General features: G+C 45.9%; 1 protein-coding gene across 1 annotated transcript; it reads right to left on the bottom strand.

Annotated features, from left to right (window-relative positions):
• Positions 1-16325: 16325 nt before the first annotated feature.
• TOB2 (transducer of ERBB2, 2) lies at positions 16326-61781 on the bottom strand. Its single transcript, XM_069652757.1, has 2 exons — positions 61592-61781; positions 16326-17462 (listed from the first exon to the last, which is right to left on the bottom strand). The coding sequence occupies exon 2, from the start codon at positions 17399-17401 to the stop codon at positions 16460-16462; it is 942 nt and encodes a 313-aa protein (XP_069508858.1). The 5' UTR covers positions 17402-17462; positions 61592-61781; the 3' UTR covers positions 16326-16459.
• Between the last annotated feature and the right edge of the window lie 10308 nt (positions 61782-72089).

The following is a 72089-nucleotide window of genomic DNA, read 5'->3' as shown; positions in this document are numbered from 1 at the left end:
TTTAAAAGAGGCAGATTTGAATTATGAGAAACGATTCTGAAAAAGATTTTGCAGTTCCTTCACATGCCGATACCATCCTACATACTTGTCATGGGGGAAAACCTCTGCACATGCGGGGTAGTGTACCAGCATCCCTTTTTCCAGTTGGGCTGTCAGAAGCCTTAACTTTATTTCAAAGGCACAAACTGCCTCAAACAGATCAGATATTAGATTTTGGCTTCCTTGCAACTTTTAAATTTAAATCATTGAAATGGCCGGTCAGTCAGAAAAGCAAAGTCAGCTACCCAGTTAATATCTTGCATGACAGAAGTGACAATTCCCATCAAGGATATGCTTTTATTTCATGCCGTAAAGCAAAGAATTGCTTCAGCACATTACCACGACTAAGCCATCGGACATCATGATAATCCGCCTTTACCTCTTCTAAAAACAATCTGTGATTTAAAGAGCATGCACGGACAAAATTAACCGTTTTCACAACAAAGTCCATCACTTCAGTGAATTTCAAATGTTTTGCACATAATGCCTCCTGGTGGATGATGCAGTGATAATTTTTTTTAATGGACAGCCTTCTCGCCCAAGTGCCTTTTCAAGCAGCCAATAAAACCATTTTGCTCCCCAACCATGGCTGGCACCCCATCAGTCGTCACGCCCACCAAAGCATCCCAAGGCAAATTTAAATCAGTGATTACTTTTTGAAAGGCATTAAAAATGTCAGCACCAGTATTCCTGTCATGCAAAGATACCAGGGAAGCCAGTTCCTGAAATACTTTGCATAGATTATCTCACCCCAAGAGTTGGGCTGTGTCACTTGCATCTGTGCTCTCATCAAGGGCAGCTGAAAAGAACTTGACATCCTTACACCGCATTTTCAGTTGGCTGTAACAATTGTTAGCCACGTCTACAATACGCTGCTGGATACTCATACGTGAGAGGGGAACATTTGCAAAAGCATCTTTTTATCTTTACACACTGCCTCGCAAATCTCCATCAGGCAGTCTTACGAAATCCCCATCTGTGAAAGGGCGTGCCGACCTTGCAATAAGCTGTGCAACCTTATAACTCGCAAAGGTGGCACATTCAGATTCTTTTTTCTTTTCTGGTCAGAAACATCCTGTTCCTTGGTCAGCTGCGTTTTTAGCTCCCCAGCTTTCTTAATGCTAGCTGCTAGCTTCCCCCTGCAAATCCTTATATTGTGAATGTTTTGTTTCACTATGGCGGCGGATATTATATTCCTTGGGGACTGCTATGCATTTGAGACGAGTACACATTAGGTTTGGACTCGATGAAGGAAAAAAAAAAACTTCAGTCCACTCATCCTTAAATTGACGGCGCTCCTGGCCAATCTTTTTTTTACTGCACTGAACATTGGCAGGGACATCTTTGGATAAAGATACTAACTCCACTGTTATCCTCCCACTACGACGGTCCTAGTCTAGAACATATACAAATTATACACTTTGAGAAGCCTAGAAGCGAAAAAAGAACAAGATCAGATAAAGAACATAGCCTTGCCAGCATACCTTTTCATGCACTTATTGATGGATACTTCAGGAATAGCGGGCTGCATAGCATATCAAACTGCTATGTTTGAGATTAAGGTGGTAAATGCAGGGATTGGCTGGCCCCACTACAGTAGCCATTTGAAACACAGCTTCTCCTCACACCCCAGCTTCAGATGTCCTGTCAGTCTTCATGTGGTTTGGGGTATCTTGACCTACATGTAGTTTGGACACAATCCCCTTCAACCATCATAATTACCAGTAGACATTTAGTGTGCAATGATCCATCCTAGCACCGAGGGGACAGCCCGCAGTATTGACGGGGTGCATGATGCCGGGCATGCGGACTGCACAAAGGTTAGTATATATTTTTTTTTTTTTTTTTTTTTTTTTTTTTGTAATTTCTAGTTTTTTTACAAACTTTTATTACATTTGTCAACTTTCCTCATGGATTTCTTCATTTCACTTCTTCCTTATTAATTTCATAGAGTGAAGGCTTTTAATTTAACATTTTTTCCAAAAAGTTTATAGCTGCGCAAGTCAGGTGAATTGAAGACCCACTTAGAATTCGCGTCCACAAGTCGTCCATGTTGTCAGTTAGTGGGGCGAACTTCAGCAGGTATAGGCTTCTTACGTCTTTAAGAAGCTCACATTCAGTTAGTATGTGTTTTGTCGTTTCCAGGTTGTTAGCGCAGAACCTACATTTAGGGTCTTTTACATTTTCAATGTGGCGGACAAAACAGGCTTGCCTGGTCTTGTAGATGTTTGTTCTTAATCGTAAGAAAGCGTCTCTATGATATCTAGACGGAAATTTACTCAAGTACTTCGGTAATTGGTCCATTTTATTCAGGCTTTGGTTCATATCCAGGGTGGTCTTTAGACCTTGATATTTTTCTAAGTTGATGATCCAGAGCCATTCTCTCACTTTTTTCTTAGCAGTCAGAGGGCGTTCCAGGAGCATCTCCATAGTGATGTTTGCGGCCTGCATATTTGCTTTTACTTTCTCAAACCACATGTCTTGTAAAGTTCTTATATTACAGTTTTTAGAGGGTTTAAACAGATCAAATGCTGGTTGTGGGTTCGTCATTGACATCTTTCGCAACAGTGTCATTGATTTCCAAATGACGGCTCCGTACAGTGGCTCCAAGCCTAATTCATAACGGATTACTGTTGTTGATAGATATTTGGGCAGTCTTAGTACGCGTCGCCAGAACAATCCTAGTTTGGACCAGATCTTGTGGTCGAGGTTCCAGCCTGACTCTGTTCCGTACGTAATTGCGGGTATTACCTTTTGTAGGTAAAAAGATCTTACCGGGATCAAGGAAAATTTTCCATATTGTGAATTGATTTTGGCTCCTTGGAGAGCTAGAGTTTTGGTTTTTTTTTCCATTTCTGTGACCCAACTCCATTCTCTTATTGAAGTGCTAAAGGGTATGCCCAAGTAGCGAGTCTCGTTTACTTCCTCGATCTTGACGTTGTTTATTTTCCAATTGAAGTTCTTGTTTCTCAGGCCCTCAACAGGGCCAAATTTCAGTATCTTGGATTTTTCCACATTGATCCTTAGATCATTATCGACCATATAATTATTCAACGTAGTCAATAGCCTCTGTAGGCCTATTTGTGTCTTGTCAATCAAGACCAGATCGTCTGCGTAAATCAAGCAACTTACAGGATTTCCGTTGACTCTAGGGGGGAAGCTAGGCGTTTTGGCTAGTGTTTCTGATACATCTGCAATGTAGAGTTTGAATAGTATCGCTGCCAACGGACAGCCCTGCTTCACGCCTTTATTTGTAATAATTGATTGAGAAAGATCGCCTTTTTCGTTTAGTCGGATTCTTATCGTAGTTGACTTATGCAAGGCCTTTATGGGATTTAGTATGTTATCAGGGCAATTCCATCTTTCCAACTTCCCCCAGAGCCTTGCTCGATCTATTCCATCGAAAGCTTGTTGCATGTCGATAAACGCCAGGAACAATTTTTCCTTCTTTCGCAAGGCTTCTAGTTTCAGGAGGTTCAGTATGGAAAGGTTATTTTCTGTGCCAACTCCCTTAGTAAAGCCAGTTTGTCTTACGTCGTTTAGCCCAGACTGGGAGGCCCAAGCTGAAATCTTTTCCTGTAAGAAGGAGGCAAATACCTTTCCAATTGTGTCCAATAAAGCAATTGGTCGATAATTGCTAGGATTGTCCCTGCTGCCTTTCTTGTGAATTGGGACAATTATTGCCTCAGACCAAGATGATGGAATTTTCTTGGCTTTAGCTATAGTCGTAAACAGATCAGCTATAAATTTGGCCCATTCACGAGGGTGATGTTTTAACATGATGTTCGTGATGCCATCCGGGCCAGCTGCTCTGGAGTTTTTTAGTTTGGCTATAGCGTGAGCTATGTCATCTACCGTCTCTGTTGTGTCCCAGCACAGGTCGGCAGAGTTGTTTTCTTCAGCTAGTGATTGCCGGTTGCAGAAAAACACTTTCTGGAAATGGGTCACCCAAGCATCTTCTGAGACACCATTTGCCATTGTTACGGCTTGGTTTTGATGGTCGTGATTTAAAATTTTCCAGATATCTCTGGTGTTATGTGTTCTTATCAGGGAGAGCATTGTCTCGCCGCGTTCTTGATCTCGTTGGTTTGCAAAAGCTATTAGCCAGTTTCGATATCTTTGTTTGCGTTGTTTGATTTCTTGTGCTCTGTTGGTGCCGTCTCCTGATCGTAATTTTTTTAAGTCTTTTCTCAATTTCTTTTTTTCGCTGTTCAACCTGTTACTCCACGTGTGTTTGTGATTTAATGCAGGATAAAGCGGTCTCGAGTGGAGCGTGTTCAGATTTAGAAGGATTGCCGGGTAGTTGGTGAATTTGGAGCTTCCTTTATTTTCTGACTGAAATGTAGCCGTTAGTTGTTGTATTTGTTTGGTGTTCAGTCTTAGTCTGTTTTTGCCGGAATTTACTTCTAAGTTGGTACAAGTCGTTCCACTCATACGCTTACACTTTGGTTGCCAGGACATTTTCAGGGGATAGTGGTCACTGGTCGTTGTCGGTGTTATCTGCAGATGCGTTATTGTATGCATCAGATTTTCTGAGACCCAGATGTAATCTAATGTTTTCTTTATCCCCATGTTTAGCCACGTAAATTGTGGTGGGCAATCGCCGGGGACGTTTCCATTAACCATGGTGCAGTCTCTGGATTCCATGGCGTCGGACCAACGTGCTCTTCTAGAAGAATCCCTGCTTGCTTCGTGTGCGCAGGAGTTGTTTTTCTGTTGGTTTACATTGAACCAAGAAGTGTTTAGATCGCCACACACAATGATCCAAAGATTTTGGAGACTCCTCACATTTTTGTCAATTATTGTTGTTATTGATTGAGTAAATGTTCCTGTCGAGATTTTTGCTGGATTCCAATAAACATTAAGTAACAGTAGGTGTTGGGAGATGTTGTACTCATTTCCTATTCCTCTATTTTTCCTTACAAGCAGGGTCGATTGGACATAATTGTTTGGGTTAGATGAAATCACCACTTCCCAGCTTGTGCCTGATTTTATCATCGTCAATAGCCCCGCGAAAGGACGACCTTTTGTGCCTATGCTTGCAGGGTTTATTAGGATCTGATATCCATCCTTTACCGGGGGTTGACGCATCCAAGTTTCCTGTAGGCAAATTATAAAATTGTCTGATAAATCCACCGGAAAGTTGTTGTATAGATGGCTGAAGCCTCTGGTGTTCCATGAGATCAAGGTGTTAACAGAATCTCGTTCGTCATTGCCTAGTTAATGATTTTTGCCAGAATGGTAAGTATGCCCATTTTCCGTGACAAACATAGAGTTTGAGTTCGGGTATTTACAAGTCGCGTCATGCCAGATTCTCGCAGGGCTCTTTGAGACTCGCATTTCTGCACCATCTACTCCTTTTTTTCTTGTCGGTTGGTGATCCTCCGAGATCTCGAATCCAAGGCTTAGTATTTCGTCTTTTGCGCCTATCAGTAGCCTTCTGACTGCTTGGGAGCTGATATGAAGTAGTACATTATCGACACGAGCTTCTGAGATATATTCGACAATTTGTATATCTTCAGATGTAATTGTCCTTAGCAATGGCACTGAGTGCAGGAGGCGCATTACGTTTCCACGGTTCAGGTTTACATCAATGTCGTCACTCAGCACATTTACCAATTTGATTTTTTGTGGTAGTGTGCGATTTTGTGCGTTGTTGTCTGTCTTTGAATTAAAATCTCCAGTTTTTTTGTTGTGGGCAGCTGTGCACTTTGGATTTAATTCGGTGACACATTTTCCCGTGTGGTTTCGAGGGTGGAACATCTTTCCTTCGTCCTTTTGGTTGATGGACGTCATAGGAGTCGTAGCTCGGTTTCCTCCCATTTTTTGGTGAGGAAGTTGTGTGGATTTCGACCTGTTTTGATGATTGTGGGTTAGGACTTCTTGAGAGCTCATTCTTTGTTTTTTCAGGATGGCGTGGGCTTTACAGCTGCCTGATTCACTTGTGTCATATGAGTAAGTTGACAAATTGCATAGTTCTTCGAGTCCGTCGCTGGTCATATCACAGCTAGAGTCTGAGGCGACTCTCCTTCGCTTGTTTGGATTTGATCTTAACGGTTTGGGCGCTGCCCTTGTGTCTTTTCTGTTTACAGTCGAATTGCTAGGTGATTTTTTCTTTTCGTTTTCCTTTTCGTATTCTTTTGGTGTTTCTGCAGTGGTAAATAACGATAATTTATTATTCGTTTTTCTTAGGAGATTTTCGCTTAAAGATGTCTTGAGTTTGGGAGGAGTTGTTAAATTTCTTATAAATTTCCTTGAATTTGTGGTTTGCTTCCTGACAGCTGTGTTTTTAGTCTTTTCTTTCTTCTTTGTGTGTGGTAAATTTCTTGCTACCTCTCCTTGTCCTTCAATTTGGATGGTGCCTAGATTCTTTCCACTCTGAAGGTTTTTTGCTCCTCCAAGGAAAATGCCGAAAGACGCCTTTGAGTTGGAACAGCTTGGTATCATGGGAGGGAGGTCCCAAGTACTCGGTGGAACTGTGCATTTCAAGTCGTCACTTGATGATTTCGCATCGTGCGGTATAGGGGCCCCTAATCCGTTGGAATGAGGTTGTGCTGGATTGGCATTGTTTGTGACCTTTCCTTTTGTTTTTATGACTTCCTTTGTTGTGCTTGTGTCAGAGCTCTCCTGGTGGAGTGTACTGGGTGGAGTGTGAGCTTGGATATTATTATCAGTTGGTAATCCATATAAGATGGATGGCTCTCCTGGGCTTGTGTCTGGCCAAGTGCCACTTCCTAGATTTTCTGGAGTTGGAAGTGCTGGATTTTGAATCATGAGCACCTTTTTCATGAAGTTTGACAGGTCGTCCATTTGGGACCTGGCTTCATTTGAATTTTTTTCGATTAACCGAAATATTCCTTTGAGTCCATCTTCTGTCTCGTTGTGTTCGTTTATCCTTTGCTGTTGTTGAGTAAATAAGTTGAGTTCCAACAGTGATAGTTTTTCAGCTAATTGTCCAATGGTTATTCCATTGTTATGTACTGCTTCATTGACACTTTCGTATAGTTTTATGAAAGGTAGGAGGGCTTGCGATGTTGCAGCTAGCACGTTGTTATGTATCTGTATAGCTGCTGCGACAGACAAATTTGCTTTGGCTTCTGTGATTGACTCCATCAGGCTGGTCCTCTTGTCCTTGCATTGGCAAGTCATTTCTCGTTGTTCGGGTTTTCTGGGCGAGAATTGCTTCCCACAGTATGATTCTGAAATTTTCTCCGTGTGGGTGATTAAAGGAGTGGAACAGGTTGGAACGTTGTCATCTTTTTTTGTCAAGTGCTTAGCACGTGGTATTGCCTCTCGTGGCTTTTCAGGACGTCCATCACCAAAATCGTGGAGGCGATTTGATTCTGGGGCGTCCTTTTCCCATCTTGACAAGATGCCCACTTCATTTTCCTTTTGCACCTGATGTCTTATTGTTTTTTTCTGGTGATTATCGCACCCTAGATCCATGTCACTTTCTCTGGCACACAGACCGTGATTATATTTGTCTTTAGAGAAACTTTTAACTAGCTTCTCTTTCATGGATTCATAATTGGCTTCTAGCCTCGTTGTAAGTCTGGCTTCTCGGCCTGCTAAGTCGAAGTCGTTTATGTTCAATATTTTCGTTTTTTTTTCCGTTGAAGACACTGAGGTGTCAGGGTTTGTTGTGTCAACAATCGATGAGATGTTTCTCGCCAGCTGGGTGATTAATGGATGACTCATCTGAGTCAATGGCAATGGTTTTGAGTTGGCATCGGTTTGATCTGAGGCCTGCTTCCGGAAGTGGAATCTTAAAGTTTTGATGTTTTTTTGAATGCTAGGTGCGTCTGAATTCAAGAGTTCAGCATCTGTCACATCAAACGGCGAATAAAATGAATCTTCGCCTTCCTCATTGAGCTCTTCTTGTGTGCGACATTGAGGCTGTGTTTTTAGTGAGACTTTACAGTTTGTTTTTGAGACGAAATGGACATTTCTTTCAGACTTTGATGTGATGTCGTGTTTGTTCATAGGATTGGCAGAATAATCCTCTCTGCCCATGGTTAGTGAAGCATCGGGATAGATGTTACGTTTGCGCCTATCTGCGCTATTAGTTGGAGGCTTTGCCTCAGGTTGTCCTGCTGAAACGGCGGCTTCTGTGACTGGGCTAAGTGTTTGTTGTGCCTTGGTTGCGTCTGAAGGCGGTGGGGAGGTTTGAGAGGGGTCGCGATGATCAGGCGATGAGGGATCCAGACTTGGTGAACCACGTATGGCGGGGCTCAACGGGGGAGGCTCGGGTTCCTCGTACCCCGCGCCCAGGCTACATGTGTTATTCGGTGCCTTTGACCCGGCCACCAGAATATTGTCTTCTAAGTGGGCGGTTGTCGTAATCTGAGGCATTTCCCGCCCGGCACAGTGACTTGTTTGAATTACTTTCGAGCGGGCTTGGGAACGCGTGTCCATGATCAAGAAGGTCTTACCTGAGAGCTGGTTTCCTGCTACGGACTGCAGCTGATTGAGCGTCCACGCACGGTCAGCGATGTAACCAAACCTATTTGGTGCAGGGTAGATGTTTTACTGGGATCGGGGTCTGGGATTCATAGGCGCACCTCCGCGCAACACCCGCTTAACAGCCCAAGGCCTTTACCCCTGTCGGGCTTAACGCCGCAAGGGTGCCTCACTGGTGCAGAAGTAGCGCTGAGGGGTCACGTGGTCCTCCACGTGACTATCGCAAGCCACGCCTCCTCCAGGAAGCGTGGAACGGCAAGAGCTGGAACTGCTCGCGAAGCCGTGCAGGTCCTTCACAAGGGATGGCGCTCTGAGAGCAGCGTTCTGGATTTCTGCAGAGTCGTTTGCAAGTGCGAGGTATGCGCCACTCGGGCGCCTCACTGGTGCAGAAGTAGCGCTGAGGGGTCACGTGGTCCTCCACGTGACTATCGCAAGCCACGCCTCCTCCAGGAAGCGTGGAACGGCAAGAGCTGGAACTGCTCGCGAAGCCGTGCAGGTCCTTCACAAGGGATGGCGCTCTGAGAGCAGCGTTCTGGATTTCTGCAGAGTCGTTTGCAAGTGCGAGGTATGCGAGGTTAGTATATATGGCTAGATCTGGTTTACGTGGAGCATAGTGTGGCCGTTCCCGGCCGCTACTTGCACCTAGGGTTACTTTGCGGTTCTAATACCATGAATACACAGAATGCGCATAACATGCTTTTACATGCAGGTACACACAAAGTGGTGTTACGTGCAGTGTACTTTTGTCGGGTCTATGTGCTTTTGGGGGCACAGCTCTACTCTTATGTGCAAAAATCATGTATTTAACATCAAACGCAGCTTGTTTGCAGCATGCCCAGAGCTGAATAGACATTTTATTAATCACAGAAGCCTTTTCCTTTCACTTGCATGCTCCTAAAAAAAAAAAAAAAAAAAAAACACGCAGACCCAAACCCCCAAATCAGCGCACTCAAACATGCACCCATACAGACCCAAACCCCCACCCCCTCCCCCTCCCCCTCCAATTCTGCATATTAAATGGTGTATATATCCGTTTTGGGGGTTACTTGGCCACAGGGTGGACTTGACTACATTTCCTGGTAGGCCTCCCCACTGTGGGCATCTTTTTGTGAGTGCCCTGGTTGTGTACTCCTCTTCCCGTTGCTCCTATGCACCTCACCCCCCTCATCCCCCTGAAATACAAAGGTGTTATGAAGTTTCCAATTTACTATTTCAACCCATTCTTCCCAGATTTACTTTTGAGAGAACACCCCAAACCCTGCTTAGAGGTTTTAAGGTGGTTAAGGTATATCGTGATTGACGGATGTTGAGCAGTCATCCGGCACACTTCAGATGGGTCCATTCACAGACTATAGCTCACCATCCCCCGCCACTTTCAGGAACACTGCTTCCCATGGCAGGTCAAGAAGCAAACATGTGCTCTTGTGTACTCTGGTGACATATGCACCACATTTTGCTCTTAAAGAAAAAAGATACAAAAAAATCGAATGGTTAACAGTGCTTGCCTGCATTAAGGTTAACAGTTCATCTCCACTGCAAGGCAGTCACCTAATCGTTCTTTCGTCTCCATCTCCTGACCACTAACCTCTATCTTATTTCAGTTCATCCACCTTACTAGAAACCTTGTACATAAGTCTGTTTCGAACATTCCGTCATTGAGAAAGAAGGTAGGAATCTTATTGGAATCACTTGCGCCATCTAAGGATATTAAGTCCACCTACTAAGCTACTTTACACTAAGAAATATCTAAAACTCACAGCACTGCTTTGTAGGAGAGTGAGCAGCCTCTTGACTAAATGCATTGATCCCAGGAAGCAAAGGGAATGTCTTTTTATGTAAAGATAGCCAGGTAAGAATGGTTAGGGAGAGTGATCAATCCTTGGAGGGGGTGGGCTATTTAAGAGATACATTGGGATGTATTAAGTGTGGTTGTAGTTGGGTGGGGACAGGGGATGGAGGGTGAAGTCTGAGAGACCAGAGGAGGAGAGTGCTGAAGGAGTGTGGAAGTTATTGGAGGGAGGGGGGGGGGGGGGGGGGGGGGGGAGGGGTTTGGGGGTATGTGCAGTGTTTGCGGAGCGAGTGTAGTAGGAGTGAGTAGTAATAGGAGGTAATAACAGTTGTAGCGGGAGGAAGTGGTAGTAGAGGGAGCGAGAGTGGAAGTGAGAGGTGGTGGTCAGGGATCAGTCGCTTGTGGAACAAAAACACTTAAGAGAAACCTATACAGCATGATGCGCGCAGTGCTTAAGTGTCAGTGTGCTTGCATCCAAGTGGGAAGTCACCAGAGCAAAACAATGGTTGCTGTCTAGTGACAGGGTGCGTTTGGAATTGTGACCAAGATGGCAGGCAACCGAGGGGGGCAAGCTGATACATGGGTACTATTTCTTGGAGATGTGCTATGCATTGCCGTTTGTGTCTTGGCAGTCAGGTTAGAGCATAGATCATGGAGAATATGAAATGTAGGCAACCAGGTTAGTAACTAAAATTCCGAAGAAAATTAATGTGCGTTGGCAGTGGAAAGCCTGATGAACCCACCGTGGTCTTCTGTCACTACTCCTGCTGCCAAATTTGCAGTGCAATATATATTTTTTAGAATGCATGTAAAGACTGAGTTGCAAAATTCAATACCATGTGGATGTCTTCACAACACAGCATTCCCACCCACGCCCCCCCCAGGAAACTAGGAAAACTGTAGGAGTAGAAGGTCTGCGCAATTATGTGAAACTGTAGTAGCAGGCAGATACAAGATGGATGAATAGCAGTTTTGGTATGGTAGGCACGCTCAAAATCAAAAGGCAAGGCACAGCTTACATCATGCTTTTTTTAATACAAACTTAAAAAAATCTGCGACAATAGAAACTGTACAACTTTAATCAATCTTTAAACTTAACACTCATTTCCCCCCCATCAAAATATTGCACAATGTTTCAAATAAAAAAAAAAATAAAAAAAAACGAAAACCTAAACTAGCATAGTTTTTATTTCCTTTTCATGTCTGGCAAAGTAACTAATTTTCAATCCCAGCATTGCCCTCCCTTCCCAAAGTTAGAAAAAACACTGTTAGCCTCTTAGAAAAACATTCATAATTCCATTTTCACTTTTAATCTCTTGCTAAATGTACAAGATTACAGGTTTGGTTGATTTGGGGAATGGCAGGGGAGTTGGGCTCCATCAAAAGATGAATTAGCAAATTTTACATTTTCTAAGCATTACTCCTCCCAACATTTAAAAATATTTTTTGTCTTTTCAACATTTCCTTAAGAAAGATCTGGAAAGAAATTACAATAATGTACGTTAGAAATATATACACATAATATATACCTCTTACATTTAACCAATGTATCAAATAATTCATTCAAACAGAAAAAGGAAACGCAGCTGGGAGGGGAAACTCAGAACAAGGCAGTAGCTCGTGCCGATTTTAAAATAAAAATAGCAGGCGTTATAGCGACTTGAAGAAACAAACTTCAATATATTAGTTTCTTTTTTTTAAACACCCTTGTGAAGTGCACATTTTCATATAAAAAAAAAAAAAGAAAATTGGTGGCTACCTTTCCTATCACATTTGCTGCTCCCCTATGAAGTTCACATATTCATTCTTTGCTGCCCGGATTGCTTTTTGTGGTGGGTTAAATAAAGGATAAAACTAGCAGTTACAGGAGGGGGAGGGGGGGGGGGGGTGAAGGTGGTCCACTTTCAGAAACGTAATCCAACAGGCAAAGGATATTCGCTATTGATGCACTCATTTCTCTTTGTAGTTTGGCAGCCAACAGACAGGTAGCGCACACAATATAGAAGGGGCATTCTAAAAGACCATCAGGAGCAGTTATACTATTGACCAGGCAAAGTGCTTGGCTGGGCATTTGCCATTTTTTCTTTTGGTCTAAATTTAGGCGATCCAACAAGGGATGGTGGGGTTGAAGTCAATCGTGATACTTTTCCATAGTCGTACACTAAACAAAATATTCCCATCAGATTTACAGTGGATCAATTGATCACTATTCACTAGGCCCCCCCCCCCCCCCCCCGGACCCTAGAAAAATAGGGGATAAGTGTACCAGGCAGGGTAATGTCAAGCACCAAAAAAAAAAAAAACCATCACATCAGAGCACCCAACAGATTTGTTGGATGCGGAGACATGCAACTTGCACTTTGGAATTTCCCAGCAGAACAAAAATAAAAAAACTGCTATCAAAAGGGTGTGTACATTGCACCTTTTTCACCCACCTTTCCAATGAGCCTGCTTGACAGAGCAGGTAATAGTTCTATGGCATCAGCCTACTCAACACTTCCATTCTAAAGGATAGTCCAGTTAAGTATCCAGAGGATTGGCATGATCTATCAGACACCACGTCCGTTGGCAATTCATTTAACAGATAGAACATGCTTGCACCCAAAGCATTCCATTTACACATACAAGCTTAAATCAGGCATGCTAAGTTCATGTCCAAATCAATTACCAGAAACAGCCACGGGTGTTACTACGCAGATTACCAACAGTTTGCAGTTTGAAGCCAGTCTTCCTACCAACCAATCAACAGAGCAAAGCAGACATTGTGATAGAGAAAAGGGTAGCTCAAACTATTCCATTGGTTAAGCAATAAGCAACCCTCATGCCCCCCCTCCAAAATATATTCCAACAGTGATCAGTGTCCAAACACAACATTCTCAGGGCTAGTGCTGTAAATAGCACAAGTATGGGTGCCAAATGTCACAGTTCACTAGGTTATAGAGCACTACGCGTGCTTCGAATGGGACACAGCCATAGACACTTCGAAACCTGTGACTATCAAAGAACATGCCCCACGCCCTTCTTTCAGAGGAAGATGGGACATTCATGGAGATTCAATGGCCATTTCCAAAGAAAGGAAATTAGAGTCAATAAGGTTTCACCAAAAATAAATCCCTTCTGGCATGGGGGACTGAAAGTATTGAAGGCATATGAATGTCTGTAACCATCGTTGCTCTGTCACTTGGATAGTCACCCTCCCTTTTAAATTTGTTGCAGCTCCCATCTCACCCAGTCTCCCTAAGCCATCCAACCCTCAAAGGCCCGTTCCACCTGATGAGTACTATGTAAAAGAAAAAAGGCACAGGTAGTCCCCCACCCACCTTTCCCTAATAAATGTAGTGCAAGGATCTGTGAGATACGTCACAAATGTCGAATAGATGCCAGTTTCAGCTGCTAGAACCTTTAAGGAGCAGACCTTTGCACAGTACACTTGTGTTCCTCATTTCCCTCTTTCTCCAGCCAATGTTGTGGGGAGACAAGTTCGGTCACACTGCACACCAGGTCATCTGCAGTAAGCTTTGAAAGGGGGGTCACTACAAGGAAAGCAAAAAGGCCCTCCAAGTTGCTTTAGCTTTGAACCATTCTTTTACATTTAGCAATAACTAGGAAATGCTAGAAACCATCCCTCACCGAGAAAAATGGGACACCTAGAAGAAACTACTTGCAGTCATTGGTAGCTTCCTCAGGAGGGAGCCCGGACAGCTCTGCCCAATCAGACTGCAGCCACCCCTGTTTTGAACTGCAAAGGCTGCTGGCAACCAAACCTACATTAGCAGCAATGCTGCTAGAGCATATCTGGTTGAGTATATGGTCCTCAAGCCTTTGGTCTAAGATAAAAAAAAAACAAATCCCATAGATACACAGGATATTCCTTGGAGAAAGATCCTTCAGTTTCAGACATTGCTAGCGCCAAGGTACGCGTCATCTGTCCTACAAATATTCAAGTAACATTTCACAAGCAGATGCAGTTTCACGAGGCTACCAACACCAAAGTTAGACAACACCAATTCCATCACCCAACTCCCCCAAATTCTTGCAGTGCCAAGTAGCAATCGTTTAAGGATAAACACTGCCCTGTCCCTAGCTGCTGTAATGTAAGCGGACCTTCCAGCACAAAATTCCCACTTAAGTTGGTGGTGGGAGGTGGGGGAATACTGCAAGCAAAATAAATTCGTCAAATGTTCAGACACGATTCAGAAAGCAGCTGCAACAGCAATGGCAATTGTGTTGCCAATGTGCCATCTCAACTTTTTAATTGGTGCACCAGCATTAAGACAAAACCTACTAAGTACAGTCAAAAAGTAGATGATATGATCAGGGCCCTTTTTAGGATAAGCAAAACAAGTGCTTTTGTGAAAGGAACAAAACATCAGCAACTTACTTCAAGATGGGGCAAGGTTCATGTGCTAGGGGGGTGGCGCGTGCAATGAAATACTGTTATCGTAGAAGGAGCCCCCAACCAACCATGTTGATGGCCCAGCAATGTCAGCTTATAACACCCACCCACAGAAAACTATTGTACAGAAAAGCTCAGGCACTCCACACACATCAAAGTGCAATACCTCCCAGCAATTAGACAATGTGTGAGAGGGCAAGAATCAAATGTGGATAGGGACCAGATCACAATACTGTTAAGGGATACAGACATCCTGCCATTTCACTCATTTCCTACAATTTCTTTTATGACCAGTGTTTACATTACAAAACGCCCTTGGGACCCCACAATCTGTTCCTTCGGCTTAGCAATTCCTACAGGACAACAAAAGCATGGATCAAATAAGGCACCCGTGAAACTCCCAATGAGCCCAGTAGACCCACTATCCGAGACCATTTTAGGTTGATAATGCTCCATTAATTAAATGCATCAAATAGAGCGTTGTTACCATTGCAGCTTATCTACGTTTGGGAAACCTGACCAAGCAAGCACAGTTGCTGCACTGTTAAACCCTCCATGAATTAGCATGGAAACCTTCAAAGACTAGAAACAAAAAAAAACCATCACACTTCCAGTAAATATTTTGAAAATGCCCTAAAATGTAGGCACCTTCATTCCAAGGTTTCTGGTCCTAGTGTGCAACGCACATGCTAGGTCACCAGCATTTTATGCTCCAAATCATGCAGTACAACCATCTGACCAAAATTGCTTCTCACCACCCAACAATCTGGGCTTAGTCTAGACTTAGAAAAATTGAAAATGTATTATGCAGATGTGAAAGCAGCGAGAGTAGTACAAATTCTGGACATTTGGGTAGGAGGAAACAGCCAGAGAGGACCCTTTAAAAAGTTCAATAAAAGGATTGTGAACAAATCACGGTCATGTATAGTTATTTATTAGGGTGCAAGATCTGCATTAAAAAAGGAAAATGGCATAAGAAACTAACTTTAGTACAAAAACACTGAAACAGGGTATTCGAGAGAAGCCTGATATTAAAAAAAGGATTAGATCAGATAAGTTGCTGCACTTATCCGTTTACACTGAGAAATGGCCTACAGAAGCAGACCAATTGTGCGACAAAGCATAAAAATGTTTATTGGGACTCAAAGTAGGTGGCCTGGAAAGCACACAAATGTAATCTTTTCCCCATAAATTGGGGAGACAGGGGGGAGCGGGCAAGGGCCACAAGTCGTCACTTGGTTTAAAGGAAACCTTACAAAATGATTCTAGACCTGGCCCAGGTACACTGGTTAATACAGAGTAATCCGAATTTTCTCCTCTCATTTCCTTCTTCACCAACATTCACAGGGCATATGCCACCCACTAGCTGGGGCAGGATGGCAGAGTCCAAACAGGCACAATCTGTTTTCAGATTCCAGAAGCAGTCCTTTTCCAGCCAACCAAAGTCTTAATGGAGGGCAGAGCCCAAGAGGTACAAAAAAAATATATATATATTTTATGTATATATAAAGGCAACACTCGTTTCAAATCCTCCCCACTTCTGATGTTGGGGAAATGGCAAAAACAAAACTTGCCACCTGTTTGTCTTGCTCTATTAAATATTCTACGTAAAGATTTGCTTCACAGGTGATCTACAGCAAAGTAGAGTAGAGTAAAAAAAATAATCTGGTTTGTAATAATTTTATCTTCCAGTAGCTATATTTATAGATTCTCCTTTTAACGTATCGTCACAAAAAAAAAAAAAGAAAATGTAGAAAAACAGAAGAACTGGTTTCTCAGTTAGCCAACACCACAGGTTGAAAGGGCTGGCCTGGATACTGCATGGTGTTCAGGTTGAAGTTCAGCCCTTCGACAAACTGCGATTTCTCCATGAAGAGGCCACTGCCACCAGCGTTTCCTCCAGCCAGAACCTGTGCCATGTCAAAGGTGCTGCTGAAGGAAGTTGGGCCCTGCCCCACCTCTCCCCCCTCATAAAAGAGACCACCAGCACCATTGTAGACAAACTCCTTGGCGTTGGGCGAGAGCTGAGACTGTGGTGGTTGGTTTGTGTTGCTGCCAGCAAAGTTCAGAGAGTGCATGGACAGCGAAAGACCCTTGTGCTTGGGCAGGCTGCTGGTGGGTGAGCGGGCCACCCTTTGCCCACCCTTCTTCATTTTGGTGGAACCAAATTTGGTGGCAGCGAAAGTGGCAGTGGTGAAGGTAATTGGTTGGGAAGAGCGAGGTATGAATGTGGGGCTGGGCGACTGGCCAAAGGAGGGTGATGGAGAGTTGGAGAGAGAATTATCTTGGCTGGTAATGGGTATGAAGGCCTGTGCCTCAGGATTGAAGCTGCTTTTGATCTCCTTGTCCAACTCTAGGCTATTATCCAGCTCATCCAGGTACAGCACCTTAACTGCTCCTTTCTCACCAATCTGGTAGGACACCTCAAAAGGGTCAATCCAGACACTCAGCTCCTCGGGTACGTTGGCTCGCACATCATCAATATCCAGCCCACTGCGGCGTGCAGCCTGCTCAACCACTGGGTCCACAGTCTCTCCAATGTGCACACAGCGGTAGCCAGAGCCTTTCAGGGGCTTCTCAGGGTACCAATGCCCGTCGTACTTTGTCTTCAAAAGCCTCTCCAACTCTTCACCAAACAGGTCAGCACGCCGGCGTGGCAGCTTGTTGTACAGGTATGAAATTATAAAATTTAGAGCAACTTTTATCTCCAAATGCATACTCTCCTTCACAGCAACGAATCAGGGCAGTGTATAAAAAAAGGTTTGGTTCCAAACAATCCTACAACATAAAAAAAAAAAGAAGTTTAGAACAAAAGTCAAGTTTACAAACGCACATTTTTCCAAACCATTATATAATATGTGAAAAAATCGCGTTATACATTTTGCTTTGATACAGAAACTTTTATAACCTATTTATATAAGCAGACTAATCTGCCTGCATAACAATTACCAGCCCCACTCAAACCATACTAAAAAAAAAGAAGGAAAAAAGTAATCACAAAAGTACTATACTTTTTTTCGACAAGCTTCAGTTAACCTTTTAACTCATAGAACGAAATTGTCCCCCTCAAAATAAGCAGTAGACATAGATGACTTCATTATTTTACAACTAAAATAACAATTTACAAGGTGAATCAATCCCCACTCTGACTGCCCATTCTCCTTGTTTGGCCAAGCAAACAAGTCCTTGCAGACCAATTGGCTGTTGAGTAGACCCAGTCTCTGGGTGCAGTGGGAACTTGTGCAAGCTGGGTGACGGGGAGCAAGTATGAGCGCAAGAAAGGGCACTAAAGAACCTACCGTTTTTAAAGGGTAGCCACCTTCTATTCCCCGGTTTGAGAACAATTCCTGCAGTAAAGGTTTTCAAAAATCAGCCAATAGGTTCAGAAGACACTACATCAGCCTGACAACCAGTCCAATTGAGGGGGAAATAAAATAGGAGGAAAACCTAGGATTTATCCGCCATGCAGTTGACTAAATCAAAAGCATGTGCTGGCTGTAACCACAATTGATACAGAATTGCGTATTCCTGTTATGTAAAAGGTCTAAAAATGTAATGACTGTTAATGTTCGATAAGAAATGTGCATGCTAGGAGCAAGATAAAATTGGAGACTCAGAGCCCTAGATTAAGCGCATGCTTACCAAAGCTGAAATAAGTCTGCCACATACTGGGAAGGATACAGCGAGTAAAGATTTTGAAACCGCCATTTGCTTAATGTGGGGTCCAATTATGTCTAAGTGACAGTGCTTTGGAGGTCATCTAGGACAAATTCACATTCAGAAAGGCCACCAGAAAGGTTAGCCTAGCTATGATTTAGAAGTCACAAAGCCTCACTCATCAATGCGGTAAAACTAGCTTGTGTATGAGCATCAGGGGTAGAGCACTAAAAAAATGTATGTGCTCATTTTTCCTTCTAGGGCTAATTGGTTACACACTCCCTTCAGTGTCCCGGTAATTTAGTAGTACTAACCTTCTATCCAAGCAGTAGTAGACTTAAGCATTGCACAAATTTAAATCATTACTGTAACGCAAGTCTTGCCACAAGCAACCTGTTGCAGATTTACATAATTTTCCTTATATAAAGTCTTAGAACCTCCCATTATGCAGTTGCATAAACTCATGATTGAAAAGCCTCATCACAAAGTAATCTAGAAAGGATTTTAAAAATACCTGTATAAAACTACCCAACTACCAACTCTGGAGCACAGGTGTGATTATTAGTACTTAAAATACTGTGGATGTATGCTGGCAATACCACGCAGAGTAAACAGAGGGGTCATGCATCAGCAGAGGGCAATCAGGAAAACGGTGCCAAGAATTCCAGTTGGCTGAATATGCAAATGTTCGAAACTTGGAAGTAGCAGCTGTACCTCATGGACTCATACACTACCTCCCAATTCATTGAAGTGTTTGCTTGCGCTTTTCCACTGAGTGCAAAATGTTCTTTAGTTGCAAATGTGCTCGTTTCTGGAGAAAAAAAATATATGATCGTTTCACAGCATTGCTTCAACCCTTGAATTTCTGAATAAGTCGAGCCTACTTAATTTCCCTACAAAGTAAGTTTCCTTTCTTAACACATGAAGTAATTGGGTTCCTCCGCCGATACGTTGTGAGCCCATCTTGAATAACTAAAGCAAGAGTTGCCCCCAATTTTGTGACGCAATAAAATACATCGCGTTTAGTATGTTCTCATGCAACCACTTTCATGATGCAATACATATGCTGTTAGTTTGTCCACATTCAACCACTGTGAAAGAAGTATAAATGGAAATGTAGTTCTGTTATTAACCCCAAGAACCTTACTGCAATTGATTCATCTACTTTTGCCTTGGCCAGGTCCATCATGTGGGATTTTTAACAACTTGCCTCATGCTATAAATTCCCACAGGCCATCTTCTTGGTAAATTGAATTGTTGTGCCATTAAGGACGTTACCTACGCTTGCTTTTATAACTACAAAATTCTCTGAACCTCAACCCAGGCCAATGACTAACCAACTGAGTAGTTGGGTGGCGCTGGGGACTAAGCTACAAAGCAGATTAGCAGGTGTGACAGCATTGCTAGTATATGTAGAACATTGGGATGGTATGGTCGAGAATTGCTTTGAAAACTCTAGAGCTTTGTGAACTTCGAGCAATTGGACATGTAATGTCCCTTGTGTCCAGTTAATCCACTGCCCTCTAGCCCGAGTTGTGTGGAATTGTTTTCCCACCCTTGTATTGTGACGGTTCTCTGTAGTGAGGCGCTTGAGCGGGGTCAACCTTGTAAGATCACTCATTGTTCTTTCAATATGACTAGACAACCTATTTGGATACCACCACTATACACCGCTAGTCCCCTTTAGCCTCAGAACATGGATTGCTTAGACACACTTGTTCTCATATGGCGTCTTGCATATGATACAAAGATGCACAATGCCACTATGCTCACCAATTAAGCCCTATTGTGATCTTTTGCAGAAAATTGATAACTATCGTCAGGCAAAATGCATCATTTCCTCCGATGGGTATGCCACAGCTTCTGAGCCATTTATTTCTGCTCTTAGGAATTCCTGTACTTTACTGGAGTTGGGCTAGACTGCCACATTTATTGAGAATACCAAGTGACAACAGTGGTGTGGCTCATAGCCAGAACAGGGCTAATCTGTGCAGCATATAGTGTTCCAGGTATTGGTAAGTCACTCCACCTCCATTCTATACATCCAGCACTTGATTTGCCAAGAGCAATTTTTATCACAAGCCAATGGCTAGTGTAAGTGTTACACCCCACCCGTCTGATGTAGAATCTCAAGCATGGGTGAAATGTTAAGATCTCTGCTACTGAGGTGGCATGGGAGGACACTGTTCGTGGGTAGTCCCAGTTAGTGACTTAGCTTGGCAGAAGAACCGGTCACTTCCAATTTAATGTTGGGGATACAGATGCTGGAGGCCCAGAGTTTACCAATATCCGTCCAGGGGCCAGGGGGCAGCACTGGTGGCCCATGTGCACTGGATGTATTGAACACCCTGTTAAGGTGTTGTTGAGGAACTGGGTGATGGAAAACACAGGTGCCCTTTGTGTGAGCATCTTCCTCTGAGTTTAACAGTTTCGTCTTTTTTGCCTTTTTAATTGCCTCGTTTTTTCGTTGCAAAAGGAGTTCACTGTCAAGATGTTTGTTTAAAGCAGAAACTCAAGCTTGGTCAGTTACTCTTAGCTAAAAGAGCGTGTTGACCACCGAACCATGTGCTGCTTTACAGAAATATACAGGAAACTATTGCAGATAAATATTTAATATGGCCAGTGACACAGCAAGAAGGGCCAACTGTGGTAAAATGGTCAGCCTACAAAACAACGTAGGACACGTTTACCTGGTTGGAAAAGAGAAACGGGCTGTGATGTGCAAGATTTGGTGTTAGGATGCAGGGTTATGGAGGGAGCTCATGAGTACAGTGGGGCTTGTAAAATACTACAGAACACTGCACTTACGAGCAATTGAACATTAAGAGTTTGGACTGGGATGTCTTGAGTATATATTCAAGGCTCAGAACAGCTAGAGAAAATTAGCACACAAGTGTTTGTGTACATGGCCAGATTAGCGGATGGGCCAGATTAGCCACACTCGATTGGAGTCATTCCCACACTGTTATGCCTCAATGTACGCACTCAAAAGTTAAATCAAGCAAATCCTTACTAGCCACCAGACAAGCACGATTTCAGATGTGCGACATACATAACAGTGTAGGTTTATCACAGGCATGCCACCAGGACAAACATAACACTAGGACAGAGCAGCAACAATACGAGGTGCTTTAACAGTGATAAAGATCGATAAAGAACATTCCTTTCATTGCCTGCACTGGCCGTATCTACGGGTTATTTGGGGAAAACCAGCATTAGGAATGGCTTTGACACTTAGTTTAGCAGGGCCACAACCAGGTCAATGGAGCCCTGCCCCCACCCCACCACCACCCCCGTTCAGTTACCATGGAGTATCAGGCAGGGTTGCCTCTTGACCCAGCTACTCTTTAGTGTTTGCAATCTGATCCACAAGCAGGTGTTTTTCGTTGAAACAAGATAGGGCATCTATATGTGGATGAGCTTTTAATATTTTTGAGCAACCCAAAGTTCGGATCCCAAAATGATCAATAACCTCCTGATGTTTGGGCCCAGTTGAAGTTCATTCTGCTGCATGATCAGTCAGTTCTTTTTCCAGCGCAATACAGGGACAAGGCAATACTGCAGACTGCTTTGATTGGATACTGGATGTTTATACCTGCAGAGATGGCAGAGCAAACTCATTTAGAAATATAGGTACAGTCGCAAGAGTACTTACAGGACAATACTATACTAGGCCAAATTAGTATTTCATATGGGACGAACGTACACATTCCCCACGTATCCATGTTCTGCAGCCCGGGTACAGGTTCTGCAATAGAACCTGGCAGGGCAGAACCGATGTGTCCACTTACAGGTAGGGGCCCAGAGTTGTATTACTAACACTATATACGTCAGGCCAGGAGGGAACTAGCTTCCCAACATAAGATATTGGGCATCAGTGAGTAGCAAACAAATTGATCTAAAATAGGATAGGTGCACCCCTCGCCCAAGTGATGCATGGGTGGCATCGCTCCTCACAAGATACTATATGCAAGGGGTCTGAAAAGCCACATGTTTTAGACAATTTCTATGCTCCCTTACCATTAACACTGCTGTTGGGGCCCCAATTGGAGTTATAGATCAAAAGATCTGCCGAGCCAAAGGTTGAAGACTCCCACTAGAAGGTAATCCATGAAGGGGGGGGGGGGGGGGGGGGAGCGGTGCCGTTCAGCCAGAGGAAATTGCCATTTTTAGTACATTTCATTAACTTAATACACAGACCGTTATTCAAGGAAATTAGCTAAGACTGACATTTAAATGTACATAGTGCACAGTGGCCCTGGGGCATCGTGGCACTGTTACAGAATAGTTGCTTAGTACAGACTTATATAGGAAGAGCAGCAGGGCAAACAATATTGACAGGATACATTACATAGGTTACAGAAGAAAATCCTGACTGGCTTGAGACAATGTTGCATATAGCAGCGACGTGACATGATTAGTTGCTGAAATCCAAACTGTTCATTTTGCGGAAAACTGTATAGGATTTTTCATTTCTGAGTGCAGTGGAGAGGGCATTCCAGTTTTTTGGTGCCAAGTGTTGAAAGCTGCAGTCTCCTGCTTTGGAAGTTTTGAAGGATGGGACATAGATTTGGTTAGTGTGATGGGATCTCGTGGGTTTAGATGACGCGCTGCGGAAAAATCCGAAAGATAGGAGAAGGGGGTGGGTGGCAGTGAGGGAAGGCGGGGGGGTGGGGGGGGGGGGGGTTTGAGTGAGAGGCATGTGTGTAATGGCCAAGGTTTTCAAGAGAAAGCATTCTTTAACCAGCAGCCAGTGAGCTTCTTTCCCTGCCTGGGAAATGGAATACTCTGTGCTGCTCTGAGGGCATTGTTGTGTAACTTGGAGCGGAGCTTAAGTTTTTTGGCAGAGGTGCCCAGGAAGAGAGCAAGTAGTCAAGCTTGGTGCAGACTGTGGCTCTGGCAACTGATAGGCAATCTGATAGGAAAGGTTTGACTGCATTAATGACTTGTGGTGTGGTCAGCGGAGGCAGCTATGGCACTGACCAGGCGTGACAAGGAGTCGTCGAGGTACACTCCCTAGTGTTTTCACTGCTGGGGAGACGGTGGTATTATCAATGTTGAAGGTGTTGTATTGGGGAAGAGTTTGAGTGTTTCTTTGGGGCCTACCATAAGGATCTCAGTTTTATCTCCATTGAGACAGTCCCTGTTGGCTGCCATACACATTTGGATGGCTGTGTAGATATTGATCAGGGTTGCAGCGACTTGTTCATAGATTCCAGTTAGGAGGAGTAGGACTTGTGTGTCGTCGGCATAGTTTGTGTAAGCTATGTCACAATGATCCAAGTCATTGAAGAGTGGAAGGGTGACTATGTTGTACATGGTTGGTGCAGTAAAAAAACCTTGTGGGACTCCACAGTGTATGGTCGTAGGAGAGGCAGAGTCTGAAAAGACTGCGTCTTCCCTTGAGAAAGGACGCAATCCATGCTGTTGCTTGCGGGGAGAAGTGGGCTGTGTTTATTAGTTGCTTACCAAGAATATCATGGTTGACTAGATCAAATGCAGCCAACGGATCTAGCAAAAGGAGAAGTGCCAGTTTGCCTTAGTCTAACTGGTCACCAAATTGTATTTTGAGATTGAGTAGTGCAGATTCTGTCCCGTGGCCTGGGCGTAATCCAGATGACCTTTTGCCCAAGATCTTTTCTTCTTCCAGGAATTGCTGGATTTGTGTATAGGCAACTTTAGCCAAGATTTTGAGCAGAAATGGGACAGTGGTAATATGCCTGTAATTGAACCCTGCAGATTGTGAGGGTGTGGACAAAGTGGGAGACTGACGACCTACAAAACTAAAATTAATCTAGGGTGGCAAATGTTTCAAACTATGGGAGTACTGTACAAATACAGAAAATCACAATTACACAGCGCTGCATAGAGTGACGAATTCAGGTAGGGAGGAAGCGCCCCCTTGGGCAAGTAGGTGAAATTTCAGCAGAGCTTTGAAGAGATCCACAGTTGGGGCCGGATTTGTGCCGGTCTGCTGGTTGCACTGGGGCAGAGAGCAGGGAAGTAAGAAGGTCAAAGTGGTGCATGGGAAGTAAAGTTGGGTGCATAAGAACAGGCATAAAATGCAGCCAGCCAAGTACTCAAGAGCAAGATAATGTATCTGTTCCGCATGGAGAGCCATTACACATGGATTCTGTAGGTAGAAAGGGGTTGGGCGGGGGGGGGGCAGCCAATCTGAGGAGTTTGGCTAGAGGGAGGAATAGATCAAGCACAAACAGTTTTCCAATTTGCAAGTCAAATATGAAACATTTTTTGAATGTTGAGCAGGTCAATACAGAGACAGCAGTAGTGATGACCTGTTGATATCAAAGAGGATGCCAAGAGTGCAAGTCACAGGGGATGGAGTGAGAACATTAGGTGGGAAGGAGGGAGGGAGGGTGGGGCGCAGGGTGGGGGCCTAGGGCAATAACGGTGGCATTATAAATCAGGAAAATACGTTTTTGAAGAGTTCAGCCATCTAGTTGGATTGCAGACGGTAATACGTTGTATGATGGCCGGGGTGAATGAGTTAGAGAAATGGGAGTGGTCAGCAAAGGAGCTATTGTGAAAGCCATTGTGGTCAAAAAGATGGTGAAGGTCAAATGTCAAGGACTGATACTTGGGTGACAGCAGGGTGAGGGAGAGATTTGGGTCAGAGGGTTGCAAGAGATTAAGGAGCAGGTTTTGAGGTAGGTTGCCATCCAGGTTAGAGCAGACTTGCAAAACCCAAGGTCCTGGAGAGCGAGGAGCTGAACATTTCTAAAGAAGCAGAGGTCAAGGCCAGGTGAACAACGTTTGTAGTAGTGATGACACGTGCTGTTTCCGTGGAGTGTTTATAAGAAAGTCACAATGAAGTATTTCACTCCAAGGCCATTATCCAGAATTTTTTGAAAAAAATTGGAAATAAATGTATTGTGCATGTGGTTTGAAATAAGCTTTTGACAAGCATCAGACAAAAGTGAACAAAACACATCAAGCACCAATTCTGTACAATACATTTTTCTTAAAAACCCTTCGAATACTTTGCAACAAGAAAAACCATTGTTACCAAGTCTAAAATACATTTGTGCTTAGTTAAACACCTTCAGCAGGTTGACCACAAGGAGCATGGAAATTAAACAAAATTAAAAAAAAAGATAGTTCCTCTCCCCTCCACCGGCCCCCCCGCCCTCCCATCTAGTTATTTGCATTTCCTTTTAATATTTAAGCTCTCTTCGGTACATCCAATAGCTACCAATATCAGGGATATTTAAACCTGCAATTATCTCACTCCAAAAGAGCACTTGTGTGTACAGCCTTCTTTCCTGAAGAAAGCCTCCAAGTGTTCTAATCTTATAGGCTGTGTTTTTAACATTCCAAGTAGATGCCCTTGAGACTCATCATAAACTCCCTCCAGGCAATATACCTAAATATGCGCTTCACTCTAGAATTCCACACAAAAGTTTGACATCCTCCATTTTGGGCATTGAACGGAAACACAAACTAGATACATATGAGGCGGACTGATTACCGATGCTAGAGAAAAACAATTTGATCAGCAAGTGGAAGAATTCAAAACCTTCAACTTGCACACAAAATAAAATCCAATAAGCTGAAGAGACATTAGTGCCTTAAGTATATCCCCATCTCCTGGTGGACTATGGAGAACTCTGAGACTTGGCTTACTACAACACTGCGGTGGCATATGCATGGGTCCACTTTAGGAGAGACACCCTGCATGGTTTCACTCAATCAGTAAGTTTGTAAATCACAGCAGCAACGTCGTTTTTGCTGGGAGTTGAGACATAAAATGTATGATTAATTATTGGTTTGATTAGATGCATCTATTGGAAAAAGAAAAAAGGGAAGTTCCTGACAGGCGCCCGACGTCACGAAACTTCAACAACCGCAATTGGATTTTCCTTATGAAACACCATTCGAATAAGGTTACAACTAGTCTATCAATATTGGGTAGGGCGATTACTGCCATGGGAGAAGCATAATTCGGACTGCAACTCCCGCATCAATCCCACAAAGTTTAGGAAGATTTAACCATTCATCCAAAAGCGGTCCATGAGCTAAATAACTGTTGAGAGTCTTCCGGTTTGTTTTACAAATACAAATGACCACGATTGTTGAGAAATCCGAGAGCAAAAGACGATCTAATCTTCATATTCTCCATTAAAAGTAAGGCAGAGAAACAGCTTTTAGGTCTGAAGCATGCCTTGAAAATAGCAACAATTGTTAGTGTACAGATAGAAGGGAGCATTGCAGACATGGAGGGAAAGGCAGTCAGACCCCATCCATCAAAGCAAAGTCTTTGAGAAATTTTACACGACACTACAAAGCACCACAAGGAGATCATACAATCTGATCGTAAACTTACATGAATTTAGCAGATATGGGATTAACTGCTCTAGTCCAAGCTAGATTTATCCAGATCCATTAACCCGCGATAACTGATAATTTAGAGAATGAAAAGGCATGCGAGGAGCTGCGAGACACTGCAAAATATTCGACTGGCTCAATCTCAGGAACTGAGGCCTTCGACAAAACTAAATAGGGTAGACTGTATAGCATGTGCCACGACACCCAAAAAAAAAGTACACATTTGAAAAATAGGAGGGGGAAAAAAAAAATGCTCCAGGCATGTCTGTCCTTTTAGGATTCGAAATAGCTGGGACCCATTTAGCTCCTTCATATCAACTACAAGATCATGGTTAGCTCCATACCACGCCATCTAGAATCAGTGCGATAATTTGAGTGCGCATGAGGACACCTCTAGAAGACATTTTAAGCGCGTTGGTCATATGGTTAAAATGTGCACCTTATGTGGAAGTTAGAATTGCAGTTCATTATGTAGAATTTCTCTATTCTGCAGCATAGAGCCCAAGTAATGCATGTCGGAGTTATGTAGTGGCACCAGCAACATTGAAATGAGTCTGTAAAGGGACTGCAACCATCATCAATGGGGTCACAGGAACAGATGTAGCGACAACGCCAGTGACTAAACGACATGCAGCCACAAGAACTTCAAAGAAGAAGTTAAATGTAAAGTCAGAAAGCAAAAGCAGATAAAGAAGTATTCCGAGAAACTCTACTTTGTCTAGCTTCCAAGACCAAATGTGTTGCCACGAGCTATCCTCCCGGCCAAGTGTTAAATGCTACTAGTGTTCCATTCACGTGTAGAAATGACCAGACTCTTGTTGACCTATGCTTCCTCAAATAGAACTGCGTTGTACTTTACTGAGCTCCTCATTGAGCAAGAGGAGAGACCAGGACTGGAGATGTCAGCCACCATCCACATTCAATGACTTGTCCGAATTTCATTGCCCAGCAGTATCCAGTAAAATGCAAATTTGCACAGACCTCGACCTGACATGCCCACAGGCAGGAGGATTTCTTGAAAAAACTTTAGGTAAGATTCGTGTTGCTCACCAACATTAGGACTCAAAACTATACATTGGTTGAAATAATAGAACAGCACTTGGAAAGTTATTTGGAGTTACCAAGGATTTGCCCCATGTGCTTGGCTCCACATGCCGATGAAGCAGTGCTTATCCATTCACCGAACTTCCCTCAGGAGGTCTGCAATAATTTTAACACCTGCTGGAATAACTTCATTGCCTAGTCCCTTCACCATATGGTAAGCAATTTAAAATACAGGAGAATGCTCACGATTACACCTGACCCATCCACATCAGATTTTCCCCAGTATTCAAGCAAACATGTGATACCAACCTAAGCACCATGCAGCAGGACAACATGGCTGGCATATACAATTAAATGTATGGATCCGATACAACGTTCACCAGTTAAATTATAATCTGGAATGTCACGACATTTGTTTTCTTTATCCGATCAATCAACCCCATAACCAAAACGTAAACTACATAGTTATGGGCACACAAATGCTTAACCTCCCCTTCCAGGTGTTGGATATCATGCTCAAGCAACCAGTTTTGGCTCAAGCATCGCAGCACAAAACCCACCTTGGCTGGCTCTCTTGCTCCAGCACGTGCTGATTTCTACAATCACTCTTGCTACAGTGCCTTTCCCCTCTTCCCTCAAGCACTCTTCTTAACCATCTGCAGACCTGTCCGGCTAACTACCGCCTCATCTCCATCACCCCCTTCCTTCGAAACTCATGGAGAAGCTAGTCTTCCCCCAACCAGCATACATCGCTTGTTGATTGCCTACACAAACCATCAATTTGGATTCCGAGCATCCAGAGGCAAGGAAACGACTCTTCTGAACACCCATGAAGAACCGTTTGCACCTCTTGATTATAACTCTCCTGCCATTCTTGTTATACTGATCTCTTCTCTGCATGTGACACGGTTAATCACCCCAGCCTCATAAAACAGCTCCACAATACCTTAGGTATCTCAGAGCAGGTACTGGACTGGCTGACCTTCCTTATGGACCATCCCTCCCAGGTTATCCTGGGCTCTTTCTCCTCTCCCACGATTATCTACACCAGAAGCATCCCCCCCCCCCCCCCGGGCTCCAACCTCTCCCCCTGGCTCTACACCCAGCTTGCCCCGCATGCACACCCAATTTCCACCTACTCCTCAACTCCAGTGTTATGCAGATGACAACTCTAACTTCCCTCTGATGCTCACCTTCTCCATCATTCCCGACTGCCTCCAGTGATCTGTCTCAATGCCAGCAAGACAGATCCTTCCCATTGGGACTCCCGATTCCTCTCTTCCCCCACAATATGGGTTCTCCCCCTTAATCTGTAGCCTAAAGCCTTGGAGTCATTTTCTCCCTTCATCACATCCAGGACCTTGCTAAGAAGGCCCACTTTCAACTTCCCCTCAAAAGGAATCCCTTTTCCCCACTTTTCCCCAGAAGCTCAATGTCTCTAGAGCTCTGGTACTCTCTAGGCTTGCTACTGAAATAGCCTCTTGCTTAATCTACCCTCTTCCTCTCTACGTCCCTGCAGCTAATCCAGAATAGGGCAAGACTTATCTTTGTCCTCAAGCCCAGGGACTGCATCTCCCCAGCCCTAAAAACCTCCACTGGCTACTGGCTGCTGCAAGGATTACATTCAAAACCCTCTGCATCACCCATAAGGCAGTCTGGGGCCAGGGACCACACTATTTAAAACTGGTTCCCACTAAATACACTCCCTATAGATCTGAACGTTCCTCCAGCACCAACTCTCTGCACGTCAAGCAATTAGACAAACAGCAAGCTGGTGGACAATCACTTTCCTCGGCTGGCTCTTTTTTTGAACAGCCCCCCACTCCCTTCCTCTTTAGACAGATCTAAAGACTTTCCTTTTCACCTCCCAGTCCCTTGCTAAATCCCCACAGCCGCTGAGATTGGTGACCGGGGCCCTTGTATCCACCTGGGTCTTGGCCTCACAACCCCAGTTACTTTCAGCCTCCGACCATGCCCAGCACTTGCCCCCAATGGCCTGACCCATCAAAGGCCTGAACTTTTATTGGTAGTCGTCTCCAAAGGATCTCGTCCAGTCACTTATCCTGCAACTTACTCGCTAGCACTTTCCCCTCTCTCGGCACTTGCACGCTCCGAATTCTCACATGGCCCAGTAGGAACGCCTCTCATTGTATATTGCCCCCCCCCCATCCCCTCTCAGTTGCCCTGTGAGCACTTTAATACAATTTACTGCGATGTACAAGCGCCTTAGCAATTCACAATAAAATACAAAAATGCGGCAACGCTGTTTGCTTGGGAGATGAGATGAACATATCCTATAGGTGTTACAGCCACTAGATCAGACGTGTTGGCATAGACTTCCCCAGCCCAACAGGTTAACCATCAATATTGTGTGCCCAGCTCCATGTGTATACTTCCATGTAGGAAGTGCCATATTTTTTACATTTACAACGACAGCCATTTACTGTTATCATGGTGCCAGGTAGACCCCAGATGACCAATGACATTTTGCAGTCATTGGAACTGAGTGCCAACTTAAGCATTAGCAAAGAAAAGCCAGGTTTTTAATCAACTTCCAGAATGGACAAGTTTACCAAAGATCAAATAGTGTCAGTCAGGGCTGGAAAGAGGCTGCTGGAGTTGAAGTAAGGAAAGAATGGCAGAAGAATCAGCCCGTAAACAAGCTTTGTCAATTGGCAGTTGCAGGTTGCTCAGCATCCAGCCAGACACCAAACATCAAAGGGAAATTCTGAGATTCAACCAATACAGCCAGAGAGGAGACAAACGTGAGGGCAAAATATCAATCCCCGGGGAACACCTACAGATTGGAGGACCAACCAGAGGAGACTAAAGTGGTCAAGTGGTCACACAAGGAACAAGTTACTTACCTGTAACTGTTGTTCTCCAGCATGGGTCTGGCATGGATTCACATGCTCATGAATATTCCCCGTCGTCAGGCTGGGAATCCTCGGTAAAGAAAAAACCAGTATCAGTTTCGTTTCTGATCTGTCTTTCGTAGTAATAACCAATCACTGGTCTCTGCGTCATACTGACCACAGCCAATGACTGCCCTCTACCTAAGCACCGCCTCTGGCAGCCATCTTCAGATTTGGAAGCACGTGAAGTGGCAGTATGACCAAGTGAAGAGCCGCAGAGGGGTAGGCGGGAGGGTTCGCATGTGAATCCATGCCAGACCCATGCTGGAGAACAACAGTTACAGGTAAGTAACTTGTTCCTTCTCCAGCATGGGGTCTGGCATGGATTCACATGCTCATGAATAAAGAATACATAACAGTACACACATGCACAACCACGGGAGGTGGCAAAGGCTCAACATTAAGCATCACATCAACTCAACATTAAGCATCTTACCTCCTCACCAGGCTCACCTCAGGCGAACAGGTTGCGCAGCACTGCTTGGCCGACCCTGGACTCCTCCCTGGAATCCCGGTCGACGCAGTAGAATTTCGTGAAGGTGTGCGTCGACCTCCACGTAGCAGCCCTGCATATGTCCAGCAGGGGCACACCAGATAGGAACGCCGTGGTAGCTGCGATCGCTCTGGTGGAATGGGCTCTCGGACGGCCAGGCAGCGGTCGGTTTGCCAACCGGTGACAGCACATGATACAGCCGGAGAGCCATCTGGAGATGGAAGCCTTCGAGAGAGCCTTCCCCTGATTGACAGGTCCAAAGTTCACAAAGAGTTGTGACGTCTTCCGAAAACCCTTCGTGCGGTCCACGTAGAACTTCAGCGCTCTAGCTACATCCAGCGAGTGCAAAGTCCTCTCAGCCGGCGACGAAGGCGACGGGAAGAACACAGGTAACACCAAGGGTTCGTTGAGATGGAAGTCCGACGGTACCTTGGGCATGAAGGAGGGGTGCGTCCTGAGCACTACCCTCGTGTCGTGGAAAGTCAAGTACGGGGCCTTGCAGGAAAGGGCCTGGATCTCTCCCACTCGTCGTGCGGAGGTGATGGCCACAAGAAAAGCTGTTTTCCACGATAGAAACTTCAACGGGGCCGAGTGCAGAGGCTCGAACGGAGGTCCCATGAGCTTGGTCAGCACCACGTTGAGCTCCCACGCCGGGGCCGGAGCCTTCACCGGCGGGAACGATCTGAACAGTCCCTTCATGAACTCTTTCACCAGACGATGAGACCACAAGGACGTCCGGCCCGTGGTTCTGGTGTATCGGGAGATCGCAGCAAGATGAATCTTGATGGACGCATGTGCCAGACCAGCTTTGGCCAGCGTCAGCAGGTACGGCAGTACTTGGGGAGCCGTAATCCGTAGAGGGTTAATCTTCTGTGCGTGGCACCAGACAGAGAACCTCTTCCATTTGTGTCCATAGCATTTAAGAGTCGAGGACGCCCTGGCCTTTGCAAGAACCTCTCTGCAATCGGCCGGTATGTCGTATCCTCCAAACTCTAGTGCTGCAGGAGCCAGGCCTGCAAGTTCAGCGACTTCGGGTCGTGGTGGAGGATGGCGCCTCCTTCCCTGGAGAGTAGATCCGCGTCCGCCGGCAGCTTGATCGGCGGGGACGCTGACAAGTCCAGAAGGTCCGGGAACCATATCTGCCTCGGCCACGCAGGTGCGACGAGGATCATCCTGCACCGTGACCTCTTGAGCTGGTTGACGAGCCGGATTAGCAGAGGCAAGGGAGGGAACGCGTAGAGGAACAGGCCCTCCCAGGGGAACGAGAAAGCATCGCCCATGCTCCTCGTCTGGGGAAACCTGCTGGCGAACCTCCGGCACTTGGCGTTCGTCGCCGTCGCGAACAGGTCGATCTGGGGTGTGCCCCACCGTCGGAAGAGGCGATCCACCAGATCCTGCCGTAGTTCCCACTCGTGGCACGAGCGCAGCTCCCTGCTGAGTGAGTCGGCGATGGTGTTTTTTATCCCTGCCAGATGAAACGGCACCAGAAAAATCCCTTGGGCGACGGCCCAATGCCACAGGTCCTGCGCCTCCTTGGACAGCGCTGGGGACCTGGTTCCGCCCTGTTTCCTGATGTAAAACATGGTGGTGGTGTTGTCGGTGAAGATCCTCACCACCTTGCCCTTGAGGGACGGAAGGACCTGAGGGCCCAAAACACTGCACGGAGCTCCAGGACGTTGATATGTAGGGACTTCTCCGTCGGGAGCCAGAGTCCCCTTGCGTGCAGATTTTCGGTGTGCGCTCCCCACCCTTCCAGGGAGGCATCCGTGGTCACAGTCTCCTGGTGGGCTGGGGTCTGGAAGTCCATGCCCGCCGTCAGATGCGCGCGGGTGCCCCACCACCGTATCGCTCGTCGGAAACTCTCGTCGAGCTTGATCCTTTCCTCGAAGCTGCCCGTCGTCTGGATCCAGCGCGCATCCAGGAATTCTTGCAACGGGCGCATCCGGAGCCTGCACATGGGAATGAGGTAGATGCAGGAAGACATCATCCCGAGGAGGGACTTGATGGACCTCACTTTGGCCGCGTCGGCCACCAACATCCGTTGCACCTTGCCCAAGATGGTCCTGGTCCTCTCCTCCGACGGGGAGGCCAGAAGGGACACTGTCGAGCCTCGCTCCCAGAAACAGTGCGACTTGCACGGGCACCAGGTGGGATTTGGCGTAGTTCACGGAGAATCCCAGGTCCGTGAGGAGTTGGACGGTCCTTGCCGTGTGGACCACGGCGAGCTCCCTCGTCTTGGCGCGGATGAGCCAGTCGTCCAGGTAGGGGTAGACGTGGATCCCCTTGCGGCGCAGCTGCGCCGCCACCGGTGCAAGGCACTTGGTGAATACCCTGGGTGCCGACCGTAGTCCGAAGGGAAGGGCTTTGAACTGGTAATGACGCCCTTGGACCACGAATCTGAGGAATTTGCGGTGCCCCTTTAGGATGGGAATGTGGAAGTAGGCATCCTCCAAATCCAATGACGATAGGAAGTCTTCTTCCTCCAGCTAACCCAGGACGTGCTGGAGGGTGACCATCCGGAACTTCTGCGCCTTGATGAACTTGTTCAGACGTCGCAGGTCCAGGATGGGGCGCCATCCTCCAGTCTTCTTCTTCACGAGGAAGTATCTCGAGTAGACTCCGGAGCCCCGAAGCCTCTTTGGGACGAGTTCGATGGCGCCCTTTCTGAGCATCGCCTTTACCTCCAGGAGAAGTTGAGGGACGTGAAGTTCTTTCCTGGCCACGGGGGGGACGCGCGGGCACCTTCTTTGAAACTCGAGCGCGTGGCCCCGGGCCAGGGCGTCCAGCACCCAACGGTCGGTGGAGATGGACTCCCACACGCTGACGAAGCCCGCCAGCCGGCCTCCCACCGGGGTGCTTCGGTGGGGGCCCGACCCCAAGGCCGGTTCAATCCTGCTTGGACGCGGCCTTGCCGCCTTGACCTCCTTGGCGACGACGGCGGGGTCCGCTAGACTTGCCTCGTCCTCTGTAGGCCTCTTGCGACGACGAGCGGGCCGCTTGACGGTAGGAAGCGAAACCGCCGCCGGAACCTTTGGAGGCGCCCTTGCCCCCGCTGCTCCGAAAGGGCGTCCGTCGTTGCAGGACTCCAAGGGCCCGGGCCGTCTCAGTATCCGCCTTGATGGCCTGAAGGGAATCGTCCACTGTCTTCCCAAACAGGTTGTTCCCGTCGAAGGGCATGTCCAGGACTCTGGTCTGGACGTCCTGCCGGAAGTCCGTAGCTTTGAGCCATCCACGACGTCGAAGGCAAACACCGTTGCCCAGCTGGCGGAATCCAGTGTCGGCGATGTCCGTCGCCACGGTGATGGCGTGGTCCGAGGCCACCTCACCTTCCTGCAGGATCTCAAGGGCCTCCGCCCTCTTGTCGTCCGGCAGAAAATCCAGCAGAGGAGCCATCTTGTACCAGAGCTCCCTGTCGTAGCGGGCCACGATAGCCAAGGCGTTGGCCGCTTTAATCGTCGTCGCTGCCGACGAGATGACTCTACGCCCCATAGTATCCAATTTCTTTCCCTCGCCGTCCGGCGGGGAAGTCGATGTGGAGGCCGCACCCCCCCCCGCTTTCTTCCTGGCTGCCGCGGAGACGACGGAGTCCGGGGTAGGCTGCGCCCGGAGGCATAGGGGGGCCGTGTCCGGGACCCGGTACTTTTTCTCGTACCGGTCTCTTCTAGCTGGCGTCGTGGAAGGGTTCTTGAGGAGGGAAAGGCCCTCATCCCAAATGTCGTCCAACAGAGGCACTGCGAGGACCGTCTTCCTCTTGGCCTCGCGCCGCTGATAAAGGAAGCCTTCCTTTTTCTTCTCCTCAGGGCAGAGTTGGAAAAGCTCGGAAGCCCTGGAGATCATGGAGTGGAAAGATCCGATCTCGTCGGGCGGAGAGGCCCTGGTGGGAGGCGACGACGGAAAATCCTCGTCGTATGCCTCGTCGTCCGTACCCGTCGCTGCCGTGTCAGTCCCCGTATCATCCCCTCGGGTGGACGGGGAGGAGGGCTGGAAGGGGCGCGACGGTTGAAAAGGAGGTGGTGGATGGATCCTTCTTTTCTTGGTAGGGGGAACACCAGAAGGTCCCGGTTCTGGATCCCCCGACGGGAGAGGTTCCTCCGTCGGTAACGGTAGCCTCGTCCTTATCTCGGAGCATAAGGACTGTATGGCCAACAAAATGGCCGCCGAGTTGTCTTGCGGCGCTGGCAGAGGGGAATCCGACGGGCGAGCAGGGGCCCCGTCGGTATCCTCGACGATGTCGTCGTCGTCACCTGCGTCGGGGTCCATTCCGACGGGCTGGCCTTCTTCCACGCCTAGGCCGTGGCTTAAGACCTCGATCAGTTCCTCTTCTGAGGTTGAGGCCGACTCTACGACGACGCCCTGCCCCCCCTTCTTCTTCCCCACGGAGGGTTTCACGGGGGTCCTATCGATGGGCACAAAGGAAGACTCCCTCCGAGGAGGCAGGGAGATTCTGGGCCCTGAGGTCGCCACCACTGGTGCAGCCACCACAGGCTGAGCCAGGGCCGCCGCGACCGTTTCGATAGAGGGCTTGGTCGGATGGATCAAGGCCTTCACCACCTTAGGTGCGCTCACCGCCTTATCCTTGAGGGAGGGGGCACTGCCACGCTCCTCCTCTGCCTTAGAGCTCGACCGGGGCCTCTCCAGGAGCTTCGCCGGGTGCTCGGCCTTCCTCTTACCCGACCCAGAGCGTTGGCTCGTGGTTGATGGTGCCGGGGAGGGTGCGCCCTGCCTGGCGCCCGCAGAGCCCGACCGTTCGGCGCTCCCGGTGCCAGCGGACTCGCGGTGCTTGGCCTTATGTTGGGCCCCCGTCGCCGGGGCGCCCTCAAAGGTCTTAGAAGACCGCTCGGATTTCTTCTTCTTCTCGCCAGACGGGCTCTTACCCTCCAGCCAGTTGGCGAGACGTTGATGGCGGTCCTTCATGGTCCGTTCCGACATGTTGCCGCAAAACGCACAGTCCTTCTCCACGTGCGTCTTGTCCTCATGAAGGCAGTAAAGGCAGAAAGAGTGTTCGTCCTCCTTGAAGACGTTCTGCAGCTGGCATCCAGGGCAGACCCTGAACAGCTTTCCGGGCGTCGAGCTTCCCTTCTCCTGGGCCATCTCCGAGACAGGGCCTGAGAAGCTTCTGGAGTCCTCCGAAGTGTAGCTCGACGAAATCTTCACCCTTGAGGGGCACAGATGAATCCGACACGGGTCCCCGTTGATCGGATGTAGGATCGGTGGAGCTTGAGGCTCTTTTGACCGAAAGAATCGAAGTTTTTGTAAAAAGCGCGAAAAAAATAGCACTAACGCTCGAGAGCAATAGCACGAGGATCCCAACACATGAACGTGCGGTAAAAATCTGAAGATGGCTGCCAGAGGCGGTGCTTAGGTAGAGGGCAGTCATTGGCTGTGGTCAGTATGACGCAGAGACCAGTGATTGGTTATTACTACGAAAGACAGATCAGAAACAAAACTGATACTGGTTTTTTCTTTACCGAGGATTCCCAGCCTGACGACGGGGAATATTCATGAGCATGTGAATCCATGCCAGACCCCATGCTGGAGAATGGGTGTTACCATTCAGCGAAAGAAAAAAAAAACTGGATACAATCAAGGACCAATTATCCCTCACTATTTTAAGCTTTTTAAAGTTTGGGTTTGCAAACTGTTCCATTAGGAAAAGACATGTATGGACTTCCGTCCATTGGGTGGATGGACTATTTTCTGCTAGGTCTATCCTTGATGCAATATTGTGCAAAAGCGTGTACCCATTTCCAAGCTTCCAGAGGTATTCGAGATATATATATATATATATATATACACACACACACCATATTAAGCATAAATATAGGAGCCTCAGTGGAACGGCGGTGCTTGCACCTGTAACGCAACATTGCGCCTGAAAAGCAGGTGTTGGAATTAACGCGACTTGTTCGTAATGCTTTTGTAAAGTGGGGCCCTCTGGCAATTGTGTTATTTCTTTGTGGGGAAGTGTATGTTAATTAACGAGTGAGTTTTGGAAAAAATGGTGCAAGGAACAATGCATTTTGTTATCGAACACAATGGAACGTCATGTTTTGTTTATTTTGTTGCAGCGTACAGGTGGCTTGACAAGGCATGATTCTCTTTAAAGGTAATGTCGATGAGTGCACACTTCGCCTTCCGTAGTGGGAGATACGATTTTTTAGATTTGTACTGAGGCATGCATCTTTTGGCAACAGTTCATTGCAATTTGTAGTTTGGAGGACTGCCAAGAAATGAAAATCATCGTAACCCAAGAAATTGGACCGCATGTCCCCATTTTTGGGACCGTACTTTATAATTGGAATATGGGATCACCATAACAGTTCACGCTTGGGCTGTGGTGGTGGACGCATACACACTACTCTCAGCGGATAGGCAAATGATTATACAACTGAATAAGCACTAATTGGTGGAAGTGCCGATCTTGGTCTATTTAGACATTGTGATTGAGCATGGTAGTGGTCATGTGTTTTGTTTTCTCCAACCTCTTAAATCCACACTGGTTCGTCGATGTGTTTAAATTCACTTATACAACAATCGTTAAATGTGAATATATCCATGTAATGTATGAATCACTGTGTTTTAATGTATGTATTTGATTCAATGATTATTGGGCTCCCTTAGCCCTGAAGACCTGTGATGCCAGGTCGAAAAGTGCGTTGGCTATTTGGATACCTATTAAAAAGAACCATTTACAAATCCTGTCTTAATGAACAAACATTGTTGTGATGTACATTGAATTATTTAACTAGAGCATAGCGCACTGGTCACACTACACATTGTTAAGTAGTCTTAATTTACTAATCATTTAATCATTTTGTGATGATTACCAACTCAGGTTCACCAATACATATTGTTTTGCTGCACAATTTTTTTTTCTTTACAAAAAAAAAAAACAAGTTGTATTTCAACAGTGTCTTCCCAGGATTAAAAACGACACATTGCTCTACATAGTTACTTTTGCAAGGCATGGTTTGCAGACTATACCGTGCAAAACTACATCCAACATGGTGGGCAGATATATTTGACAATGTCTATGCTTACTTGATAGTGTGCAGTCTGCACACATTGGCAAACTTTCTAAATTACATAAGGGCCATATTGCAAGCAATCTTAATATTTTGCACATTTTGATATCGTGACCCCCACAAACTTAAAATACTAACTACACACGAACATGATTTCCCCAGGATCATACTAAGTGGTGAATTCGGAATGCAAGCACTTCACCAGCCCCTATCCGCCTATTGGTTATAAATCGTTCCTCAGTCTACCTCTGCCTGCCAGCATTTAGTACAGCCTTTTGAATGTGCAAGTTTCAAAATCACCCTTGCTCAGTCTCCGTCCATCTTGCTGCCTGTCGTGTACACTAAAATGCTGGTTTTGGTTGAAATGACACTTTGTCAAGTACACAATAGTGGGCAGAGCAAGAGACCCAGAACTGCAATTCAAAGATTATTTGCTGTCACACATGCAAAGTAGTGAATTGCAAACCGATACAGAGAAAAGAGCAATACACTCGTTTGTTATTTGCCCACGCACTGCCCATGCCCCATTCATTTTAACTTTATTCGGCATAGAACCTTTAGCATATCAATTTAGCAATTTATACGAGAGAAATGCAATAAATTAGGCATGTTAAAAAAATAAAGGCATATAGAGCAGTAAAATAAACGGAGCAAATCCTAGAACACTAATCAGAAATATTACATCTTTATCCAATATCACTTCGCAGCCTCTTATTAAAAACCCTCCAAATAGGTCCGTCTTAATAGCCAGGCTTGATGAACATAACGTACAGGTGAAAACAATTTGCCTATCAACTCGGCACATTAAAAGTTGCATAGCTACCTTTGTGCCATGCATTACCAGCGCTGCAAATAATGGTTTCAAATATACTCTCCTGAAAACCATAGTAACAGGGCAAGTTAGCAAATGTGTTAATGTTTCATTAGTAGAAGCAAACAATGGGCATAGCTCATAGTGGACCCTGTGCGAGTGTACCACTGCCTATAGCTATGCTACTCACAATGGACATACCGACCAACTACTTGCCACTCAAAAAAGCCCACCCAGAGCAAGTTCCAACTTTGGCTGATCAGTGCTACCACCAAGTAGTTTGCGCATGAGTTCATAGCTTATTTGCAGCTGCAAATGTGCTACTGGGTTGATTAATTCCAGTAATAAATGATTGTCACTATCCGTTGCTATTAAGTTCTGTTAAAAAAAAATTGACAAAACCCAACAGTTTTGGTCTGTATACAAGCTACTAGACATTCAAGCACCGTTTTATGGGCAGGCGACAATACCATTGACCAGATGTTGCCATCTTATTTCGAAGAAGTGGCAGGCAAATAAATGCCTAGCCCACACAAAAATCTAAACTATTTGCTTTGTCAATGCTTGTTTAGCCTTGCAGTGTGTACACTGCCCATGGCTGTGAGAACTGTGCAACAAACAACTCGACAGCTTTAACTTATGCCACTGGCATCGCCAACCAAAAATCCTCGGAGGGAAGGGGCCAAGGTACATGTTTGCGCTCAACACAGCTGGCCTGACTCCCACCAGCGATTAAAGACAAACACCACACGTTCTCTGGGCGTGGTAAGTTAATGCCACGTCTGCAGAAAACGGGTCCCTAACTTTAAGTACCAGGACAATAGTGACACCATGGCCCATATAAATGGCTGCAGCATGCCATAGACGCTCCCCCCAAAAAACAAAGGACGTTTCGTAAGACAAGGGGATGACTGCTGCCCTTTACAATTCGAAGTGTGCTGAAATGTATCAAGGGTCCATAAAAGTAAAGAAAATAGGACTAAGTTGCAGTATTTAAAACAATTTTATAGACTTGTAAACCATGAAATGGAGAACAACCCATTATGTCCAACCAACGAGCCAACCCACCCTCCAGCTCGCCTGCCCCGATACCTCCATGATCAGACACCCTCAAGAACAGATAACACTTTACCTGCGCTGCCCCTCTATAGAATGGGCATCTTTGTACCCAGTGAGTCGTTCCATTTCCAGCTCATTACAAGAAGTCTCCATGTTACAGGTCAACAGCTTCAGCCCAACGACATCCGGCGTCAAGCCACCGCCTCCATACATATACCTACTGGGCAACAAGGCTCCACTGCGGCAGCCAGGCCACCGTTCAACCTGTACACAGAAACCCTCAAAGCCCTGTCACAGCAGCCCTACAGTGCATGCTCTTCAGAGAAACGTCCACTTCGATTTAAACAAAAAATATAAAACTCAGGCTTATACAACACTACACATGATTCAGACATTTGACGTCTGGGGTAATACATAATGAATAATCCTCACCCCCGACATAATTTACCCTCATGTCAAAAAATCATATGTGCCTTTATGGCATGGCCACTGATCTCCCCTCCCTCAAGAGTTGTTAACGTTTAGCAGGTCCATGCAGCCGTTGGAAGCCAGAAGGCATCCATCTACATAACAGTGATCCAGCTCTTTATAGTTCCCGACATCTGAACTATGCAAAGATAAACGCAAGGCTCTTTGACCCTGCAAGATGTCACAGGCCGAAAATAAAACCCAGTACACATGAACTAAAGCTTTTGTCCCTACACTAGAGCACACCAACTCACTGCCTGCAATATTATAGACGGCAAACAACCATTCTTCAATAAATCTTGTCTCTTTATGGCACAAATGATGCCAGGCAAAAGGAACAATCTCCTACAACCCAGCAGCAGTGAGTGGTTTACTTTTACTTCACAGTACTTGTACAGCATGCTGTAGACCCTCGGGCATGAAGGCGTTGACATTGTTACATACAGGTTACATATTTTGTACTTTGTATTGTAATGGTGCTGTCACCATAGGTTTACTAGCTGTGGGGTCACAAATTCAAGCAAAGAGGAACGCTTTCAGATCCTTCTTAAACATCTGCAGTGGGCTTTGGAGTCTTAAAGAGTGGAAGCGGATTCCAGAGTTGTGGACATGAACTGGAAGGCTCAGTTCTCTGCCTTTGAGGTTCTACTCCTAGGAGTTTTCAGAAGATTCTGCCCAGATCTCAGTTGTCTGCCACACTTTCTCATTAATGACATTCTGCAGATAGGATGGCAGGATGCTCTGTCTACATTTGAAGGTAATTGTCAGAATACTATACTCGTGCATGAAGTGAACGCCTCGCCTGTTACATGGTCTCTTCGAGTCGGCCCTAAAACCACTCTGACCGCCCTGTTCTGCATTATCTGTAATCTTTGGGCGGTTTCATTTTTTTTTTTTAGACCTAATAATAGACTGCCACAATAGTCTATTTTTGCCACAAGACTGGCTCTGGCAATTATTCGAGTTTGCCTGTGTGATGAGCGATACGAGGCGATATAGAAATTTGATGTAATATGCTGGGGCAGAGATTACGCTAGAGACATGGTGTGTCATGGACAATGACTGATCTAAGGTTTCTCCTAGAATCTTATTTTGTAACAAGAATAATGTGGTCAGACCCAAGCCTGAAGGAGAATTTGCTCTCTAACTAAACTAACAGCAACGGAACTGCCTATGATCATTAGTTCCGTTATACTTTAACACTAGGTTATTATTAAGCATCCATGTTTCAATTAAATTAAAGACTTTAACTCCGCTTCATTTTGCGAATGGCAGCCTGAGAGCGGGACACATTGAGTGTTGTCCGCATAGTTGGAGAAGAAAATCACCCCCTGCCTCCAATTTCGCAAACATGCTCAGGGATGTGCTAGCCCCCTGCGGGTCTCCGAAAAGAACTGGTATAGAGGAGGCTTCTGCTATGTCCGGGCAGACTCTGCTGTGTCTGTTCTAAGAATGACATTGTCCATGCGACCACCAGAGGTGAGAAATTGGCCATTTCCGATCATTTGGATTTCAACGGTGGTCAACCAAGCAGAAAGCCGGCGATTGGTCCAGAGATACTAAAAGAGAACTTTGATGCAAGCGATCTAAAAGTTTTGACTTACGGTCAAGGATAGAGGTCTCTGTTCCGAAGCTCTGCCTAAAACCGGATTGGTGTGCATGCAGAATGGGATATTTATCAAGATGTTCCGAGTATATACGCCACCTTATCCAGAATTTTGTATTTATAAAAAAAAAAAAGTGTTAGAGACGGAAGGGCAGTTCAAAGGGTTATGCCTATCCACGCCTGGTTTTTTTAAGGATGGGTGTTATCTGTGTGTACTTCAGGTCATCAGGGACCATACCTTCTTTTAGAGAGGCATTAACAAACGTGCAAATAGCTTTAATGAGCACAAGGGGACAGGTTTTTATAATCCATGATGCGCACAAGTCCCCTTTGCAGCTAAAAGGTTGTTATTCAATAATATCTTGGAGTGATTTCCGAGATTGGATGAAAATTAAATTGTTACTGTGACCTCTGTGTTCAAGGAGCATTGCTGTGGAGTTGGTGCCTTAGATAGTAGCAATTTCTTTCTTTCGAGCATCCCTGTGCTTATTCCCAGCAGTTTATCTTGCAACCCGTCTTTTATGTGCTGGCACCAGGTAGAATCTCTAATCAAGGTTGTTTTCTGGCTAAGGAGTTACTTCCTGTTCTTTTAAGATTTTAAAGATTTCCGACATCCGAGGTGGCATTAACAATACGTGAATTATGAAAACTACTCTAGAGGCCAGAACCGCCATTTTACATTCCTTTGTTAAGGTCTTATATGACTGGAGGGAAGTTGGAGTCGGGGTCTGTTTACCAAGAGTAGTAGTTAGTTGCAGATTTGTGCTTTCTCAACTCTTCCAAAACATGCTTGACTTTTTAGGTCTATTTTTTTTGTTTCTTTGGTGTTAGTGGGGCTAAGGTATTACATACTAGCCATGCTGCTAGCCATGCAAACAGACATGTCATTGAGAGGGTTATCGAGTGAGAATCGGATGTTTTTATCCAGTAGCGGTACCATGATAAGGGTAAGATGTTTTAGGTTGCATGACAATACATGGCCTTTGGATTTATTTTTTGTTTCACAGCCAATGGAAATTTTATTGCGAAGTGTATTAAAATATGGTCCGACCATGGGTACAACATAGTGGAAACATACAGGCAGATGGTGTTCAGAGTTGCTACCCAGTCCAACATGTGTCCAAGTTCATGGGTGGGTGCCTGTAACTTGCGGAGAAAATCCCAGTTCAGAAAGTGAGTGATCTAGATTGGTGGCATTAGAATCTTCTGAATCACCCAAACAATATTTTATATCTCGCAGAATTATAAACCGAGTGAGGGGTTTTAACCAGGGGGGGAGAACTAAGTCAAACAGCGCCTCTGCCCAACCATCATTCATAGATGAGGGACGATAGATCAGCAGAAAGAAAGTTAATTGTTGGCTCTGCGTTCATCCCAATTTTGATGAACAGCGAATCAATTTATTCCCTCATGAACCTTGAACTTCAAAGAGAATTCCTTTTCAGGATAAAAGCGACCCCACCCCCTCTGCCCTCCTGTCTATCTTCACGTATCATGACATATCCTGTGGGATGCAGATGTCTACCTGGAAATACATGACCAATGAGTGCTTCTGCCAACGCAGAGAGCAACTTTCTACGTTTGAGGGTAGTAAAGAGTCCCTGGCCTGAGTGCAAGGTTCCCAGAACTGCCAACGTTTTAAAACGGATTTGCGAACGTTCGTTTCCTACTTTTTTTTTTTTTAAGCGATAAGTCATCGGTGAGCCCTCCAGACTGGTCCTCAACCCGCTGCAAATAAGAAACGAGTGCATTTTTCAATTTAAGCCAAAAGGTGCCCCTGGCTGACCAGAACTCACCAGAAGACGAGTACTTTGCGTTAAAGGAAAATTAGTTTTAGTGCAATTTTTGCAACTGACAGCAGAGGGAGCTGATGCTTTATTAATGGTTAGTCAGATTAGAGCATTATGCAAAACAGAAGGTTGAATATAAAAAGAAACTTGCAAATGTAACACTTCCATTACATTTTAGAACGAACAAGTATTATAATGTAATTATGGCAAACTTTTTCCATTTAGCATTATAAATAACATTAGCTGAGTACTTAAAATTGATGTGAAATGACATAGCAAGCAGAGCCCTTTCATTTCTGAGGCTAAAGAGGTTTTAATTCCCTTCAATTGCTAGGTTTTTAAAATAAACGGAATGGAATTATGGGTAATCAGGTTAACTTTACCACGAATACCTGTAGAAAGGAATATGCCAGCTTTAAAACAGGTTGGCGTTTTGAGAACTGGTATGGGCTTGCTGTCCAATGAAGTAGTAGGGGAGCTGTGCAAAGCGTCTTCTAGTTTTGTGGAGAATAACACCTTCATTGACTATTGGTCTCATCAGTCAAGTCCTCCTAAGGCCACCGACTGTAGTGTATGGTAATGTTTATTTGTAAAGCGTCTATGCACAAGGCGAGTGTTTCAAAGCACTCAAGGAGGGAGGGAGCAAGGGGAAAAACATGACACCTTGAATTTCCGAACGATACAAGTCTGTGCAGGCAGGGCAAGACGTGCATTACTCACCGTAATAGCATTTCTGATGATTGTGTCTGCTTAGATCAACATGCTGTGCATGTAGTCCGACATCTAGTGGAAATCACAGATTACTGCAACTTTCTTTCGAAGATTGAAAGGGGACATTGACACGGGCGTGTCTAACCCTAACCCCCCCCCCACAAACAAGACGCGTAGTGTACCCAAAATACCTCACACGTCGAGGTCCCCCTGGTCGTGTTTTTTCTGCCGTGAGGGAGCCTTGTAGTCAGCATGAGCAAGTACAAAAGAAACCAAGAGCTCCATGTTCCTTCTATTCCACGAGGGTGGGGGGGCATGTGAATTTAAGCAGATACAATCATCAGAAATGCTATTGCGGTGAGTAATGCAGGTCGTCCGATGCTCGAGAATCTGCTTAGAATCACATACTGTGCATAGACTAGCAAGCAGTACCCAGAGATGGTGGTGGGATGTGTGAAGGAACAGTAGCAAAGATGTCTTAGCACCACTTGTCCCACATGAGAATCAGACCTAGAGTGTGTACCTAGGCAGTAGTGTTGTGTAAAGGTGTGTACAGAACACTAGGTTGCTCCTTTGCAAAAGGAATCAAGAACATTTGCAATGAATGCTATGGTAGCCCCTGTACCCAGAGTAGTGTGCTCTAGGCGCGATGGGCAGATCTCTTGGCGCAAGTATAACAGTGTGATTCAGTTATACGATCCACTTGGGTTACATGGACTATGAGATAAATGTATGTGCAACGCAAAGGTGTGCGCAAACCACCTTATCTTTTTGAATCGTGACAAATGGGGCCTGAAACTGAAAGGGCCTGCCGTTCACCAACTCTCCTTATAGCGGCGATTGCCACCAGGCAGGCGGTCTTGTAGGGGAGTGCTTTAAGGCTAAACTTGTGCATTGGTTCAAAGGGAGGCCCCATTAGTCTGATAAGAACAACATTCATGACCCACACGGGAGCTGGGGGATTAAGTCTCTTTACCCCTTCCATAAAGGCTTTAATTACAGTCATTTTCCACCATGAAACCGTGCTCTGGGACGTGGTGTACACCGAAAGCGCAGCTAAGTGGACCTTTACAGAGTTGAAAACCAGTCCCGAATCCAACAGGTGGGTCAGATACAGGACAATATCTTTAGGGGGAGCATTCAATAGGATTGATGCCCTTTCCATTACACAGATAACAAAGCGCTTACATTTGCTGGAGTAGCAATGCCTGGTGTTTCCGAGCTTCGAAGTATGTCTATGCATCTTTGAGGGAGCTGGAGGTGCCTGAACAATACGATCTCAGGAGCCAGGCTGCTAATTTGAGTTTGCGTGCAAGGATGTAGTGTGTCATCCAGTCCTGAGACTGGATGTTTTAAGGGCATGGCAGCTTCCTGGGAGAGGAGACTGACATTGCCACGAGATGGGAGAACCGTTGCTGGTGGCACCCATGTGAAGCCCCATTCTGAGAAGACATGGAGTACAACGTCCTCTTGTAGCCGCCACTCGTGCTCTATGGGTAAAAGGAAGTCTCTGCAGAGTACATCCGCCAGAAGATTGAGTTCCCCTGCAACATGTTGTGAAAGGAGAACATTGTGTGTTTGAGAGCCCACTTCCGTATGTTCTGGAGCAGTCCTAGCTAGTGCCCTCTGTTTAATATATCGCCGTAGTAGTCCGTGGGGACTAGAACGGTCTTCCTCTGGAATTGTCTGGAAGGACTTCAGGGCCTTGAACACTGCTAGTACGTCCATGCTCTGAAACACTTGTGTATGAGCGGGATACAAATAAAATGTATCAAAACAGTCCCAAGAGCTTGATGTGATTGGATGCTACCGCGGGCACCCTCCCACCGCTGTGCGCCATCTACTGAAGGAGGTGTGCCCCCACCCTTGCAAGAGTCGCGAGAGTGGCTTCTACTGCAAGGGTGGTTTAGGTTTTCCCCTGAAGGTGGTTTTCCCTTGACCACCATAGCAGAGACTGATTGAGGGCTGCCGAGAATACCACTAGATCGTCTGCTGGCCTGACACCATTGACTCAAGAGGCACTCTGGCATGGGGCAGAGGCGCAATCAGCATGAGGAACTAGGTAGATGCAGGAAGCCATCATCCCCAACAATCGCATGGCCTTGTGTATGGTTACCCAATGACTGGCTACACAGGGATGGATCTGAACAGCATGTTTTGGACCCTCTCTCCAGGGAAGAGAGGACGCCGTTTGATCTGAATTAGAGCCCCCAGAAACTGACTTTGGCTCTAGGCTGGATTTATTCCCTTATTGAGAAACCCAGGTCGGAGTGCAGGTTTACCATCTTCTGGGTATTTGCTTGGCATGTTCTGTACGAATCCCGTTAGGAGCGAGTCAAGGTAAGGACAGACTGCCTGCGCAGGTGAGCAGCTACTACTGCCAGTACCTTTGTGAATAACTGTGGCGCTGAGGCAATGCCGAAGGGGAGAACATAGACCCGATAGTGGGCGTTTTCTGAATTTGTAGTTGTGACACTCGTTCGCTGGGCGCAGATCTAACACAGGGCACATGGCGAGATCAGTTTTGGGTACGAGGCAGTACACTGAATAAATACCCTTGTTTGCCTGGTGAATGGGGACTTCGATGGCGCCCTTTCCGAGAAGAACCTGAACCTCTTACAGCAGGATGTGCAGGTGTTCTGGCGACAGGCGTCTGTGCAAGCGAGTTGGTCAGTAAACTCGATGCAATAGTCATGGGCGAGTTGTGTTAGGGAGAATTCACAAAACGTGCCAATTCCCTCCACCTTAGAGACCCCCCCAGCAACTTTGCTTGATTTTGAGGACTTGATTTTTTTAACCTTGAGAGACCCCTTTTTCTCCCACTCATGTATTTTTATGTGATTTTATACACTTTCTTTTTGGTTATGGAGTCTAACCAACTCCATAGGCATCATCTTTTACAATTGTGTCACAAAGCACCTTCAGTGCAGTGCCACAGGGAAGTCTTCCAGATATCCCAAAGTTGTAAATACCTTCTCTGGGAACAACTACTGTTTCCCACAGCAGTAAAGTGAAACTGCTGGAGGGGTTACTTACTAACCTGTGTCTAAACGCTCATATAACACTTTTTATGTTACCCTTTCCTCAATTGACTGGCGGGTGGCAGTGGTTTCGTTTTGAACTACCAAGGTTTGCATTTACCAGACCAATCCAATGCGGGGCCCATCTTTGGCTAAAATGGCGCCCAGTCTTTTTTCGCCAGGTCTTTGTAGAAAAGGTCCTTCTAGAGAGTTTCTCTGCGCGAAAAACCAGGTTTGGTCTTTGTTAATTTCACCTTTGGCAGGGTTTCTGAGAGAAACCTACCTCTGGCGCCCGAGTGTCTGGGGTTGGCAGGAAGTGAGGGAGGTGCCTGAAACTCCCTGTGCCTAGTCGCCTAGGAGACCCAAATACACTCTGTGGCGATTGGCGGCTGGCTGTCTGACAGGGGCAGCCACCCTGCTGGGTGAGTGACAGCTAGGCTGGATTGAATGGGAGAGAACTGAATAAAAGGAGAGTCTTTTGGCTTGGAAGGTAGAGTCGACCACTGGACGAAGGGACCGAAGAAGAGCTTGAAAAGGACTCCTGCTGCAACTCCTGGACTGTTGGTTTGCCCGGTGAAGCCCTGCTGCAGTGACTTCTTGCCAAGTTGGCCTCGACAGAAGCCCCTGCAAGGACTTCTCCCTTTGAGTTGGTGGGACCAATCAACTCCAAAGTAAGCCACCTGGACACCCATCTTGGCGCTGGGTGGATTTCCTCAGAGTTGATGCAGGAACCGTATAGCCAGTGAGAGGGACACCAGATTGTGTGCGTTACTTTTAAGCTGGCCTAAAGCTTTTGGAAGATCCTCTGGACTCCCACGAAGCAGGACTGACCAAGCCTGTGCCCCCTCAGCAGAGTGCGGGACCCCAGGGAGTAAGGACAGTCCACCTCGACAGCCAGGAACCGTGCTTAGTGCTGTACCGCAAGGAGCTGAAACGCAAAACAGCCACTGAAAGTAAAGTTTGCTGGTTGCTAGTTATGACGGTGCCAGAACAGTGCAGGAGCCCACCCCCACCCGACGTCCTCCCTCTTGTCCCCACGACTGAGGCCCAGGAACAGCAACATCTGCAGAGCTGCACAGGAACAGAAGTGCTTATAACGTCCACAACTCACAAGTCTAAAAAGCTTGTGGCCCTACATTTGATTCTTCTTTTCTTCAAAGACTCCTAAGAACTTGTGCAAAGACTTTTCCATTACTTAACAGAAGTGCTTTATCCTATCCAAGACTTTTGCCCCTTGACTTTGGCTTAGTCTACTGAATAACTTCTAGTGAGCACTGCTTAAGAATATTTGTGTTCTCTTATGTTCTAATAACATTTGCCCTTTACCAACTTTTAAAGAGTATTCTGAATGCCAACTGTAGGGTATTAATGTCCCCAGCACCCTAGTTACTGAAGTCACTTGTGGGTGTAGGTTGTGTCTGTGGGCCATCCCAAAAGGGCATTGTCTGATTCAGAAACTCAGTGTACAGTATTTATATATTTGTGTTACTATTCTATTAGGCTTATTGTTTATGCAAGAAACCTTGAGTGTAAGAGTTTATTTGAATACCTATAACAATCTTTGTTTAACTCCACTACAGCTCACATTTCCCCTCTGAGATAATCCTAGCTGCTCAACACGCTACCAAAACTGTGTAGTACAAGCTTATACCAAAGGTTGGGTTGCCTACACCTGTAGTCAGTTCAACATTCAAACCTTGCCTAACATCTTTAACACCCACTGGTCCGATGTGATCCCCTCCCAGGCATGAATGAATGACAAGCAACCCCTTACCAGGGAAGCGTGGGAGGAGGACCAGAACCAGCAAGTCACTGTGGGGTGGAGGAGTCTCTTCGAGGATCTCTTTGTTAATATTGTTTGTTAGAAGAACCTCGGCCAGAAGGCCCAGAGCCATATTTCCATGGGGAGAGAGCATCCACGTTGGTGGAAGGGCTTAGCTGTGATCTGGCTGAGCAACTAACGTTTCACGCTCCCTTTCCGCAGTCTCCAGGGTGTCAACAGCTTTCCCAAAAAGGTTGGAGTCTGCCACTGGTTTGTTCATAAGGGAGACCCGAGTTTCGGGATTAAAGTCCAAGTAAAGTCCCCCGGGCTAGGGTGCGTCCAGCAGTCAGTCGAGAGCATTCTTTAATATGTTGTGAGTAACCTGTCTGCCCTCAGCCATGGCCGCCAGTAGGCGGCGGGCTCTGGGACCTCTTGAAGGCCATCCTGGACTAGGCCCTACTGGAAATCACTGTCATTGGTTGCGATCCTAGTAGAGTAGGCCGCAGAGGCAGTAACCAGCTTACCCAGGGCATAGTGTTACTTGCAATCTTTATCTGGCAGGGCTTCCACTATGGACAGTGGTACACACGCCCTTTTTCGAGTGGTAGTAACCACCAGACAGAATAACTTTTTCAACCCGTGTGAGAGACAGTGACAACAAGAGTGGGCTAGGTGTCTCTTTAGTAAGGGGACGGTTTGACTAATTGGAGGCTTCTCCTTGAGGATATTCTCAACCAAGTCAGAGTCTGGAGCTGCCTCATGTGTTGCAAACTGAAAATGATCGGCTGCTCTTTTTAAGATAGAATTGAAGAAATGTGGTCGTCTACAGGTGATGAATCCCTCTGTGGCGATGAAGGGTAGTTGGGGGGCTGGGGCGGGGGTCTAGACAAATGATGTCCAGGGTATCTCCTGGTGAAGGGCCCTGATCCCGAGACATCCAAGATATCCTACTGGTGTTCCTGTGCAGAGAAAGGAATTTATCTGAAAAATCCATAAATGGGCCATTTTGTCCACATTGTTCAAATCTGTCCATAGGGAAGATGCAGCATGGTCTGGAGGTGGAAAAGGTTGCCCAGAAGGGGGAAGATTTCCCTAATAAGGCCTTTTGAGAGAGGCTACAGGGCTTCAGACTGCTCCTCTCGACGAGAGGGGGTGGCCGTGTGCTCTGTAGCTGCCGAGACGATAGCCACAAGACTTTTGAGGATCTCCAGCAGTTGAATTGAAGGCCTCGCCCTCAACCCCACTGAGGCCATGTGCTTGAACGGTGTGTCGACTTTTTAGGGTGAACACCCTTACCAGAGGAAGGCGCAGTAGCATGCTGCGAAGGTGGTTGCGTGGAGGGCTGCGAACCACAGGGTGTGGAAGGCATCAAAGTTTGGCGGCCCTGTTGGTGTTGTGCGCTTCACAATTCTGTCAAAGAAGCCTTTGGGGGTTATGTGCTTTGGCATTTGTGGTGTGTGGGTGTCCCTGTCGGGGTGTGAACGTCCTATAAGAGAGCTGGTGGCCTGTCTGTCGGGTAGCCTGCATGCTTTGCCGAAAGGCTCAATGGCCTCAAATTCAGAGCCATGCTGCCGATGGAGTCGTCGTCATCCGAAGTGATGGCGCTAACAGGGAATGGCTTTCGGCCTGCATCACGTAGGCCACCCACCGTTTAGTCCGCCTGTTGGTCATAAGAGCTTGCAGGACTTGCACTCGTCTTGGCCTCGAGGAAGACACAGATTGGGTGTCCTTCCAAGGAAACTTCCTGTTTAACGACAGGCAAAATATAAATGGCAACCCCTCCATAGCAGAGGAACGGCAGCCAGTCCAAGAAGAGAAAGAGGAAAAGGAAATACATTCTTGGAGAAGAATACACCCAGCCCCCCCCCCCCCCCCCCAAACTCCCTACTGTAAGGGACTGGTCAGCGGTGGGGGGGGGGGAGGGGGTCGGGGGCGAAGCCACAAAGCAGTGCAACAGTCACTGAGAAGTTGGTCTTTGGCAGCAGGAAACCCACAGGGCAGTCGGCGAGAATAGTTAGGAGCCTGTACAACCGCAGGTCGCCAGGACAAAGTAACCAATATTGGTTGAAGAAAAAAAAAAAACAATCTCTGCAACCTCGACGCACAAGGGATTTTGGGTACAATACACGTTAGGGATAGTGTTACAGTCACACCCAAGTCGATGTCCCCTTTCGATTTTAGAAAGAAAAATGCAATACTCCGATTTCCACTAGACATCAGACTATATGCACAGCAGGTGATTCTAAGCAGATTCACAAGCATCAGAAGTGCATATATTACAACAGTGAAGATAACAGCAAATAGGTCTGACAACTATTCTGCAGTTTTTCCAAGAGCATTGAGGCTCCACCATGCAAGGAGGGGCAGACAGGGTAGATAGACAATCTGCAGGCATGGTACGCTCAGATTGTGCAAGTGCATAGACTGCAGGGGAGTGGGGTGAGGACAAGTGCAGCGGGGGTCCAAGTGCACCCAGTCAGATACTGGGGTAAGTGCAGAGAGATGCAACTCTCATGGTTCATTGACCAGTGCAGGCCCGGAAGCAGTGCGAGAGGACTGGCGAGGGTGCCAGTGACCTGTGAGACTTGGGTACACCCGGCGGCCAGTCAGCAAGTTGTGTGAAAAAGGAGGGAGAGGGATAGAGCACAGAGAGTGGTTAGCAAGGTAGGAGGGAGAGAGGAGGACGAGGAGAGGAGTTTCTAGAACTTGAGATCAGGCTCAAGACGGAGGGTGGCAGGGATCTCCTTCCAAATCTCTGCTTGGAGAACTGACTCATGCAGAAGGTTGTAGGTAGATGAGCAGAGGGCAGTATTTAGGTAGGCATTGTTGCAGATAGGAAGGTCCCAGGCCTCAGAAAGCCTGGTGGACAATGCAGAGGGTCTTGAACTTGACCCTCGCAGCCACGGGGAGCCAGAGGAGGGATTTCAGCGCCAGAGAGATGCAGTCCCTGGGCTTGAGGCCAAGGATAAGTCTTGCAGTTCTGGATCAGTTGCAGAAGGAGCAAAGCACAGACAGGGCGGTTGAGAGAGAGGCTAACCCATGCCCAAGGTACACAATCTTTCAGGGATTAGTAAACCTGCTTGTGAAGCTTATCTTTTTCAGTAAGGCTTTGAAGTTAAATTTCCATGGAATATTTTAAATTGTAGATACGTTTAAGCTTTGTAACATTAGAGCAAAGAAGCGGGCCTTGCAAATAAAAAAAATCCCACTTGATGTGCAGGGCGAGTACCTTAATTCACATAAATCGACCCAAGAAAAATCCACGCACCTAATGCTAACAGGCGACAAAATATTTACCTCTGGCGTCTAAAGCATTGCTGGTCACCAAAAATCACACTTCATATTCGGTGCTATGCTGCCACCTAAAGGCTAGCCATGCACAATAAAACCAATGCAAACAAATGTTAACAGTAATAAAGTTTCAAATATACCCATACTCGCCCTTCAAAAAAAATCCTCGCTAATGTGAGTGGGCTAATAGATTTTGAGAACCCTTGTCCAAAGTAATAAAGGCGATGTATGCCACCACAAGGGAGCAAGCTACTTAGTGGAATTACATGTTTGAGAGGTCACCAGTCCGGAGTTTACCATCAAATGATCAAAGATATCCTCAAGTACTGGTAACATCATGTCCAAATGCTTCATCTCCAGCCAATAGTTCAATACAAAACCATTTACTAGTTGTGTGGACTACACGAACATTCACATGCCCAAGCTTGACCAAAACCGATTGAGGAAAGGTTTTAGTGGTATTGCTTAAGAGGGACACCCAGAATGACATAGCGATAAAAAAATAAATTAAAAAACTTCTCAGACAACTGGCGTCTTGCAGAAACACCAGTCTTTGAAACCGAAAGAGATTTCATTGTTTAAACATTGGGAAATTCTAGAAGAAAAAACAAACTATCCAGTGAATTTTGGACATTTAGAAAACCACATTCAAGCAATCCACATCAAAAGGTAACACCATTCGACCTTACTCTACCACTTTTGGGCTGGCTGACCCATATCCATACTGTTCCACGTGTAGTACCAAACCAACCAAAATACAAGCCACCACTCCAGAACTTCCATTTAGTCGCACTGGCAGGAATCTGTCACACTGGCTTCCACATCCACCTCTTTAGAAAACACCAGGTTCGGTTCAGCTCACTCCACCACACCCAGAGGCCTCCAACACCCACACACCACTGAAAATTCATCTGACTGCCACCCATAAATTAAAGACACACGAGCTCAATTTACAGCAAGAATGCCATACGCAAACAGGACATGGTTTACAACATCTAGACCAGCCCATCAACAACGCAAGACATCACTAGGGACAGGCCATATATTGGTTTTTGGAGATATATATAGCGATATATTATTTTCAATATCTATATAGGATGCGACAAGATCAATATATATTCACATACATCATGTATACTATAAATGTTTTTTTTTCTTATTTACACAGCTGTGTGTATTCTCAAACAGGAAGCCTGAATTTGCACTTTATTTTGATCAGTGTCTATGAAGAAGTTTGACACATCTCGGATGTAGTTGGTGGCTTCCAACAAAGCATTATTAAAAAGACCGTCCAAATCTTTGCCAGCACCTGCAAAACTAACTTTCAGAACAAAGAAACACCGTCTGCGCCACACACAAGACATCCACGAAGGTAAGTTGATCATCTTACATTTGGGGTGAGTGGGCAGCCTCTTATATCTGGTGCTCCCGATAAGCCCTCCCCATTTTTAAAGTTGCAAGTACAATTATTATTTAGAAAGTACAAAAAGAAAGTCCAATTCCCAATGGGAGTATTTTATAAGCGGGTAAAAAAATGTTTTAGTTGGAAAACAAACGCTTTGTAATTTATTTGTACCTAGTTACTCATGAGCATTAAACGATACTTGTTTAATGTGTAAGTGTACACTACTGGTCCAAACAAATCCATGGAGCTATGTGGAGGAAAGCATGGGCACGGCCTTACATTTTTTTCGCTCAGTATTTGTACACTTTTTTGGGATTAAAAGTGGCTGATATACCCCTTATCTGTATGGCTGCCTACATCTCCAGAGCTGGCAACTGCAAGTTGCAATAAGTTGTAAAAACGCACCGCTACTATGACCATTTTACATTCACACATTTTACTGGGAGGGTGATTTGTTAGAATACATTTATCTACATAAATATTTATTGCATCTGTGCAATGGAAGCGCAGCTCTGTCAAACAGAAAACCTTGCAGTTTCATGATAGCCCCACTTATGCCTTGCAGCACAGAATGAGAAAATGCCAATATGACAACGGCGAGACCACCTTCCAAACATGAGGCTTTGGCTTGTGGGACTCAAGAGAGATCTCTCTGGTAACCTTTCACTGTGTACCCCAACACCCATTTCACACAGAGCTACTTGTCAGTAGCCTCAAATTTAGCAGAGCCAATTATTTCAGGTACCTGGCTGGTTTAGAGCCTCCCGCAATTCTTATGCATCCTTGCGCACTTAAGGCCATGAAACTTCCATAACCGCGTATTATACCCACAACAAGTGCCCCAGATAAGATTTTGCAGTGAGAGCATGTTAATAAACTGTCATTCCAATCGGAGTAACTAATAAGTGAGTGCAAATGTTTAGCTGTAAAACATGTGGCATTTGTGCACCTTTAACACTTCGATCAGGCAGAAATATCAGTACTTTCTTCCTCTGGCACTCTACTACTGGTCCAACCACATCCATGGAACTGTGTGAATGTAAACCGGGATATGGGCTGTGCGTTCATTTCCCATTTTTGTTGAGAGTATTTTTACTCCCCAATTTGGGAAGTATTTGCCTATTTTTAAAGTGGATGATACACCCCTTATATGTAGGGCTGGCTGCCCACAAACTTTAAGCAACCACCTCAAGGAGAGCTGGCTCGCCAATTGCGTGCCACTTTACATTCCTTCTCTGGATTACAATTTCTCATACATACACCCACAACGATCACTCACTCGTATGTGGGTTAAATGTAAGCCGCCAACCACACGTGAGATTATGACAAACATCTTTATTTATAAACGCCTTGATCAAAAATACAAACAGGGTTCCATTTCAGAAGAACAGTTGTAAGTATAATGTAAATAGCATATAGGCTGATATCGATATACGACACAATATTGACATATCGCCCAGCCCTAGCCAATAGTGAGGGACAAAGGGAGTAACAATCCATAACAGCTGGAAAGCCACGGGTTACGTATACATCCCCTAGCAGCACTGCACTGTTGACTACTCTTTGCTTGGCTATATTTTCAGTGCGATGGTATTTTCATTTATGTTGGCAACATTTTCACAGGATACCTACCACATTAGCAACTAAGCATCACCACCATATTATAGCATACATGCCAATGTTAGCCATTTGTAGACAAATCTAGGCCTAGTTTTAACTTTGCGTTCTGGGACTTACTCCTAATTTCCCTCATAAATTGGAGACTACAAAAACTAAGCTACTGCTGGCATGTGCGTTATACGCCAGGAGTCGGAAGCAAATATCATGGGTCCTCTGTAAGAGGGGGGGGGGGATGGTAAACGCATGCCCAACTGAAGTTATTTTAGACATGCTATGCATGTACAAGAGTGATTCAAAGCAAGAGCATACCCACCAGGCACTTTTGATCTGGTTAGTGTCAAGTCAGCAAATCTTATTTTGAGCACTGAACAAAAAGGCAACCCCACAACATACACCGGGTTGTGTTCGGTGCCAGGATGTTTGCTGCAGGGGAGGGAATACCTAGACATATTTCACGTGGACATTAATGAATGTTACTGTTTTGCGAGTCCGTTAAAACGACTGTATCAATGTTATGAATTAAACTAAAGTTAACTTCTCCACAACAATGTATGCAAATCGCTGGAAGCTATTGAAGAGCATGATTTGTCTGTCATCTACTTTTGCCTCTGCATGTCAGGTAGTGTCAAACACCACCAGTGGGACATAAAATGTGTATAAAAGGAGCATAAGGAACAAAAAGTTAGGTTGCAATTATGTGGGAGGTAAATTTGGAACATGCTTTGTAGTAGCTGCCCCTTGTTCTCGGACCCCAATACTGGCTTTCTTGCAATGCTCCGATATGGGCTCCTACTCATACCTTTATTTCCAGCCCCACTGTGGTTGCCAGGCCAACATAAAGGATGTGAAATTAGTCTTAACATTTGAAAAAGGCTACCTGTATAGTGACCTCCCTAGTTTATACTTGCCAATCCTTGCGAGTAATTGTTTGCCTTCCCATTGGTCAGACAAGACAAACAAATCCAAATCATAAAATGAAGGAACATAGATAAGATGCACTAGTGATTGTAAGCGATGGGGTACTCCCGGGAAATGAAGAAGATGGATATCTGCAGAAAGCTCTAAAGCAAGGTAAACATGGCGAGATTAAAACTCCACACAACTCTCGCTCAAGAGAAGCCCCACAAGTCTTAGGGTGACTCGCAGTCCACTGACCTACATCACCCTTATCACATACGGGTGTGGTCGTAGGCAGCCGCGAATGTTAAGCGCTGAAACCAGGTCACCAAGTTGGAGGTGGTGTAAAGATATTGATCGGTGTGGGCCACTTCACATTGTGCGATAGTGTGTCCTATTGGCCAGCGAATGATGGCCGATTTTTTTTCTGTGCTTTCCATCTGCCAGGGAGTGGGACGCTTCCGAGACCCCGAAGAACGAACAAAAGTGAGCGTTCGTCAATTTACGAGTACTGCTGTGATGTATTTTCACATTACCCCTTGTTCAAAAACACTTCTCGAAAACCAAGATAAATGAGCGCATTTCCTCAAACTTTCTAAAAATGAGACCCAGAGTCTAACATTTTTAAATTGTTTATTTTAATGTTGTTTTGCTATTTCTACCAACTACTGGTTTTAACACGGTCTTCTAATCAACATCGCCGCACTCAAATTGTTGGTGCGTACAGACAGGCGCGCGCTCACCGGTAAGGAATATTTAAAAAAATAAAGAATATCTATTTTTCTGTCGTGGATAGCACAAAGATTATAAAGAAGCCCCTGCTTGTCGGGCATAAAAATAGATTGCTCCACTGGGCCGGAGGGAAGAGCACACTTGAGCCAATCAGCGAGGACGGATGATCGTTAGAAAACCAATTTTGTGTTGTGTGCTAGCTGATTCAATGTGATTTTACATAGTACCTCAATCACGCGGCACCAGAACTCCAAACAACATTTACCCAGAACTACTTGCAGCCGGGAGAATGCCGGGAAACGCCAGACAACACAAATGAAAGAAGCAGATTTGGATATAACCATCAAATTAGTATTGAAGCCGGGCCTGGGACCCACACAACCCACTTCCAGGATAAGCATGGGCAAAATTTCCCAACAAAATTACATAGGCCACATTTTAGGTGCAGTGGTAGAAACAAATCGTCGCCGTTTGGCAACATGCTCTCATCCAGATTCATCTCCGAGGAAAACTCAAAATATGTAGTTCCAACCAAGACTATATATAGCGAAATGTATCAAGGGTTAGGGGATACAATGACAGTTAATGACAAGCGGGAAAGAAACGCAGAACCATTGGATATTAGTGCAGAAATACACCCCAACACAACAATCTGGGAACCACAACGCAACAAACCCAAGCAATGAGAACTTCAAAACCACCATCTAGCTTCTGTAATACCATGAAGACCCTCGCCCTCTACACAAAAAAACACCACCCAAGGACAACGCGAATACTAAAAGTTCACACTTATGGGCAAGCAAGGGGTGGGGAGGTTCCCTGGCCCCCGTCCCGAAAACCCCACAGAAAAACCGAGCACTAAGGATGCCAACCAAACACGCCGCAAAAAATCCGGATAACCTCTACATCATAAATGGCAAGATAAACGAATCAGACTCACTGGGACATCCCAACACAAAAGCGTACCTTCATCAGACAAGGATCCCGGTAGAAAAACAACCTCACTCCACGTACACAACCTGAAGGGGGCGGTACACCTCGCCGGAAAAGGCGAACTAATGTCTAAGAAAAAAATCGGGAGGACCAACAATCCCACTCCGCTGTCATAACAGAAATAACATATGTTTAAGAACAAACGTCAGTGTCATTCCCAACCCCGACCACAAGGTAGGAAAACCAGAAACCCCATCTGACAAACCTAGATTACCAACCACTGGGGCAGTTCAGAAAAGGTACACAGGTCAAAACAAAACTCTTGCTAAAATTAGGTCGGCCTTTCAAAGATTGGCATACATAGAGGGTCCGCTTATCTACAAGCAACTACCTATGGCCCATAACCCCCTTCCCTCCCCACATACACCTAAAACTGAACAAGTTATACGATCACTCGAACCAGATACTGATACCAATCTGGACACCGGTGGAGCGAGCAAGCAGTAAGGCCGGTAAATTAAAGGGGGTCGGAACAATATGGCCGCTATGAACAGGAGCCTGCTGCCCAGAGGCTGCTTCGGCGACTACCACAGCGAAAGGTCAACCACCCACACAAAAATACGCAGACAGCTTTTACTAGCTAGCTTTGTTCAATCAATTTCAGACCAAATATTTCAAAATGCATTTACGGATAACTGAGCTCACAAAGCTGCCCCGACCGTGCACAATGTCCCCGTAAACTCGGCTCAGAATGATCCCTCAGGCCCATTCTGGGAACAGCAGCCCGCTGCGTCGCCTGCTGACCTACTTTCCGCTGGACTACGCTACCCAACATGTATCTGAAAGAGTGGGGGAGGGGTACAATTCGTGGGCACCTACGCCATCACACCCCCACCGAGATTGCCCAATCTGAATGCGGGACGAACGCTTCCACGGGCACGCGCGCGTGTTGTGCGTTCTGGGTGAATTTCAAGTACCGCCTTAAATTCACCCCTCCACATCAGGTGTGTACTTTTTCACCGAGAGCTTGCCGTTGAGCCTTAAAATGCTGTCATATCCTCTCCCAGTTATACACCAAGATCAGTCCGGCTGACTCCTTTAATGGGAGAAGACAGATTGCGGTGTATACACTCTCCGTAGGGTCCGTGTGTCCCGGATTAGGGATCCTGCGTGAGCCAGTTGCCTCGGTCCGCTTCGTTTCAGAAGACAGCTGGCGGCACAATGAATACATTATCCAGCGCTTTGCGTAAGGTCGCAGCCGCGCCTCATTGAAGGCAGAAGCTACAGAACGATGTGGAGAATATACTCGACCCGAAGGCACAAACTCTAATATCCATCCCAATATTAAATACCCCGAAGTTTCCACGCACTGTTCCCCTAGGTCGACAGGCAATCGACTTTAGTATTATCAGAAACGATGGGCCTACTTTTAAATGTAAAGGGGGCGCAACCCCCATCAACTGCAGTGCAGGTACATTCGTCGAAGCAGGTAGCGAAGCCAGCATTAGTGCGATATACATCGCGTAATGCCAGACGAGGCAGGGAAGCGAACCCCCAATGTTTGCCCACAAACAGCACGCTGCTCCGCCCCCAACCCTCACGACCCTCCCACCTATCCCGACGAGAAGAAAGCTCCAAACCCAAGATAAGTGAGTGGTCACAAGGGCATCCCTTTGTCAAGGGCATAGCAAAATGCGTGTCAAGCAGTGACGACGCTGAATTCATAACAGACCGTGGATAAAAACCTGCCAATTGAGCACAAGACAATCACCGAGACCCCAAAACCACGCCGAGAACCCGGGACACCACTGGAGTCCTACAAACATGCCAAACTAACATATGGCAATGAGGCGAGACATCGAACCACCATCACATATGGTAGGGTACAGAGTGTAGGAGCAATTCAACTAAATGCACATGCGTTTGAACTACAAAAACGACCTGGCGACACTACGATAGAAGCGTACCACAGGTCGAAGTTGTGAAGGTTAAAGAAGTGTGCATATAATGGACACCATAAAGCTGCATCAGTAAACCCTAGACTGTAAACCAACACAAACCTCAGTAAAGGGCGAAATCCCTCCACCAACAGTCTGCGACCCCAAAAACAAACACACATGCCAAGACCAACCAACACAGGCCCCAAATACGGGCAACAACTCCAGCATATGGCACTGAAGACCACACTAAACATAATGGCAAAATAAACGGTATTCTGTCAAGTACACCAGGCACAGTAGAGGCCATTCAGATGAAACACTATGGAGTGGAACGAAAACAGGTTCAGGGAGCGACAGAGCGAACAACGCAGCAGTACTAAACATAACATATGGCCTTTACCCACTGGAAAGATCCCGGATGGTCGCATAAAGAGAAAGAACGTGTATTATTAGCAACAGGGATCGGTGCAACACACAACAGAGTGGTGCTAGATTGGAATTTCTGCTATAGTACCAGACTGTTTTGGTGGCGCAATACTAGGCCTAAAGCGCAGAGGGCGTGATAAATTAGGCGTCAACTTGTGCTTCTTCGGTGGCAGTGGCGGCAGAAAGTCCTCTCCGTTTAGATATTGGGCGACTGGCATAAGAGCTACTCAGTTTCCAGGGGTGACAATCCCTCAATTTTAGCGTAAGAGCCTCACCTATGCTTTGAACATGGCCACTCCTACGCGTCGACTATGGCGAAGAGGCCTCCAATTCCGGCTGCGAACTCAATATATTTGTAGAAAGTGTTTCATGTGGCAGCCTACCTACACCCATTTTTTTTTAAGCTTTCGTCGGACAGTTATGGAGCTTACAAACCCGCCTAAAGGGAAGAAATGAAGAAAAAAAATGCAGCTTCTTTTGGTTAAGCACTAGGCAAATTCCCGTACGTGTCCGGGGTGGTGAGAGAATGTAGTTGGAAGCGAAAATGCAAACACCAGGGTTAACGTACGACCATTTTTAACAGTAAAATTCATTAACTCCCCACCCCCTACGGAGGACAGGGTTAGGGCGTGGATCTTCTTACGAAACCCTTCATATACGCCGGGGCTCCCTCGACACCTCCCTTTTATAAGTAGCACACGCAGGGGGGGGGTGAATCGCTGCCTAAATTCACGGTTCTTCGTCAAAGAACCATGTGTGGTTTTTAAAAACCGAAAAAAACAATATGCCCTATAATAAATAACGTTTATCCGTAATCATGTACACGTCACCGCCGACGGTCGCACCGAATTTACCCATTCGGTGGAACGTCCTCAGCGGAAAAGCAACGTCACCCGCAACACAGAAGAGAAAAAAACACGTCGGGGCAACGTACCCCATTCCAGGGAATTACTTACTCGGTGGGCTTCGGGAGAAAATCTTGTTGCAGGGATTTTTTTAGACGGGCGGAGGAATTTATTTCTTTCGGTTCCTTTATTTTCTTCTCGATTTTTCTTGTGGGAGGTTTTTTGCTTTTTAAAAAAAATGTGCGCCTCCACTGGGAACCCGGAGCCTGCCTCTCCCTGGCCCAAAGTGAGCAAAGTCAATGAAAAAGTTTCACCCCTTAGCAACCTTCCCCTCCCCCGGCGGAAGGACACAGGGATCCACCCACCGTCGTCAAAGTCAGGGTGGATCGTCATGTTTGACGTCATGAAAAGAGGCGGTGTTGGGGGAGGGGGAGGTCGGCCGGGACTACTTTCTACCTCAGGCCTCGGCGGCCATCATAGGTAAGGACAAACCTCTGCAAAATAAGAACATGCGTATTCCAAAGGGTGTGATTTCACGCTGAAAGGACACGTAAACGTGACGGCCATGTTCAAATTAATACATTTAGGTGAGTATATAGACCGGCGACCATCGTCGAAACAGGCTTTTTTGTATTGTTTTAAGGCGAGGTTTTCAATCAGAGAAATTGCATTTTTTGGGTGAAAGAACAATTACTGTGCACTACATTTTGCGTGTACACCAATAATCCAATCTCTGTTCTTTACTTTACAAGCTTAGCCATGTCTAAAACAATTAGCACAGTTTACACTGTGGATCGGACGTCGATATTTGGTTCGCTTTTGTTGTGTAACACTTGAACGTTTCGGCCATATTGAAGCATAGCTATGCCGTCTGTCGTTACTCTTAAAATAGGCCGCTCAGAGCCTTTTTGCAGATTCGCTTTCATGGGATATATCGCAGTTGCCAGGTGGCACTTCTGGTGATGTTCCACTTCGTGCAAACTGGAAACTTGTGAGGGCCCTTTGCTTGGCATTACATTTGTAATAACTAGTGTTATCTCTGTTGAAATTAAAAACAACTTTTTGAACTATACAAAAAAAATGCCTGGATTACTTGCTGGTAATCTTCGGATCTGAGGGTTCACCTTCAGTGGTGGATTGATTTGATCAATCTGTTACAGGGTTATCCATTGGTTCACCCCTTGCCAGTGGTGTGCTAGGAAGGTGGGTATAACAAACACCAAGATACACTAACATGATTTCAAGACTGGACACAGCAGATGCTTGCAAGGAACTCACAGCAGTCCATAGCCCCCTGGATAGGTAAATATATAAGTGGGGCAAAGACATCAGGTAAACCCTCAAGGGAATAAAACCCTGTTGCAGATATTCGTGATGATCCCACAAGGCAAAGTTACAGGGTCTCGTGGTTAGGAACCGGTTGAGCAGGAGCAGAGCTCAATGTAGGCAGAGTCCAGGAAGCCATGTTGAAAGACAGCAGTGCCACACGTACTGAGAGGGCAGGTGGAGGCATGCAGCAAACACACTGAAATGAGCGGGTAAGGTAGAAGAATATTTAGGCTGGAATCAGAAACACGGATCTAGTAAATACGCGAGTACGTAGACACACAAGCAACGTACAAGCGCCAATACTATAGATGTAGCGACACGCCAGGCTCCTGGTTCTGGCTCTCCTTTGACAGCTCCGCTTTCAGGAAAAGCTGGGATGACGTCAGATGTCATGCGATGTGGAAACACTAGACCGTTGCAGTGAGAAGCGGCAGCTGTGGAAAATCCCCCAGTCAATCAGGTAATGTAAACGTCCTCGACTGTAGCGAGAATCACAAGTTCCTGACATCTCCTATTCTGGCCCTGAATTGGTATCTACAGGTGGAGGTAGGGAACCAAGTGTCCTTTGAATTAGATCGGGTACATGATGTTTCAGTAGAGAAATATGAAAAACGAGATTAATGCGAAACCAAGAAGGGGGGAGATGCAGTTTATATGCCACCGGAACCCTGGCCGCTAAGATGGTAAAAGGACTGTAGCAGGTGTGAGAGAGTCTAGGGAACCAAACAGCGAGGAAGTAAGCGAGAAACCAAGAAGACCTTGTCACCAGGAAGAAAGATGGGTTCCTTCGTATGTTTGCAATCTGCATGGTGTTTAGTGCGATGACGAGATGCAGAGAGAGCTTCAAGCGCAATCTTATGTCCATCCCTCATGTGGGATATGAGAGCAGCAACCCCAGGAAGCTGAGCTGATGAAGGAACCACAGAAGGGATTCTAGAGGGGTCAGACCCGTAGGTGCAGTTGAATGGACTCACTCCAAAAGAAGACTGTGTCGAGTTGTTATAGACAAATTCCACCAATGGCAAAAGTTCATACCAATTGTCCTGAGCAGCAGATACAAAACACCTCAGATAGGTTTCCAGTGTCTGGTTAAGCCTCTCGATTTGTCCATTTGACCGTGGATGGAACCCAGAACTAAGATCTCTCCTAATGCCCAATCTCTGACATATGATGGTCCAGTATCTTGAAATATACTGAGGTCCCCGACCTGACAGTATGGACTCAGGTAAGCCATGCGGGACAATAATGGGATGCAAAAACAGACGAGCCATCTGACGAGCAGTAGGACTCTTAGGCAATGCACAAAATGTGCTAACTTGGAAAATGAATCAATCGTCACCATAACCACTGTGCAACCCTCAGATGGGAGAATATCACTATGAAATCAGTAGAAATGTATTGGCATGGGCGTGAGGGAAGATCTGGTTGAACCCATTGTCCCAAAGGAGCCTCTTAGGAGATTTGGACTGGAGACAGGTTGTACAGGAGGAAACACAGTCACAGATATCCTTGATCATTCATGGCCACCAAAAATGTCACTGAATAACATCTGAGGTGAACTTGGTTCCACAATGGCCCAATCACTGTGTCATGACATGCATGTGACTGTTCTACGCAGTCACTGTTGGGACCATAACTTGTGAGTCATGGAAAAACAAGTCTCCTTCTTGGGTTAAGAGGAACGTCTGATCCAGAGCTTTACCTGATCCCATGAGAGCATAGGAACCCAGACGTAAATCCTGAAGGAAAGTAGATAGAAAGGACAAGAAGGTAGCTTTGGGGAACATTCTCTCTGCTTGAAAGCATGGTATGGTATCTCCTGTTTCCAAGACAATGCATCTACCATGTAATTGGTCTTTCTGGGTATGATTGTGAAGGTGACGTTATAAGGCAGAGAAGAAGTAGGCCCTTCAGGCTTGTCGATTGTTTTGTGTCTCAGCATACTGAAGGCTCTTTAGGTTTTGATGGTCCATACGTACCTCCACCGGAATAGGAGAAGCCAAGAGAAGATGTCTCCATTCATGAATGGCTTGTTTAATAGCCAGAAATTCTTTCTCTAATACGGTATAATTCAGTTCAGCAGGGGATAAGGTTTTGCACATGTATGAAATGGGAAATTCCTCTCTGGAGTGACTTCTTTGTTTTAATGCTGCTTCTAAGGCACCATCGGACGCATCAGATTCTACGATGAAACCTTTACTTTGATCAGGAATCCAAAGAACTGGGGCCGACGTAAATGCATGTTTCAGGGAGTCAAAAGACGTTATAGCGGATGAAGACCAGAGATAGCATACTCCTTTCTTCAGTAAAGCAGTAAGGGGCAACATCTTACGAAGAAACACTGGGATGAATTTCCTTTAAAAGTCTGTAAAACCAAGGAAATGTAACTCCTTTACTGTTGTAAGAACGGGACACTCCAGAACTGCTCGTTCTTTGCAAGGATTCATCCATGTTCCTTGAACTGACAGAACATAGCCTGAATAGTTGACCTTCGATTTATGGAACTCCCATGTCGTGCCTTCACAAAAGATAGATGTTTCAGAGTCGTTGTAGAACTGCTCTTACATGCAGTGTATGGTCGACAACACTTTGAGAGAATATCAATATTTCATCCAAATAGACGATCATGGAATGTAAAAGAAGGTTTGAAAATAGATGAACCATAAACCGTTGGATGTTTGCTTGGGCATTCCAAAGATGTCACACGATGTGGAAACACTAGACCGTTGCAGTGAGAAGCGGCAGCCGTGTCGGAAATCCCAACAGGAAAACACAGAGCTCCACATTGGTGTGTATGCTGCCACCGGTGCCACAGAGTCCAGTGCCTACCACGGGTGGTGACAGTATGTCCCCTCCCAGAAGGACAGTGTCTGGGTTTCCAGGGATGCAATTGATGGAAACAATGAAGCAAACGAGGAGCATGGACATTGGCAGCGGGTTCCCAAGTGTGATTCGAAGGCCCATCCCTTACCAAGGGAGTGAGGGAAGATCTGGTTGAAACAATTGTCCCAAAGGAGGCCTCTTAGGAGATTTGGACTAGAGACAGATTGTACAGGAGGAAGAGGAAACATAGTCACAGATATCCTTGGTCATTCCTGGCCACCAAAAATGTTGCCGAATAAGATCCACAGTGTACTTGGTTCCTGTCACATCACGGCAGAGATGGCGGGTATGGAATCGCTGGCGCGGGATCGCTGGCGTGACAGTCCGTCATTGATTTTCCTGCTCAGCGATTCCCTGCGCCGTCCTGGACGTTGCGCGCGTATGAGGCCGGACGTATAAATTCCACCACTTCTGGGTTACGTGCGCGTTGCAACGTTCCGGGTTTCTTCCAGTGTTGCTGCCGCTCCTGTGATTGTTCCCGCTAGCATTTTTTCTTGTCTTTCTTGCCCTGCTAGGGTTACACTGCCTCTCCCTTGTTTCTAGTTAGCTTTTTCTCTCCTTTTCTCCCTGTTTGCTGCCTTCCTTCCTTCCTTCCTTCCTTTTTCCCTTCCTCCTTTTTCCCGTCCTTTGTTACTCCCTGGTACCTTGTTTGGATCTGCTGGTTTACTGACCCTGCCTGCTCTCCGGACTGCCTTGGCTACTCCCTTGTACCCTGCTGGATTTACTGTTTTACAGTCCCGTGTTACCTACCGAACTGCTTTGGTGTTACCTGGTACCTCGCTGTGCTTCTGGTTCCAACCGGTGCCGGTTGGATGGTCGACTCTTCCACCACCTACCATTCTCCAGCACTTCAGTCTACTTCGCACTTCTACCAGAAGGAAGTCTTTAGGGGTTTTTTGTGCCGTTGGCTTTTTCCCCTGGGTGGCGCTCCCGGTGGGAACGCCCCCGTTGCCCCTATCTTAGTGGCAATGTGGCATCCTATCCAGGGCGTCCTTATCTTCATAAAAAAAAGGAGAAGCCTTCAAGACACAAGGAAGGAAAACTTAAGAAGAAAGTGGAAGGTGAGGAGTTGGGGGAAGGGGATAAATCTGCTTTTTCCTCTGAAGAAGAAGATATAACCGACGTTATTGACAGTTCCACAATGCCCCCAATTACTGTGTCATTACACATTCGTAAGACGGATCTACGCAGAGTCACTTTTGGGGCCATGCGAACAAATGGGGGTCAGACTTTTGGTACTCAGTCCATTTGACTTTGGTCATTTTGGCCTAACCCGCTTTGGAGGCCATTCTCTCTGTTTGAGAACATGTTATGGTATCTCCTGCTTTCCGAGACAATGCATCTGTAATTGGTCTTTCTGGGTATGATTGTGAAGGTAACATTATAAGGGGACAAGAAGTAGGCCCATCAGGCCTGTTGATTATTTTGTGTCTCAGCATACTGAAAACTCTTTAGTTTTGATGGTCCATATGTACCTCCACCGGAATAGGAGACCCCAAGAGAAGAGGTCTCCATTCCAGAAAGGCTTGTTTAATAGCAAGTAATTCTTTCTCTAATACAGTATAATTTAATTCAGCAGGGGATAAGGCTTTGGACATGTGTGAAATAGGAAATTCCTCTCCAGAGTGACTTCTTTGTTTTAATACTGCTCCTAAGGCACCATCCGACGCATCAGATTTTACAATGAAACCTTTACTTTGACAAGGAATTCGAAGAACTGGGGCTGACATACATGCATGTTTCAGGGATTCAAAAGACATTTGAGCGAATGAAGACCAGAGAAAGTTCACTCCTTTCTTCAGTAAAGAAGTATGGGGCAACAGCATATGAGAAAACCTTTGGATGAATTTCCTGTAAAAGTTAGTAAAACCAAGGAAACATATCTCCTTTACTGTTGTAAAGTTTCTTTACTGCTCACTCTTTGTGAGGATCCATCCTTTTTCCTTGAACTGACAGAACATAGCCTAAACAGTTGACCTTCAATTTATGGAACTCAAACTTCCCCGCCTTCACAAAAATATGGTTGTCTCAGATTCGTCGTAGAACTGCTCTTACATGCAGTGTATGGTGAACAACAGTTCGAGAGAGTATCGATATGTTGTCCAAATAGGCTATCATGGAATGCAAAAGAAGATCCGAGAATAGACAAACCATAAACCATAGGAATTTTGCGTGGGCATTTGAAAGATCAAATGGAATAACCTGCTATTCGTAGTGCCCAAATGGGATGTAAAGGGCCGTTTTCCGTTCATCTCCAGGACAAATTCGGATGAGATGATTCCCCCCTGTAAATCCAGTTTGATGAATATGGATGTCTCTCTGACCGCCTGTAGGATATCTGGTATAAGAGGCATAGGATACGGGTCAGGAACTGTTATCTTGTTTAGGCCATGATAATCAATGCAGGGCCAGGGTTTTGTGGTGTCTTTCTTGGGTATACAAAACAAGGAGGCACATGCAGGGGATTTGAATTCGGCTATCCATCCATTCTTTAAGTTGGTTGGAGATAATCTTTGAGCGGTCTCTTTTCTGCAGGGGAAAGGATGTACATACGACCAAATGGGATCGGTTTATCCGGTAGAAGATTTATAGCGCAGTAGTCTCTGCGACGAGGAGGCAGTTCCAAAAGACACATCCAAATAGTCCTGATAAGGTTTTGGAATGGATTGGATGCAATCCACAGATGTAGAGGAGCATGGAGGCAAAACCATAGATGAAAAACAGATGCACACTGACTCACAGGATAGACAATGGGTTAGGCAATACTCTGAGCCTAGAAACAAGAATTCTGCAGTCCAGTTTACAAAGGGATTGTGTCTACGCAACCATGGCACACCTAACATTTAGAATAGCTGCCTGTTCCTTTATGGGACTTGATACTAGCCGGGTCCCGTCGCCCCCTTCCACAAGGAAAAAGACATCCTTGGGCACTCTTGGAATACCATTTTCTTTTGCCCAAGAATCATCTAGGAATAAACCAGCAGCACCACGCTCAGTTAGTGTGGCCACGTTGATCAGATCCGGGCCAGGGAGATGGAAAGAAACATTAATGACAACCATAGATTGACTTGCTGTGGATGACATAGGTCCTGGGGAACAGAAATGATTTTCCTGGATCGTGGTTCCCTTTACGACCAGGTACTAGCATTTCCCGAACACCTGGGAGGGGTCACAGGGCATTCACGTATTAGATGATCTTGAGAGGCACAGTACATACATAGACCCCGGGCACATCTCCTGGGACGTTCTTCGGAGGAAAGGGGAACACGAGCAATGCCCAATTGCATGGGTTCTTCTTCCTCAGAGCATTTGAACAAAGGACGTAGCACGTCACCTGTTGGAAGAGAGGAATGTCCTTTCTTGCATTCTGGATGAAGTTCCTGGAGACGGTAGTCCAGTTGCATGACCACAGTGATCATGTCTGCCAAATTTGCAGGTCTAGCAACCTGTGAAAATTCATCCTTTAATTCTTCTATCAGGCCTCTTCTAAAGATGGTAACAAGAACATTACCTGGCAAGGCTGTATCTGCTGCCATCTGTTTAAAGCGAGTGACATTTGTGAGTATGTCCATGGTACCTTGCTTTATGTCTAATAGCTGTTTCTGTGAGGCTACCACCATTTCCTGTCACCCAAGCATTGCTAGAATGCTATTAAGAAACCCTCGTATGAATACAATATGGAATTACTGGTTGTAATCAGAGGGGTAACCCATGCTAGGGCACTGCCAGTGAGATTAGATATCATGTATCCAACCATGTCTTGTTCTGTAGGGAAATACATCTCCTTGAAAGAGAATTGCACAATACTGACATCCAGCAATTCTTTTAGTTGGCATGGTTTGCCATCGAGTTTGCCGCATGGTAAGGGACCCAGTGGTATGTCTATGGGTCCCGGTACACATGCAGCCTGCTGCCGTAATACAGTGTTCTCATTCTTTAATGTCTGTACTTCCAGTGTTAGATTTTGCACTGCTGCCACCAGTTGTTGTAACTGGCCCATTATGTATCAGGGGTTGCTAACAATCACAAACACCAAGATACACTAACCTGATTTCAGGACTGGACACAGCAGATGCTTGCACATAACTCCCAGCAGTCCCTAGCCCCCTGGCAGTGTGAATATATCAGTGGGGCCAAAGACCGCAGGGAAACCATAAGGGGAATAAAACTCTGTTGCAGATATTCATGATATTCCCACTAGGCAAGGTTACAAGGTCTCGTGGTTAGGCACTGGTTGTTTGAGCAGGAGCAGAGCGTGATGTAGGCGGAGTGCAGAAAGGCATGTTGGAAGACAGCAGCAGCACACGAACTGAGAGGGAAAGCGGAAGCATGCAGCAAACACTGAAAGGAGCAAGTAAGGTAGAAGAATAGTTAGGCTGTATGCAACGACGTAGAAAGATGAGAAGCTTACAAGCGCCAATGCTATAGATTTAGCGACGTGTCAGGCTCTGGATTCTGGCTCTCCTTTGACAGCTCTGCCATCAGAAAATGTTGGGATGTATTGTGAGACATCACACGATGTGGAAACACTAGACCGTTGCAGTGAGAAGCAGCAGCTATGTCGGAAATCCCCATAGGAAAACATGGAGCCCCACGTTGTCAATGCCGCCATCAGTGCCACAGAGACCAGTGCCTACCACGGGCAGGGACAGAGGGGGCTCTGGACTGGTCCTTGCCCTTCATTTTGCAGTTTCTTCAGGACGGCTGGGACATGTGTCTAGCACTATCCTCTCTTAGGGCCCAGTGGGTGGTGATCCAGGCTTTCAGAGAGCCCAGGGTTCTCAGTTCCCTGCATGAACTGTTGGTCTCCCGGCTGTTGAAAGGTTTCTTACTGTCTAAACACATGTGTGTGCTGGTGTTCCTCCTTGGGTCCTTCCCTTCATTTTGCATGCTTTGCAGGACTCTCCATTTGAACCAGTGGAATCCATTGATATCAAGATTCTCACATTGAAGACCGTGTTCTTGGTGGCCATTACCTCGGCAAGGAGGGTGGGTGAAATTGGAGCATTGTTCTGCACGGCTCCACTTCGACGAGTTTTCTCAGATTCCATGGTTCTCAGATGCGATCCGAGTTTCCTTCCTATAGTCCTTTCTAAGTTCCATCAGGCACAGGATATTTTACTTCCGTCCTTCTTTCCCAGTCCCACCTCTCCAGAGGAAGAGCAATGGCATACATTGGATGTTAAAAGGTCTGTCTTGTACAGTATTGCGTCCTTTCGACAGTCTAACAGTCTGTTTGTGACATTTGGGGAATCGTTGCCTGGCCTGAATGCGTCGGTATCTATGATTACCCGTTGGATTTGGCAGGCTATTGCCTTAGCATATTTTGGGGCGTAGGTCTCTCTGCCGGTTTTTGTTCAGGGTTGCTTGCTCTACCAGAGGCATGGCGGCATCTTCAGCGGAGGCATGGGGAGTACCAATTCAGGATATCTGGAGGGACCTGGGCTGACCTGAATATGTTCACCAGATACTATTACCTCAATTTGCACATGCAAGGGCCTTCCTGGTTTGAGGATGGTGTGCTGAGGGCTGGTACAGCTAATCAAGGGTGATTTGTTGTGTTTCGGAAATAAAGTATGTGATGGGGCGTTGTAACTGCACTCTGGTTGGTCTCTGTGCTCATAGATACATTTTTCACTGTGATCTTTGGTATGCCTCACAGGTAAGTACTGGGATGAGGAAGGGGTACGTGGAGCTAATGACCTGGTTACTTACCAGTAATCTTCATAACTCCTAGTCCTACTCTTCCTTGTCGCAGTACGTACAACACGCCTGCATGCTGTAGCAACCGCATCAACAGCTTTATTGAAGGTGTCGTGGAAAATCAACCACAGATTCAATGATCCCCTCTTCAGGTAGATTGGTGTCTTTAATGGCAGTCAGCAATCACTGTACAGATAATCCACAAGATAGGGCATGAAACCAACAACCAAATTGTGTATGGTACAGCAACCCCCCTTCCCAGACCTACAGGGTTTTTATGTGGTTATGCACACAGGTTCGTCTATGGAAGGGGGTGGTCAATGCATTGTACAGTGGCAACAGTATATAATCTTTCAGGTGGATTCAGCATGAGCTACATGATTCTCATAATACAACCTACAAGCATTGGTAAGGTTCTCACACATTGGCGAGTAAACTTTTGCAACAAGCAGCCAACATTTTCAGATACATTTCTAGTGAGTCAGAGGTTTTTTCTACAACTACAGTTCTCACAGAGCACATGCAGTGCATGTCTGCCCAATGTAGCTAATTCTACCTGCTGAAGCCGTTTTTGTCTGGTGAGGCAGTGATCTAAAACACGCTTGCTTGTACCAAACAGGATCTACATCGGAAGCAGGTAATGTAGACGTGAGTCGCATCTAGCAGAGTTCATGGAAAACAATTTTCTGCCCAC

The sequence above is a fragment of the Ambystoma mexicanum genome, chromosome 3p, assembly GCF_040938575.1.
Source record: "Ambystoma mexicanum isolate Mex_15411 chromosome 3p, UKY_AmexF1_1, whole genome shotgun sequence".
NCBI classification, from domain to species: Eukaryota; Metazoa; Chordata; class Amphibia; order Caudata; family Ambystomatidae; genus Ambystoma; species Ambystoma mexicanum.
Note: the sequence above shows the minus strand (reverse complement) of the source record. Positions and strands in the feature narration are given on the sequence as shown.

Bases quoted from the DNA above. Each gene is read 5' to 3' on its own strand.
- TOB2 (XM_069652757.1), bottom strand. From the start codon at position 17,401: ATGCATTTGGAGATAAAAGTTGCTCTAAATTTTATAATTTCATACCTG.